This window comes from Dermacentor andersoni, chromosome 5, assembly GCF_023375885.2.
Source record: "Dermacentor andersoni chromosome 5, qqDerAnde1_hic_scaffold, whole genome shotgun sequence".
NCBI lineage: Eukaryota > Metazoa > Arthropoda > Arachnida > Ixodida > Ixodidae > Dermacentor > Dermacentor andersoni.
The window spans coordinates 141,976,403-142,048,491 of NC_092818.1; the positions used below are offsets into that span (position 1 = coordinate 141,976,403).

The 72,089-nt window shown below is 43.9% G+C and overlaps 1 protein-coding gene and 1 long non-coding RNA gene across 2 annotated transcripts; one reads left to right on the forward strand and one right to left on the reverse strand.

The window, feature by feature from the left end:
- Positions 1 to 592: 592 nt before the first annotated feature.
- Positions 593 to 10,859, reverse strand: LOC126531296 (interferon alpha-inducible protein 27-like protein 1). The gene is made up of 3 exons (XM_050178784.3): positions 10,591 to 10,859; positions 7,228 to 7,279; positions 593 to 906 (listed from the first exon to the last, which is right to left on the reverse strand). Exons 2-3 carry the CDS (start codon positions 7,268 to 7,270, stop codon positions 668 to 670), a joined length of 282 nt encoding a protein of 93 aa, XP_050034741.1. The 5' UTR covers positions 7,271 to 7,279; positions 10,591 to 10,859; the 3' UTR covers positions 593 to 667.
- A 1,189-nt stretch (positions 10,860 to 12,048) lies between these two features.
- LOC129385088 (uncharacterized) lies at positions 12,049 to 55,414 on the forward strand. The gene is made up of 3 exons (XR_008612646.1): positions 12,049 to 12,267; positions 48,484 to 48,558; positions 54,840 to 55,414. It is a non-coding gene; the product is annotated as an uncharacterized lncRNA (long non-coding RNA).
- The last annotated feature ends 16,675 nt before the right edge of the window (positions 55,415 to 72,089 follow it).

Below are 72,089 nucleotides of genomic sequence, written 5' to 3' on the forward strand. Positions count from 1 at the left end.
GCACGTTCGTTAGCACTGTCAGACTTCAGCTATATACTTTGTTGACGCTGAATGGCTGCAACTTATTGTTCACTAGGCATTTTTAGAGCCTGGGGCATCAAAATTGAGCCACGATGGCTGCGGCAGAAACCAAGTAGCAGAAAGAACAAAATGGTGGGATGACTTGGTCACTTGATCTGTGTTTACCCAGCTCCAAGATGCCAACAGTAATTTAACAAGCCCATTGGAACAGTCTTTAAAGAAAATAATCTGGATTGTTTCATATAAACAGTGTCCATGGCATAGCCTCTTTACTGAGTTTCTAGCTTTGAATGTTCGAAGCTGCCTTCAACCGCAGTCTTCAAGGAATTCAAGAAGCACATTTATTTTCAAGGCGTTTTAATGGCCCTTCAATCTTTTTTTTCTGAACTCCAAGGATTTTAAGGCAGGCATACAAACTTTGGTCGATTCAATGTACACAGATCAGTGTCAAGTGTCCAAGAGCCACCACTTGTAGAACTGGCGCAGTTTTACATAACAAATGTATTCAGTGCGACTGAAGATGCCATACAGGCAACATTACAAAAAAGAAAAAAAAACATGAAAGCAAGGGTTGAATTTTCTGGTTTTATTATTGCACCTTAGACAAACACTTGTGCATGTCATGGTGTCTGCTAGCAAAGGCAGTTCAGTCTCCAACGTTGTAGCCAAGAACTGCGCCAGCTGTGGCCAAGACTCCCTTTGCAACGATGGGAATGCCTGCAGCACCCCAGCTTTGGCAAAGAGCAAACAGGCTGCCCTTCGCAACGAAGCCACCCATGGTGGCCTGTGCTGCAGCAGCCAATGAGCCGGCAGTAACACCGGCGGCGCCAAAGCCCACAGCACCCAGTGCTACTGGCGCTGCAATGAGGGCACCCGCTGCTCCAACTGCACAGAAAAGTACAATGATGGAAAAGATGGCAGCACATTGGTGGTGCAATACCAGCAGTCCAGGAACATGTATCCTGACTTGCAGCACTATAGAGCAATGTTTCCTGTGCATGTAGCACTAAGCCTGCTGTGCTAAGTATGTCTTAAAGGGGCACTAAAAGAAAAATTAGTTGAGCTGTATTAATAAATTTCACGTCTCCAATGCCAGCAAAGCCACTGTTATTATGAGAGGAGGCTTGATAAGCAAGATGCAAAACGAAAGACTGGTGGCAACGTCGCCTTTGTACTAGCTCGTGCTCATCGTGACATCATGGGTTCCGATGTATTTGCTGCAGCCTGGTAAATTCTTTGTATTACAAGGTGGGACTAAACTGCACTGCAAAGGAGCCAAGGACTGAACGCGGCAAAAATCAAGAATGGATACCGTGCCACACAGACCTAAATATGAGAACATACTTTAAAATCTGCAAGACTGCACCGACACAATGGCACTGGGACTCTGCAATGAAATTTTTAAGAAAATTGAACTTTAGTAGCTTTCGTGGTCTCTTCTATTAATCAAACTCTTATGGCAATAATGAAATCAATATTTTGAAAGTGTACTTTCTTTTTATGCGCCGTAACTACAATTTCATTATGAGGCATGCTGTAGCGAGGAGCTCCAAATTAATTTTGTCCACATGGGGTTCTTTAACATGTACCCAATGCACAGTACACGAGCGTTTTTCAATTCTGTCCACATCGGAATATGGCCACAGTGCCTGGGATTGAAATTGTGATTTGAGTTCAGCAGTGCAATACCATGGCCGCTGGTCTACCACAGCATATTATAGATTACTTTATCAGTTTAAAAATGTTTGGTGCTTCTCTTTGATGTCCCTTTAAACAAAGCATTACTGCTTCAAGCATATTTAACTGCAACATACTGCACAGCATGCCCACAACGCTCTGCCTACTGAACATCACCGTGGTGTGCAGTTCAAATATGATTTTCGATGTTCACGTAGATGCCAGTACTTCCAATTTTGGCGACTAAGACGTGCAAAACGTCGTTGTCCTTGGCGAGCCACAGTGCGCTCAAGCCAGCGGACTCGTCGCGGCAACCCGCAGCGGCTACGGTATCTATGTTACGAAGCAGACCGCAGCTACAAGATACTGTAGTAACTGTAGTGCGTATGCACACTACAGTCGTGCACTACTTTCTGCATGACGAAGCTCGAGTGCGCGTTCGCACTCACATGCTCCAGTCTGATCGTGCTATGTGGTGCGGACCAGCTTTGTCCCGCACCAGCTTGGCCCGCCGGACAGTAGCCACATGCAACTTGCCATTTTGAAGTGCTATCGATAGCTCAATATGAAGTCAAGTCTGCCAAGGCGTCTCACCAGAAGCAGCCAGGAGTGAGTTCACGCTGGCAAACGTGCGTATGGTCTGACCTTAAGTTTTGCATGGTTTGAGGCTAGTCGAGTGTTCAAAGCTAGTTGAAATTGGCAGGACCCAAATGCTACGACACCGATAAACAGGGTGGCCAAAGTTTAGTTCCTCCGCGGGCGGCCGCGGTCGAGCCTGAGCAGACGATAGTCGGCTTCTTCTGGAAGTACAGAATTATTATCGAAATTCTAATGCAGATTTTTGCTTACTTCAGCCTGGTTATCAAACTGTATCAATAAATATACATAGTAACAGTAGGAAGAAGCGCACTGATGCAAATACCCCTGATTGGCCAATAGCAGCTGCTTATGAAAATCTGCTATATTGCTAAATAAAGCATCCAGAAAAAAGTGAGAAGCAGGCTTCTGTTGAAAAGAGAGCATTAGAGAAATAGGGACTTTGTGCTGCACTTGCGAGCTCCACGTACCACGCATGACTGCAAAATTTGGCTGAGATGTTCACAGCAGCCTGTGCTATCGCGGACTATGTTTTCTTTATCAAGCCCGCAGTGTGGTTCAGGACCCCTTTAACACAAGGGTGGAAGTTTAGGTACATAGGTGTTCCATAACAGTCACTAAAGGAGCAAGAACTGGACAGAACAAAGGTACGTATGCACAAAAGTACTGCTTCCAACAGTTTATTCTTCTGACCTTGTGACTACATTAAGTTTGATAGGTTGTCCCTTTTTCGATTTTCTTGTACTGCACATTGTATTGACATGTTTAGATTATGCTCGTGTCTGTGGGGTATAAAGTAAAAACAAGGTTGCAAGAATGACCTGTGCGAAGTGTTCTGGCTTTTTGTTTGTTTATGTGTGTGTGTGAGAGTGTATGTGTGTAGGCGTGCACTTTTCTTTTTTTCTGTCCAGTTCATGCATCTTTAGTTGTTTCTTTTAAAGTTCCTCTTGTAAGCTGTTTCTTTAAACTCCTGCTGTAAGCAAGGGTTCCAACTAATCAGTTAACGCTAGGGGTCCTTTTTGTGATAAAAGGTTAATTATTAGAAGAAATGACAGTCAAAGTTCCATTGAATTTCGTGCCCCCACCCCGAAACAGGTATTACAGTGATGTCACAAATTCCTAAGTAATTTTTCGTTTTTGGGCCATTGTGGCTCAGTAAACGTTCTTGGGACTTGCTAAGTTCTGTAATTGCTTTTTTTAAGAATACTATATAGACCAACTTTACCAATAGATAATTAACTAGGCCCAAGCAAACGCCATCAAAATCCGTGACCTCACAGATATCTGGTGCAAGAACTTCAATGTGATGTTGCCACTTGTATTGTTTTTGCATCTTTTCTGGATTACCAAGCCTCTTCTCAGTGTAACCATGGCTTTTTTTGTATTGTAGCAAGATAATTCACCAGCATAGATCATTATTTAATTCTTTAGTGTCCTTTTAAAAGCAGTGTGCAACTGATAGTGGAAGTTCAATACAGACTCGTAATTGCTCAGTGGTTATGACATTTTGCTGCCGAGCATGAGGCCGCAGTTTTTCTAGCTGTCGCAACGTCAACGAGGGTGAAATGCAAAAATCCTCCTGTGCGTCAACGTGGGTGTGCGTTTTATATATATATATATATATATAAGCACCTGAAATGTATTTTATTCTGCTTTTGCTTAATGAATGCTTCGGTTACCAGATTCAGAATTAGGCTCCTCGAAAAAACATCTTTTAAATATTTGTACTAGATATTTGAAAATCCACCCACTTATAGAACATTACTAGCAGATTTCAAATATGACATTAGTTTCTGTGTAACCGCTATAGTTATTGAGTTATGTCCGACACGATGGCAAAATAGAGCAATTTTGTGGGCGCTTTATTGTGTAATAAGTTTTCACGAAAAACTTTGTGCTGTAGCTTATTTAGCTCTTTGTAGACCGTTAAGTGCCGATATCTATTCACACAGCATCTACAATTACTGCAACTATGAAAAAAGATTAGGACACATCAGCAAATTTTTTTCCTAATCACATGAAAATAACTTTGTACATCTATCATTCTTATACTAACGAAATTTGGCATACTTAATCTTGAAGATATGTACAGTGCTGATAGCTACATAAACTTACAATGTCTCCTAGCATTAGTTGCAAAACTAAAGGGTTATATTTTAGGGAATCGAGAAAAAAAATTGGTCAAATGCTCTAATCTTCTTGCATAGTTCCAGTAATTGTACATGCTGTTTGGCTAGATATCGGCACTTTGTGATCTACAAAGAGCTAAACAAGCTACAGCACGATGTTTTTTGTGAAAATGTAGTACATAAATAAGTGCCCACAAAGAAAACTATATTTTCCCATTGTGCATCACATAACTTAAGAATTGCAACAGCAACACAAAATGTAATGGTATATTTGAAATCTGCATAGAAAACTGAGTAATTGTCTGAATTTTGAAACCTCTAGTACAAGTAATAAAGTTGTTTCGAGGAGTGTCTCCTCTTAACTGACTTGGCATACAGGAGGGCTTCCCTCCTCCTCCTAAGACCTTCAGAACGAAAATTTACGAAAGGCACTGCCCTTCACGAATTACAGAACACAAAATGCTTGAGAAAATGCAGCAGGCGGTGGAGTTCAGTGGCTGAATTATTGAAATGCAATGTGAATTTTCATATAGCCTCCTATATAGTCTGTGCCTGCCAGAGGATCAGAAGAACAATGGGAAGCCACCAACGCTGGAATTATGGTTGTGGTGCCACATGCATAGTGTCGTTGCTCAAGCAAGTAAGCCACGACTTTTACACATTCAACTAACAGTGCAGCGAAAGCTATGAGACATGCTAAAACACCAGCACATGCGCCATAGACACTGCAAAGTATGCAACTGAATGTAGTTTCGTAGCATGTGATGGAGGTGTACATGGGAAAGCAATGGGAGTCTGCTGTTGCCGCACAATGGTTGCGTCCTTCTCTGGATCAGTAAGCAGCATGGTGGGAGGCACCAAAGATGCCCCCCCCCCCCCTTCTTTTAATACATAAAAGAAAGTTAAATAAAAGCTCCCAACTCTGCATCATGCAAGAACCTTCGCATTTCGCAAAGGTTGCGGGATCTTTCCCCACCTGCGGCAAGTTGTTTTTTCATCCACTTTCATTTCCATTAACTTGTCGTTTATTTCATTTATTAAGCACAATTTCCCCTATGTTGTCCTTGGTGTCAGTGTTTGTTGGCTTCTTATGATATGACTAATAAAAATCAGGCCCCTCGGTTAACTCCCTTTCTTCTCTTTTATTACATAACGAGGGTCTCAAATCCGGCAATATTGATGCCTTCAGGTAGCATGTCTGGGGTTATTGACCTGTTGCCTTCACCCAAAAAAGATCACATTCTCGTGATGCCTGCGGCATGAAAGGATGTTCCACATCCGCCGCCAAGATCCGTGAATGGTGGCGCTGGTTAACACTCCCAGGTTTCTATTAGGAAGCATATATACCCAAGAAAGTGGATGGGGAAACGGTGCCGCAGCAGCTCAGCAGCGAAATGCAAAGGTTGTGGGATCATTCTCCCCAACTGCAGCAAGTTGTTTTTTCATCCACTTTCATTTCCATTAACTTGTCGTTTCTTTATTTCCCTTATTAAGCACAAGTAATTTTCCCTATGGTGTCCTTGGTGTCAGTGTTTGTTGGCTTCTTATGATATGACTAACAAAAATCGGGCCCCTCGGTTAACCCCATTTCTTCTCGTTTACGATGACATCAAGGTGCTCTTGTCTGTATCAGTCCCTTTCACAGCATGTGAGCTCCAATGGGGCATAAAAAACCAAAGCCCTAACGCTCTTCTCATTTAGATATAAGCCAATGGCAAGAATACATCCATCTATTTCACAAGTGCAGTGTGATTTCTGCCAACATGGTGTGGTAAGCATTCCCATTTTGTAAATAGTATACATGTACACTGCTTCTGATGTGGTTTCAACATTTTTGGTACTCGCTGCTAAAATAAAATAGAAAAGATGTGCGGTAGCAATGTGTGAAATATTACTGGTTTCCTTCTAGCTGCTTTTCAATATTGTTTACTGTTGCCTACAACAACCACCAACACAGAGCACAGATAACCTTTTTTCTTTACTGCTGCATTGCACCATTGGTGCATGACAATGTGCCGGCAAGAAGCGCAATTAACCTACCCAAATTATTATGACTCGTCCTGTAAAAGTGACTCTTCCACTGATGACAGCAGTTTTGTGGCGATTCAGCAGGCACAGAAGTGCGTATAGGAGACTATCCTCTTCGTCCCCACAGTACCTAATTGGGTGAATTGCTCTTACTGCTTTTCGGGATTAGATCAGCTGCAATTATGTAAAATATGCACCCCGCATTTAAAGTCTGAAGCATGCTGAACAGTTCGAAAGTGGTGTTTAGAAACATTTATGCAGTGAGTATTTGTGAAAATCGCCACCAATCAGTCTAGGCCATTGCGTCGTCACAAATGAGAAAAAGGCAAATGTCAAGTACCTCCCAATTACTGCGAGTTGACACAAAACTAAAGGACGCAGCATCAACAAGCCAACATACCAAGCTATGTTAGATCTTCATCTATTCTTTTTGCCAATAAAAATGGTTTTTATGACAAGAGTCATGAGGAGATGGTTACTTTCTCCATTTAAATGGAGGTGATTCCTCTATCATCTAACTGGAGTATTCAAACAAAAGAATGGTGTTTTCCTATTCATAACACCAATCGCTAATAAGAACTGGCTTTAAAAGTTATTATGCCCTTGAGCGGACTTCGGTTCTCGGGAGGCTATAGAACTTCACACTAACGATTCCTTCAGGAATCTGCAGCCCAGGATTTAGTTACTTGTCATACCAATTTGACCAGTAAAGCTGAAATAACGGTTTGTGAGGGGAAAAAAAAAAAAAGACAAGTGAAAGGGTGCTAGTACATACTGACGGCACCTCCTACAGCAAGAATGCTTCCAGGGTCAGCCATTTTTCACAGCTGCAAAAGAATGAGAAAGATATAAACTGATCAATAACCAGGTGAGGTTGAGCTACTAAGGTTTCAAGAAATTTGAAAAATTTTTAATGCAAACTGTGTGCCATGGTATAAATTTTACGAACAACTCTGACAATGGCTGTGAACTGATACAGTTGACTTCACAAGTTGTAAACAGGGTACAAAAGATGTGTTTATTACAATGCATGCAAACTTGCAAAGCAACAATATAGCCGAGCAAGTCCCATCTATAAACTGGTTCCATGTAAATTTTCAGCTACCATTTTTCTACACGTGGTATTTTGTGCCGACATGAAGACTATGTACAACGAGGACGAAAACGCCAATAACTGCTGCAGTGCCTTCGATACATCTACGTGGCATTAGAAATCAAGGTTTGCAAAAAAGGCGCCTGCGGATGTCAAAAATACGACAATGCGGGGAAAAAAAAAAAAAAGGAAAGTCGTGCAGGTTAAGTTCAAACACAAAAGGCTTGCTTCCATGTATGTAGACTGTAGAACTGTCTGCTTAGGATAGACTACACTAACTAAAGAGCTGTACACTCTCACAAGCCAAATTTCCGCCCCATGCTTACTTTTGCCTGCAAATACACTTGGCAACACAGACAATGAGCAGATATGAAAGGGCTATCGCACCAACATAAGCACAAGCACTTAGAAACACAGACAATGAGCAGGCATGAAAGAGGCTATCGCTCCAAGATAAGCCCAAGCACTGCGATAACATTCAAAGCTTTTTGCAAGCAGCTTTAATGGGAAGGTCTCAATACGCTTTTTTTGACACAACTTTCCTTTGACCAAAAAAATAAAAATAAAAGGACGTGCCAGCAAAAAGAGAGCCGAGATTGGCAAAGCTAGGAAAAAAACTGACAATTGTTCTTTAAAGAGGAGCAGGGGAGGGCCTAAAGGATTTTCTACCCTGGCGCATGACGATGATATTAATCTATTGCGATTTATGAATGTGGAAGGGTGAAATCAACAAATTGCTTGTATTTCACTGTAAAGAGGCCGGTCACAGTCATAACGAGTCATAAAAAAGTGGTGGTTATGGGCCTTCTCTCCATCTCCTCCACCTAGCAATGGTTCTTCGATCATGATCATATATTTGTGCATGAATCCTTCCCACGCAAAGCTAAGGGACCAGTTTTAATGTTCAAAAAAGTTCTAAGTTGAGTTTTTAGCCTCCTTTAGCCAGAATGTTTGTTGGCTTAAAAAATGCATTTGAGTTTCAAACATAGGTTACAACATACAAAATGAATTTCACACCATTTGCTACCTACCTCTTAGTGAAATTAGTGGGTTCGTTACAAAAAACAAATGCAGATCCAATACAATGTTGGAATCTAAATAAGCTTTTTTTGATTTAGAAATGTAATAGCCGTAGTGGATGACATGCACCAGGTCTCGACTGCATTTGTTAGCTCTTTCAAGACTGAACTGTGCATATAGCATGCAATAATGCCTTTCTATCAGCACATTTTCCCACTGTGCAACCTCTGAATAGGCAGTCTGACCGTATCGCATCCTATATGATAGCCAGAGATTACAGTAATTTTTGCACCTGAATACATGCACTATTGCGACTTCGGGATGGAGGACCAAAGACAAACTCTTGGAGCAGATGAAGAGAAAACGAAAAGCTTTATACATTACGCACAGATATAGCAGAACGTAGGGTACAAGTAGCGGCCTGAGCACACCAGACCAACGGGGCAGCTGGTAGTGACTCTCTCTCTCCTCACAATGGGCCAGACAATAAACACCTTTAGATAGAACGCTACCTATTATGCCTAAGGGCATGCTTTTGAATTAAAAAAAGAAGAATAGAACGCTATCAAAGTTATATATTGCTTTAAATTACATATGTAAAGTGATTTATTTTTCTTTCTTCAGAACCTTGAGGGCAAACGTTTATATGTGTTATTATCTATGGAGGAACGTATATTATACAGTACAGATAAAGTTAGTGACTTGATTGCACTATGTGGCCTCGGTATGAAACAATTAATTAAAGTGGAGAACTCAATATATCGGGTGTTTCACTTTTAGACTATACAAAACATTTAAAAATTGCCAGTGGCAAATAATCCTTAAACTGGATCGCTCAAAGAGGCAGATATTACTTGTACAATAAATCAAAATGCATAATTGACAAATTATCACAATTTCACTGATTGGTAACTGTTTGCTTTGGGGCACATATAGTAAAATTTCCTAATTGTAGCTGGTGGGTCAGCAAGGCATATCCACTACTCGGGTACAATGAGAGCTGCGCAGTGAAATTTGAGGTAAAAATGTGATGATGTTCCACTTACTTTATAACAAAACATTCTTTAATGAGTTGCCCAAAAATAAAGGGAACGCCAATCTATATCGCAGCACACTTTGGACATGGAGACTTTAGCAACTATTTCTTAGAATGCACTCCAATTGGATACGTCTTGCGAACTCGCCGTCTACAGTTCGTAAATTGCAATTTGTGCCGGCAATCGCGAATAAATTTATTGATATTCGTCGACAGTGTGTATAGACTTCACCGTTCAAGTCTGCCTGTTCAAATTATTCAGTTCAAGGAGTAAAGTTGTGCTGCAATGCAACAGGCAATTTTTAAAAACTCTATAGGCTAGAGGTGCCACGTACCCATAACAATGTTTTTATGCCTGTACGCAGAATTTTTCAACTGGTGGCCACTAAGCGTTTTTTTTTTTTTTTATTTGATGTGGCAAAGAAATTTACATAACACCTGATTACGTGTGCACAGCTCGGGTTACCCTGGGTGTTTTATACCAGTGGCACTTTCGATCGCGATTGAGCCCGATCCGGACCGAAATTCTCGGACTGCGATTCAGACTGAGCGAAGTCAATCTCGACTGATAAATTCGATCCCGATCAGGCTCGATTGCGATCAAACGAGCGCAGTGTGACACCTTTATTAGACCTGAGTATAACTACTACTTACTAGACATCCTGTCCATATGGCCATTCCTCTTTCAGGATTTTTTTTTTTTTTTTCTGCGTGTGGGCCGAGAAAAGCACCGTGCACCCTTAAAACTGAGCTGTAGCCATGCGGAAATGCATAACGCCGATTAATATAGATGCATGTAGAATGATCCAAGGGCCCTAATATGCGTTTTTTATCAAGCATGAAACCGATAAAAGCATAGTTTCGTCTATCGGGCCACTGTTCGTCTATAGTATCCAAGCGGGTGTTGCGTGTCGGCGCATCGCCTCAGAACGACCTAGAAAAAAGCGGGTTTAGAAGGGGGGAAGCTACAGAGACAGTACTAGTACTACCTTTTGTTCGTAGGTTGAGCTTGTCGGGCTGGGAGGGGGGGGGGGGGGGGGGGGAAGGCAGCGCAGACTTGCAGTTTCCACAAGAAAATTTTGGGCCCTCCGGCCTACCTTGCGGCAACCAACCAACTGTGGAATGCGTCACCGATGCCAACAGAGTCGAGTTGCCGAATCGACTGTAACGCACCAAGCGGTTGAACTGAACCACACTTTCGCTTTCGTTTTTGGACGCGCGCGGTTTGAACGGTGGCTAGTACGCGTTACGTCGGCTGCGTTGATCAGCGCGGAAATTCGTTTTGCTTCTCCTTCAGTACCGCGCGCTGTCTTGTTGCGCGCGGTGTTATATACTCTTTAGGTGAGGATACTCGCGAGAAATGATCGACCAGATAAGTTAGCAACGGCGCGCGCCCGTCGGTCCGGTGACCGCAGCGGATATCTATCGGCAGGGCGACGCAAGTTCAAGACAGAAAAGGTTTTATCTACCGTTGGTATAGCAACCGACGTTTTCCGGTAAATTCAGTGACACACGGGCGCTCTTTCTGTGGCGTCACCTCGATTACCTTGAGTGCGTGATAGCCGCCTTTCTTTCTCCGCCAGTGACCTACTTTCGCCGCACCACTCAATCCTTTCGGATTTCCCGCGAAGTGCCGGTTGCTATACCAATGGGAGGCGAAGCCTTTTCTGTCTTGAAGTTGCGTCTTATCGCCGATAGGTAGCCGCTGCTGTCAGTGGACCGGCGGCCGTGCGACGTTACTTTATCTGGTCGATCGCGCCTTGCAAGCAAGCCGAGAAGTGTCCCAACCTAAAGGAGCATATATAAGATGTTTCAGCGAACACTTTCAAAATATTTAAAGGTTGCCTGTGCTAGATAGCTCAGTTCTAGTTGATGAGCCGGTCTACTCGAAGCGGCGGACACTACTTGCACAAAAAATTGAAATGAGAAATCGAGTAAGTAACATGAATTCACTAATTAGTTTTTTAGTTAATTATCTTAGACCCCTATTGCAATTTACAAATTCTTGCTAAGATTTCTTTCTAGGACTTCGCAAGGCGGATCCCCTTTGAACTAATTCTCAGGACGACACCAGTTTCGAGATACAAATTCCCGAACTTTGCGGAGAAATACATTGGCGTCCCAGTTGTGTGCTTCAGTGCATGAAACGACGTTTTGTTAACAAATTAACTGTGACGCCAATGCATTTCGCTGCAAAGTTCGGAAATTTATATCTCAACACGTGTTATATTGAAAATTCGTTCCAAGTGGATCCGCCTTGCGAACTGCAAGGCTAGAATTTGTAAATTGCAATATGGGCCATAATGTAATTAGCTAAAAACTTAATTAGCAAATGCTTTATTAACTAGTGAATTTTGGATCTCAGTTTTTTGTGGAAGTATTGTCCGCTGCTTCGAGCAGACGAGCTCATGAACTAGAATTGTGATATCTACCACAGGCAACTTTTAAAGATTTTCGAAAGTGTTCCCTGAAATACCCTGTATCTTACACCATGCTTGGTGCTGAATCATGCTTTTATTGCGATAGCAAGTATATGGACACTCCAAGCGCATTTTCCCCGTCGGTGTCGTTTCGGGTTCTTTGTGGTTTCTTCCATTGCTGTGGCACCAGGTAAGCAGCTGCAGTTCCCGTACAAAGCTCCGCTGTACGTCATCAGCTGCAGAAAGGTAAGTTACCTGCGTCATTCTGGCATTTAAACATTATAGGAAAACTGAACGTAGAGGGGAAACGTGCGAATCGTAAATGTGCGACATTACTAACGATACCGTACATAAAATATGACAAAGACAGATGATTTTTAAGCATTCACCCATCCTGAGGCCTTATTTCCTGCGCTTTAATAAAAACTGGAGGACGCTTACGCTTCGCCTTTAAGAGTGGAACGCGACAGATTTCAAACATCTCTGATTGCTTGTGGGCAACGAACGCGCTACACCTCGGCTCCGCTAATGATAGTCTCTAATTGCATTCATTCAAGCCGGATCTCGTAAATTTTGGTATCATCATCGCAGTGAAGTTCAGCGGCACAAGTGGACACCACTTTCATCAAGGTGGGCCCATTTTTGACGAATTTCTGAGAGTCTGAAGCTTTCGCCGTCCGCCGCGCCGCTAGGCCTAATGGCGGTGACTTCCGCCAGCCCCGGCCATATATGGCGGCTCCGAAGACTGTGACTGGCTAGGATCCTGCTTCTATGTAAGTCGTACGCATGGATACTGCTCAACTCGATGACCTTCCACCATCCGCAGAATAACTTTCGGACGACATTGTCCGAACATGGCGACGCAAGCACAAGCCGCACGTTCCCAAGGTCACCGGCGCCGCCGATCCGCAACAGGCTGCGGCTCGTTTCGCGCATGCTCCACACGGGGGCACAGCTAGCGCGGTCTTGAAGGGCGGAACCCGCAAGCCCCAATGGCGGCCGCAGCACACGCCGCGCTTTGGGCGCGACGAACTTGTCGTGGTGCTCAAGCCACGCACAACACTGGATCTGAAGGCGACCTTCGTTCCAGCAGGCCAAGTCGGAGTTGCGGTGCGCAACCTCATACGTGACTGTGGACGGGTTTTCCTCTCTGTATGGCCCGTATGGGATCAAAATGCGTTAGTGTGTGGACTGAACTCAGTGCCCGCCGCTGAGAGGCTCCTCGGGGACGGCATGTTGGTGGTCGGGGACTGCCAGCTCTCATTCCGTGGACACGTCAAAGACTCGGGCGACGCTTGCAAGGGGGTCATCAACATTGACCCCAATGATACATTGGTCTCCTTCAAGCAAACGCTGAGGTGGAATCATGGCGAGATTCTTTCCGTGAGGAAACTGGTCGACACTGACGTTGCAGTGGTCACCTTCGAAGGGAAGACGGTGCCCCGTCAAATCTACTGCAGCTATCAGGGCATTCCTGTGAGTGTCTATAAGAAGACGATCACCGCATGTGACTGCTGTGGCTCGGTGGGCCACCGGGCTGACGTTTGCCCGAGGCCGCAGTCGGGACCCTGTGGCTGGCTCTCAAATGGCTACCACTTCCGGGGGCCCTGCTGAACATGAGTGCAACCATCGTTGCTGCATCTGCGGGGGCACCGGAAACACCAACTGAAGCCGCCCTACAGCGGAAAAATGCTGAACTCAAGTGCCACACCGAAATTCTGGCTAACAAAATTCAATCAGCAAGGCAAGCTGGGCGAGGTGGTGATTGAACATGTTCCTTGGGATGGGCAGCGCAACCCGGACGAAAGACAAAAGGGAATACACGATATGAGCGCAGACTAACAACTGGTTTATTTTTTCAAACAAGTGACTAAAATATACAGAAAATGTAAACACGTGTAATGTGACGCTTACAAGGGTGAAAGGGTGTTAGCCTATCTTGCCATTCAAAAACTCGGTTTCTCTATCCTGCAAAGCGATAGAAGTCTGGCTGACGCATGCGCCTGAGTTCACATGCATGAAGTAGGCTTCCACAATGTCGCGGTTGATTTGATTCATATTTTTATACAATATTTCGGTTTGTTCAAAGAAGGGTTTGCATAAGCAATTTCTACAATGCGCGGCCAGATTCCTGATCGCACATTGGTGCTCCCTAAGGCGGATGTTAAGGCAGCGTCCCGTCTGTCCAAAGTACTTTTTGCCGCGCGAAAGTGGAATGACGTAGACCACTCCCTCCGAGCATGCCACGAGCTGCCCCGAGTGTTTGACGCGGCACATAGCCTTAGATCCATGTTTAGGTCTATTGACAAGACTGCAAATCTTGTTTAACGGGTTTTTGCTGAAAAGACGACTTGAACACCATATTTCATGGCTGTCTTTTTTAACCCCTGCCTCATCTGATACACATAAGGGATGAGTGCAAACTTTTTTACCTTTTCGATCTGTGTTTGGGGTGCTTCCTTCTTTTTATTTTCTTCACTAGCTCTTCACATATTGACACAATAGATTTTGAAAAACCTGCCTTCTCGAGACGATTAAGTTGTTGCGAAAAGCTCAGATTGACGAGGTGGTGGCATGACTTTCTAAGGGCGGAACGTAAACACGTCATAGCAATACCTCTTTTCACTAGTTTTGAGTGTGCCGACGCGTAGTTTAGAATTGGTAACAAAATTCAAGAGCTAGAGGCAAAATTGGCCATGCTCACGGAGCCCCAGGCACAGGACGGGCCTTCGGAGCCCATGCAGCAAGCTGAGCTGGCGGAACAAGGTGACAGGGCTTCGGTCGCGACAGCACTATCTAGTGTCTCGCAGTGCTCGGGCAGCACAACAGTCGGGAGCATGCCCATTATGGAGCGCCGTTTGGAAAATTTAGAACGCACACTTGCGGACATGCCAGACAACATTTTGGCAGGTGTCAGTGCTTCCTTCAGGGAACTTTGGGAACAGGAGCTCCCATAACTCCAGAGCATAACTACCGCCGTGACTGACTCTGCCCTGTCCACAGTACAGGGACGGGCCAGCGTCCAATTTAGGAACAGCCACTCCCGCTCGCGTTCCCCGCGACCGAATTCGCGTAGCGAAAGGGGGTCCCTCGTCAGGCCATAGGCTTCCAGGAACACAGCCCGGCTGCCATCTCCCCGGAGATGATGGTGCCTCTGCCTGAGGCGCCATCGCCTTCTGGGAGTGGCCGTGCCCTCCGCAATTAAAAACAACCTTCACTATGGCTAGCCGACACTAGCGGAAAGTCTGTAACAGAGCCATAGAAGATCATATCATGAGAAGCCAACAAAGACGCCAAGGACAACATAGAGGAAATTACTTGTACTTACTAATTGAATTAAAGAAGTGATAAGGTAATGACAATGAAGCTAATTTAAAAAAAAAACTTGCCGCGGGTGGGGAACGATCCTACGTCATCGCATTACGCGTGCGATGCTCTAACCAATTGAGCTGTCGCGGCGCCGTTTCCCCATCTACTTTCTTGGGTATTTATGTTTTACTACAACTAACCTTGAGAGTCTTAGCCAGTGCCACCCCTCACAAACATTGGCGGCGGATATGGAACATCCTTTCTGCCGCAGGCGTCAGGAGTACGTGATCTTTTTGGTGAAAGGCAACTGGCCAATAAACGTACGCATGCTATACCTGAATGCATCAATGTTGCCGGATTCGAGACTCTCGTTCAATAATGAACGAGAAGAAAGGGAGTTAACCGAGGGGGCCGATTTGTTATTAATCATATCACGAGAAGCCAACAAACAAAGACGTCGAGCACAACATAGGGGAAACTACTTGTACTTAGTAATCGAATTAAAGAAATTATAAATTAATGGCAATGAAAGTGGGTGAAAAAACAACTTGCCGCAGGTGGCGAACGATCCCACGTCTTCGCAGTACGCGTGCGGTGCCCTAACCAATTGAGCTACCGCGGCGCCATTTCCCCATCCACTTGCTTGGGTATTTATGTTTTACTACTACAACTAACCTTGGGAGTGTTAGCCAGCGTCACCACCCACAAACCTTGGCGGCGGATGTGGGCGGCTTTAGCTGATATGCGCAAAGGTATGGCTCTGGGCCAATTCGACGCTAACATTACGCTGAGTTTCATACATTTTTCTTAATTATGTAGTTCACAGTGAAGTTGTAAATATTGTGGAATTCCCGTCTGCCATGCGGTGGTAGTTGCACACGTCACTAGTTCATAAAAGAATAAGAATAAATCGCTCCACAGTCAAAACATGTATTCGTTGTCTGTGCCCTTTAATAATAATAATAATAATAATAATAATAATAATAATAATAATATAGATGTGTCAATTGAGGTAAAACACATCTGCTCGTCCTTCGCAGAGTGGAAGGGTTCATTAATTTTTTTTTCTTATTTGGAACATACATATATTTTTAATATATCAACTACATGTGCCGTGATTGGGCGTGTTCATGTGGGTTACCTGAAGAGGCGGACGTTACTTGCGCTACAAATCTCAATGCTCAGGCAGCTAGTTCAAAATATTCCCTAATTAACTTTTTCATTGTTGACTTTTGAGATGCACGTTTAAATAGAGAAATTGAAGCTGAGTGGTTGCCAAATCATGCCTGCTTAGCAGAAGTTGTGAGACAGGTGCCATTATCGAAATATACACCCTTAAAATGCGCTACGAAATATATTGGTGATCAACTTAACAGTTTTTTTAAAGCTTATGGACCGCCAATTGATTTTATTAGGCAAACTTTGGGGAGGAATATATATCTCGAAAATGACGTGGGGCATTTTTGATCGTCATCAAATCCGATCGGGATCGAATTTGACTGTCGCGATTGGCTCCCTTAGGATTTCTGTTAAGTAGACATGACTTTACTGCTAGACTTCACTGTCGCGATTGCAGCATGTGCCCTAAAGTGAATAATTCGAAAAAAAGGTATTTAGTTAATCTCTTTGATTACCTTGTGAGAATTGCAATTTCTCGTGAAGGTAATTTCTGCTTCTCTCATAAATCGAACTGAAGATGCAGAAAAGCGCTATCTGGCCAAGGCGGTTGTTCTAACAAAAAAGAAAGAAAAAAAACAAAACAATTAGATAGCGAGAGAGAAATAAATAAACAGATGGTGCACTAAAAAGGGTGGGTGGGGGTGGGGCGAGGTTAGGGGTAACAGGGCCCGTATTCACAAAACACCCTTACGCTATAACTGTTCGTGAGATAACATTCCAGCCAATCATGATGCTGGACGTATTATGACCGAAGGCTACCGGCCGTGGCAAGGAAGTCTTACGAAGAAGCCTTGTGGAATTCTGCTCCAGATTTACATTAAAAAAAATCTATTCAACCACTGCGCGGATTCGTTCTTCACTGCTCGTCCCCTCAGGGCGGCGGACACTGCAGCTGAACAGTAGTCGCAGTCACTTCATCATTAAACTAAAACCGGTTAATTTAATTTTAACTATAATGGTGCTAAGACGAATGCGGCACTATTTCAGGAGGGGCACGCGGGAAGCGAGCGCAATTTACGTGATTTTAAAGGCGCCATTTCCCGCCGAGGCATTTCTCTACAAATGTTCACTTTTCTCCGCTTTCAATTAGAAATTAAGCTTGCGGAGACAACGCTTTGACATTAATCTCGCATTATGAACGGCCGCGAAACCGCCTCAACTTTGCTCGCCACTGGAGCTGACGTTGCGAGCCGTGATGGCTGGGGAAAGGAGGCGCTACAGGCAGCTTGGAAATAGCGTCCTCCCAGTTTCGGGGCTTAGAACGACAGCGTGCTTATTATCCCTCGGCGTGCTTCAACCGACTTGTCCAACTCTTTCCTCCTCTTTCACTTTCGCGAGAGATCGGTTTAGGCGGCTGGCGTCGCGTTGTCAAACATCCGAGTGCTCTTCATCAGATATGTTACGCTCCGCAGCAGAAGCTACATAGGCGTTGCCTTAAAACCGTGCAGTGTGTAAAAGACTGAGCTATAGAGCGAGCAGCCAACCAGAGGTCCAGTCCACAACACCTTTTGCCCAAGACAATGGCTGCGAACAACTGACTGAGATGCTTTTAGCCAAACAGGGCGGCTCGGTTTTTTTTATATGACGCAATGGGTTAAAAAGCGTTGGAGAAAGGAGTGCGACAACCAAGAAGACGGAATACAGATTGTTATCGCTGAAATATTTGGGAACCACAGAATTGTACACTATATTTTAAGACAATGTAGTTTACTCGGTTTCAAAGAAATGCTGTAATGGAGTGCACGATAATGTATGTGTATACGCCTCCTCGCAGGTCGTCGATCCAGTCTCGACGACAGTGAGGAAAACCAATGCGTGCGGAGTAGCATCTGTAGAGGTGTTTCGATATGTTGAGTAAAAGTGCATTGACGAAATTTTAATAGTAGAAACAAGATGCTGTCATGTTAGTCTTTAAACGGGTGTGCCAACCTCGTTAAGATGATTATATAACGAGTCCTGTCTTTCTTGCTTTTGAGCGGTTGGATATATCTGCTCTAGTTCACCTTATGTGATAACCCTGCTATACGGTATCTTTACGGGAATGAAATAAAATGAAATGAAATAATGCACACCTCTGTGTACGGCGTACTGATCTGTGACGCATGGGAAGCCTGGCAGATTGGAATGCATTCATATTTAGGAATAGCACAGTAACGGCTGTACATGTCGAACTCGGTGCATGGGCGGCTACCAGTAATTAACAGTCCTTTCGTGCTCACCGCCTCATGCTCTCGGTATTTTGTTGGCCGAAGTTGTAGTTCCGCACTAACGGAAGTACGGCACAGTTTTAAAGAGTGGTGAGACCCTGCACAGCGGGCCGTTCGATGCAGCGCGGTCGGTGGGTGGAACGGCGGAACTAGGTCAGCATTTTAATTGCATCTCGGGCTTGCTTGCGCTAGCTTCGGTTCATTAAAAAAGAAATGGCGTCCCGGAGTTGCTAGAAGTAAGCTCACAGGACGTGTCTCTGTCTTCGCGCTGTTTGTACCTTGTGTGTTTGCGAGCGTACGCGCGAGTTTACAACTGTGGAAAATTGGGCGAAATCAGAGACAGAATGCACAAAGCCTTGCGTTCTGTAAGAGCTGTTTGCCATCGGTAGGCCGCCCCCGCCAATGTCCAGTAACAGGATTGGCTGACACATGCTCTTACGAACACTTCTAGAGTAATGCTTTTCTCGTGTCATTACGCGCCTTGTTTCTATTAACTAAACTATATGTTTTATATACTTCTCACAATATAGGGCAACTATGTCGAATTTTTTTTTTTAATTCGACGCATCTTAACGTTTCTGATATGTGTTCTTTTCGACACTCTGATCATTTGTGCCCAAACGGTACGACCGAAAGTAATTTAGTTTAAAATAAGTTAGTCTTAAGGATTTTCGTAAATGCTTTGGCTGATGCACGCGAATATATGATTTCCTTCTGACAATCCTGTACTTGCTGACGTCAGCTTCTGCTAGCAGACGACAGTGTCCAAGGAGCGGGTGCTTGTCAAGCATAGTAGCCCTGCGCAAACGTTCCCCTTTGCAAAAACTACCTTTAGGCCTGTAGGTCTGCAGTATTTTAGAAAAGGATTCAATGCGCAATATACAATATAATGTACAAGGGGCCCCAGGAGGGTTCCCTTGCACATGATATTGTACATGGTTTTCAATCCTTTTTAATATTACTTCGAAATGATTGCGTAAATTATGTTCATCCTGAATATGAAGTCAGATGCACGTGTAACTAAATGAAAGTGGCTTAATCACGTACTTCCCATTAGCTTTCGATAAAGGTGGCACGAATTCGATCTAACCCTTTGTGTCATCACAGGCGACGAAAAGAATCCCTTCGAATACTGCGAGATGACAAAAAATTCAGGAGGCAGCGTTGGTCCACCAACACGATGTTATATCTCGATGCGTATGTTTAGGCAAAGTAAAATGGTTTGTACTACAACAAACATGAGGAGGTAGTTACCTTGTTCTCCAAAATAAAGATGTTGCTTTTGGCAACCAACCCTCATACTTACAAAACCTTGTTACTTTTTTTTGCGATTGTTAGATCCCGCATTTTATAACTTATTAGGTTACTGAGTTGCCTTTGGGTCTCAGGAGGTTGACGCACACAGACCTTTCGATGGGATGGCGCATGATGTTGGATTGTGGGATTTTATGTGCCCAAACCCCGATTTGATTATGAGGCACTCAGTAGTGAAGGACGCCAGATTAATTTTGACCGCCAGGGGATGTTTAACGCATCCAAAATGCACGGGGCACGGGCGTTTTTGCATTTTGCCCCCAGTGAAATGCGGCCGTAGTCGTCGGGATTTTATCCCGCAACCTCGTGCTTAGCAATGCAACACCATAACCGCTAAGCCATGATGGCACACGATGTTCAACGATTTCTTTTACTTGTATTTCCTATATTTGCGGCTTTCTGGCTTGTAAAACCAAACTACAGTAGTCAATTCAAATGGGATGCTGTGTCGGTGCTGTGCGCCTTCACTATGGTCAGTGCCAACGTCCATCACGCAAAGCGGCTCTCCTATATAGCTACTAGTGAAGCAACATCGAACCGGGTTTGAGGAAGAACCGATTCAGTTATTCAATTCACTGGCTATTCTAATTTGAAAACCGGATAGCCGGAGTGATCGGTTATCCAGTTGCTTTTTCGGTTAATAGTTTCCGGATATTCGGATAGCCGGATATTTGTTCTTCTGTACTTGTGCCGAAATCACCTCTGTTTTTCTCTTGTGTACTTGTATGTATGTATGTATGTATGTATGTATGTGTATATATATATATATATAGTTAATTTGTCAAACTCGATATCTGCTCTGGTTAACCTCCTTACCTTTCCTTTATTAGACACCAAATATTCGTGTTCGAATATTCAAATACCCAGCTAACCGGTTACTTCAAGCGGATATACTGAATATCCGTTTCTTGAAATTAGGATAGCCGGTTTTCGAGGCCGGATTCACTTCCCATCCGGTTAAACCGGATAGCCGGTTTGATAGATATTTGCAAGCACTAATCGCTACCCACATCAATTTCGATATTTAATTTCTAATTATTTAATGTTATTACCAAATTTCGGTGCAAACTGATCCACCGTGCAGCTAGAATCACACGGATGACCGAATCGCTCATTGTGTGTGCGAGGGAACGGGACGTGCCTCGGTGGCAGCGGGTCATGCCGCACAACACAGCGGCGCAGACAAGCTGCTTGCGGTGCGATTCGGTATATATCGCAGACGTCACGCGCCTCCGCGGAATTAAACAGCGGTATTACACGCTGCGTGAACACAGCTTACGCGTCACTGAAGGACGTCCGTAATTTAAAGAACCATTTATTCTAACGTAGTTAAGATTCAGAACATAGTAAAAATTATTGTGCAGAAACCATCGACGATGGTAGCCAACTTGAGCGAATGGCCGAATGTTTCTGAAGTCGCTGGCAATCTGATACCAGTGTCGGACGGCGCACTTTCGAGAGAGATCAAACCCGATCGGGATCGAATTTCTCGATCGCTATTGGCTCCCTTGCGCAAGCTGTGGGAGCAAGTCAATCGCGGTCGAGAATTTCGATCCGGATCGGGCTCGATCGCGAACCAAAGTGGACGTGTGACTGCTGTATAGGGATACACTACAAGCTCCAACTACAAAAATGCAGTGTATGTGCCTTTCACCTCTCAAAGGGAGCCTAGGCAGCTGGAGACCGCTCACAGCTTAATGACATTATTTTACTACTTTAAATGCTAGGCTAATTGGGGGAACTGAAACCTCGTTGTTTTAAGCTAAAATATTGCCTTTGTCTGAGTACGACCTTCGGCTGAGTACGACCTTTGGCTGATCAGAATCAGCCATGAAATTTGCCCAGACGTTCAGAATTCATCCAAAATACAGGGACACAAAGAAAGATCTGCACTAAGAAAACAGCCGTTTGGAACACGCAAAACCTCTTGACGTCTCGGAAGTAAGCAAACAAAATTGACTGGCGCATCTATGCAACTCGTGTTTGAGTCGAACAGCGTACATGTCGCCTTTTATTCTTAGGTTTTCACCGATTGGACAAATCTATTCATTCTATTAAAGGAATGACGCGCTTAATAAAGCTGTACATTTGTCGCAGTGAAGGTACTTAGGTAGCGCTTGCTGTTTCAGAAACAGGGCGAACTGAACGAGTTGATAGGCGTTAATCATCAACAAGTAAATCACAAAGAGGAACCAACCAGTCCACATCGCAAACTTGGTAGTTTCACACGAAAGCGAAGCATTGAAAGCGATAGCAAGATTTAGTGTTGCTGGAGCTTCTGGCCGGGTGTTCTTAACTATACGCCGAGGCGACATGGCGTATAAAAACAAGATGACTCGCTCAGTTCACCAAGGACACCGTGAGCACCTCAAGTAACGCATAAAAACGCGGAGAGAGTTAGGGCTCAGAAATTATTTTCAAAGGTCATAATTAAATCGGAAACGTTTCTTCAGTTTCTCCACTGTTTACAGTTGACATGTGCAACATTTCCTCAAAAGTAAACTTGGTGTGACGCAGAGTTCTCTCGGACCATTGGAAACATATATCCTAAAACAGCCGGGCACTGATTTAAACAGCCTTTCTTAAATAGCAATAGCTCTAAAAACTGACCCTCTTGAAACAATTCTCGTGCGTGACGCATCAAATGCCCCTATTACCTCAAAATTTCTTCGAGGACATTTGGCAAACTTTACGCGTGATTCATGAAATACATTTGTAAATTTCTCGAACACTTGATAAGTAACGTTATATAAAGCCTGTCATTAACCTACAGACTTCACATTTTCGGCACACCTCACCCATTACATCGCCCAGTTCTCTCCAAATACAGACTTGCCACCATCTTTGGTTACTGCCGGGCAGCGGAAACATTTTATAAGCGCTTCATATAACACCTCTAAACAGGCAAGAAGAAGATGGTTTAGCAAACTTTATTTAGCCCCTAATTAGTGCACAGTCTTCGAAATGCTTCTGCCGTATCACCCCTAACATTCCCCCTGTTCCCTCCAAATATGAACTCGATGAACTATTTCGCTCACCCACACAGCTTGAAAACACGCACGTAACGTTTTCATGCTTCATTAGGCGCACATACAGCTTCGCTGTAACAGAAACGCCCGAGTTGCCTTTTAAGGCCGAATTTGCATTATAATCGCTCGCCACTTACTCCGCAAGTGATGCGTCTTTGGAGAAAACTCTGGTTACAGAGAATGCCTGTAACGGTGTTACTCAACATGCTTTTCCCATCAGGCTATGTATACGCTTAATATCAACAGCGCTTATTTAAGTTATTTAATAAGCCTATTATAATAACTGCAACGCTAAAGCATGACATTAGGAGTTTATAACTTCTTTGCTAATATGCTTATTGCTTGAGAAAAAAAAGAAAAAAGAACACAGAACAAAGTATGCTGGTTCCACTCGAAATCGGTGCACGCGAAGCTTCTCAACGGTTTCAATCACGCACTCAATACGCTCTCCCGAATTTCCTTCCCCACGCAGAGTAACATGTCAGCGATGTTTACACGCCGGCTAAAATCTCTGCCTTTCATTAGAGGGTTCTCTCGCCCTCTCTCAATATGCTGTTGTTGAAGCGCTGCATATGGAATTGCAAGTACGGGAGTGTGTGCTGAGTAAGGAAAGTAACGCTGTCAAGCAACTCAATATAAAACCATACGATGACCCAAGCTCCGAGAAGAAAATTTATGGATTCCTTGGGCCCGAGGGCAATAGCCTGGGGGCTTCTGCCCTCGGGCCCAAGTTTCTCTGGACAAAAATAAAGTTCTTGCCATGTCATGCCTCACAGAGTGAACTCGAAAGAAGGTGTTGAAAATAAGAAGCCTGGAAAAAGAGAAGTTCATTGCTCAAGCATCACAATTACGTGACTGGCTATGATACCAAAAGCAGCCGGTATGCCGCTTGATTTATACAACAGTTCGGTGCTCAGCTAAGCGCTCACTATAGATACGGGAACACATTTAGATAATTCCGGCTCTTAGTATGAACAAAGTCGACGGATGCAATGAACCTGCGGAATAGCTTAAATAATTACAATGATGTTACTGGAAGAGAAATGTAACTAGCTGTTTCTATGGTAAGATCAGAAGTCAATACCTAGCAATACTGCGTCAACCAGATAAGTCTCTTTTATGGCGTTATGCGCGTGTGGAAAAATCGATTGGATAGTTATGCCTGATAGTTTACGCAGTTGCGCGCATTTGAGCAAGTAATAGTAGTAGGAAACATTCATTGTACAAAATATGCCCACCGGTCAATAAAATAAACAATACGCTTAAAATGAAAAGTAGAGTTTTGGTATATAATGCACGGCTCTACGTTGTGTTAAAACACGTTGGCGGGCTAGTTGGTTAGAATCCATGGCAGTGTGTCTACGTTGTGCCCGTAAATTATCGGTTAGGCATCCGCAATACTCTTGTACACAATGTAACGACATCACATAAAGTGCGAACTACAGCATCAAGTGCTCCCGCTTCAGACGCCTTAGCAGATGCAGGTTACGTAACCACGTAATCTCTTTTTCTCGTTGCCCGGCTGCCAAGATTTAAACTACAATCTTAGACTTCTACATCTAGACTTCCAATTTCCGGCAACTTTTAATCGCAGAACGCTCCAGAACCTAATCAAATACTTGCTCCAAAACATTCACTAGCATACAACATTTGAACACTAGCATACAACATTTGAATTCACTAGCATATACATTTGAATCGTGGAGGTAAGAGCTAAATCTCCTTCCGTACTTGAATTCTGTGCTGACGCGCGCGTCGCGTGGAGGGCAATCGTCGTGAGCGTAATTAGTTAATCCCACGTGCTTCTAAGCCTCGAAATTTCTCGGAAACTTGTCGGTGCCTACTTTTCTCGTCCCGGAAGCGGCTCGAAGCGCTGTTTCGGCTTTGACCAAGCTGCGTGCAAGAAACGGGCTTTGGACGTGGGGATCATGTGCTCATCACCGAACGAAGGACGTTTTCGGGAACGGCGGTGATCTTGGCGAAGTTTGCTTGCATCTGGACCGGTTCTGAGGAGAGGCTTGCTTCGGGGCACGTACTTGAGATGAACGCGTGCATATTCGTTGAGCAGGTGCAAGTAGAGCTGCAGCTGCATAAATTAATTTTGATCACGCAGGAGTCTCTAACTACTGTAGGCACCCGCTGTGGTGGCGTGGCGGCTTTGGCGTCGCACTGCTTAAGCTCGAAAGCGCGGGATCAAATCCCGGCCGCGGCGGCCGGATTTCAGTGGGGTATAAATTCAAAAGAAAAAAAAAAAGCGCCCGTGTACCGTGCATTAGGTGCACGTTAAAGAATTCCAGGTGCTAAAAATTAATCCGAAGTCCCCCCACCACACACACGCACACACTACGGCGTGCCTCATAATCAAGGTTCTGGCATGTAAAACTCGAGAATTTAATAATTTAATTAACTATTGTAGGCAGCGAGAGTGAGGAAGACTATATTTAATGAGGTTACACACAAACACAGATTTTTTTTTCACTGGAATGATTTTGTTCTTCAAGTTATTGTATAACGCAGTTTTTTATGTTTCGTTCATGAATACCTCACCTATAGTTTCGCTTCAGTTAGTTTGACTTCCCAGTTACGTACAACTCTGTTTTTCTTTGTGTCATATTTCCTTTTTTATGTTTGTGTCTCCCCGTCGCCCGATTAATGTCCCCATTTGTGGGCACGTGCCACAGCTGAGCATCATAATTATTATCATCATCAACACTGAGCAATTTCATGGCCAAGTTGCGCCTTTTCACTAGGGAACAAGTCATATGCACTGTCGCACGTTCTCACAATAAACGGTTACAAGTAATTTGTTTTCGAATTTTCCCCTCTTCGCCCGATGACCTAAACCCTGAGGAATGCTTACGTCGTCGATTTACAGAGGCGCCTTGCAAAGTCGTAAGTAAGAATTTGCATCACTTATCGGCTTTCCAATATTGGCATCGACACGAGAAATCTCGGCTTGTCAACTCGTCCCATTTTCCTTGGGGCAACTCCCAAACTCTCCGAAAGGAAGCTGTCAATATTACTTCGCTGAAATCGCGTAGCGCGTGGTATTACCTTGCCTGCACCCTTTGCCAGCCAGTGGTAAACTTCAACGAGAAAATAAAAAGAACGTCGAGATGGCGTGCCTTGGTACAACTTTATTAAAAGAGGGATGGCTCATCGGCATATCAAGGGTAATGGAACGTCAAGATAAAGCGAAGTGATATAAACTTGAATGTCTCTCTGTCCATTCATTAAAGAGCGTTGAGGCCCGCCTTAACGTCGAGATGAAGCGAACTTAACACTCTTTAATGAAAAGACAAAGCAACAATCAAGCTTATTACTTCAGTGCGATCTCATTCATCTCAAATTTTATCCTCACTTTCTCTCTAGATGGAGTTTGCACTGCGTGTAAGTACGTTCACATTTCCTTTGTGTCTTACATTTTATTGCGATAGCAATTACATGGACACTCTAGGCGCATTATTGTCGTCGGCGTCGCCGTGATGTTCCATATAAAGTTCAAGGGCGACGCCGCGGGTCGTATGCTGTACGTGCGAGTGAAAGCACGCGAGGGAAGTTGACGATCGCGGCTCAGTCTCGAGTGCGCGAAGAAGGAAAGCGGAGATCAAACGCGCCGTCTTCCGTCACGCGAAAGGCCGTAGGAGGATGGGTGGGAGGGGGGGTAAAGCGGGGTGGCGTTGCGCTCCGGAACTAACTGCGTATTTCGGGACGGGGCGCAAGGAGAGCTGACGAGTGCGGCTCAATATCGCGCGCGAAAAGGAGGAAAGTGGGGAGGCAGCGTGGCAGGAAGGGGCTTCGACTCCGCGAACAAGTGCGTCATTTGCACGGCCGCATGCGCTAACGCGTGCAATAACGCGCACCCTATCTTTAAAAAGGATCTGCAGACGGCTCACACCTTCGTGCGCTCGGTGTTCTCGCCGCTCTTGCGTTGAAACGATACACAGCATGAAGGTCACTTCCCTCACTGCTGCCGCGCTTGCTCACACTAGCGTTTTGACAGCCAGTGCCCGCAATCATCGAGTGTGATGGGTTCATCTTTGCGTGCGCATGCTGACACCATGCTTGTTAATTCGGTTAGTAAGGGAATTTTTCCAAGTTTATACGGCCGATAAAACTACCATCCTTAATTCGTGTAGCTGTCTACTAATTTGCTATCGGAATCGATGCTTCGCCTTTCGGGTGAAACTGCGACTCTTTTTAAACGCACCGAGATCATGGCGTTTAGATTTGTCCCGAGACCGGCTCGACGCATCACTTCTAATCAAAGGGAGTAGCACAAAGAGTCTTTCGAGCCGATAAATCACGACAGATACAGTCGCAATGGCAGTTAATTACGCAAATGCGCCGCTTCCCACTCAGCGCACATGAATGTCTTTGCAGCAGCCTCTCGATGAATTGAGGGCAAAGAAATAAGATACCAGGGACCCTACAGCGTAAAACTATTCCAATCTGTTTTTATTCTAATTTCGCTACGTCAAATTTACGTAACCGCCGACGCAAGCATCGGGCGGTGACCCGCAGCAGCGTTACTTGAACCGCCCAATTAATCGCCTTCCTCGTTAATAAGAGGTCACTTTCGTTTGCTTTCAAAGTGAATAGCCTTGCCTACCTTGACAGATTTTTCTTATCTAATTGGCTGGCAGTAGGCGAGGAGTAAGCAGAAGATAAGTTTCTTATGGTGGGGTCGAGCTAGCACAGTGAAAGTAGACAACCGGTCGAGGAGAGTGGTTGCCGGCGTCTGCGATGGCCCGCTTCCTCTAACTCAGCTTGCGGTGGCTGGCCGAAAATCGCGGTGGCGTGCAACGGAAGGTTAAGAATGCCACTAAAACGTATCCTGAGTGAAGAAGAATTGGCAGAGCGATGTCGTATACATGCCGAAACGGTTCGACAATGCTATATTTCCACATAAAAAGTTTTATTATATGAAAATAAACCCGTTCTCCCCTGCACCTTGAGGTAGCCAGTGCCAGAGCAATCGGTGGGCAGACACCTTGACCCCTTGTGTTCCCTTCGGAACGGGGCAATCAATGGCTATTTCTAAAATAATTCATTTTAGAGCGCAACTTTTAGGCGCCCGTTCCTGCAGCGAGCGTCCGTGGCGGTGGCGGTATAACCGAGCGAACGAGCACAGCGAAATGCGAAAGCGAACGCGGAGCGCAGCGAGGGATGAAGGACGCGAGGAGGAGAGTAGAGAGGAGAGTGCGGTGGTACCATGGGGCGGAAAGCGGAGGAGGGCTTGGCGAAAGCGTGAGAAGAAAAGCGTAGTGCGGCGACGATGGCTACAAGATGGCGCCAGAGTAGCGCGCGTCGTCTGTATGGAAATAAAGCGCTGCATGAGCAGAAGTCTGTCGGCGGCGGCTGCTGTGAATCGCGCCCACGCGTCACCAACGCGCTGGCTCTCGTGATCGCCAGTTTAGCGAGGCAGTCGCGCCATACTTCGCTCCGTTTGGAAAGTGCTGCACGAGACAGATTGTCCGCGCCAGCCAATATCGCGCAATGAAAACACATCCTGCGCTCAAATTTTGCATTATGGAGTATCGTAATCGTCGGTGAATATTTTTTGTTCGGCATATTAATGCATCTTTCAAGTGTACACGACAATTTGACGTGATTAGTTTTCGCGGTTTTGTGACGTCGCGTGACAGAGACGTGAAGTGGGCGCAGTCCGAAAGCTTTAGAACAATAGCGGAGGGCTAATGGCGAAGGAAGTCTGGAATCGTCAATAACATTTTTTTTCTTTTCAGTTTACTCGAGCAGAATCAGTGTGTACACGTCATATCAAAATGGGAGCTCAAACAATTTCGTAACGTCGCGTGACAGACAAGCGAAGCTAGAGCAACCTGCAAATTTTTTTTGAACAATTGTGGAAGGCTGATTGCAGAAATAGAATAAAAACAGTTCTAAATAGCTATAACGAATAGCACCGCAGATCACGCCTTCTGCTCGCGTTTGAGCAATATGTATGATGTCCCCTTCTGTGCACCACGTTCACAAAAATTTCTTACTCTATATAATTTTTCGTAAGAGCAAATTCTAGCCAATCCTTATGCGGGACCTAACATGAGCGAAGGCGGTCGGCCAATGACAAAGAGCACTTACACACGCCATGGTAGCTTAGTCGCTATGTAGTTGCGCTGCTGAGCTCGAGGTCGCAGGCTCAATCCCGGCCGCAGCGGTCGCATTTTGATGAGGCCGATGTGGGAAAACCTTCGTGCGCTTAGATTTAGATGCATGTTAAATCTAAAGACCCCCCCCCCCCTCCCCCAAGCGGCGCCTCATAATGGGATCCTGGTTTTGGTACGCAAAACCACAGAATCTTAGATGCATCTCTAGACCACACCGAACTCTTAATGGCATAGGGCATTATATTAAACGGGTTCTTCAGTTTACGTTATTTTTTTATTTAGCCATTTTGTATTTGCCACTGCGTGTGTGCCAATTCTTGGCCAATTCTACAGAATGGGTGTAAGTGTTATTGTGACATGAGATCTACATGATCCTTAAATGTAGCTACACAGATGTGTCGCACTTCTCTGCGCGTACACCTGTCATCGCTATTCTTCCGTCGACAGGCTCTCGTCCTCATGACGTCGCTGCGTAGACATCTCGCACTCTGCACGAGATTGCGTGGGAGCAAAGTTGTGACTCATGTGGTGGATAAACATAAACATTGCACGAGGTCGCACGCTGCATATGACGAAAGTAAAGACAAGTACGCGTATTATTACCTTAGTCGTATCTGATTTAATACACACTTCTTGAATAAAGCGTCGCGTCGCATGTATTCTAACGCACGCATTGTATTCTCCGTAACATTTCTTTTTATTGTATATGCGATGTTTTAGACATCAAAGCCTCGCCTTCAAAGGCGCCTGGCAGAAATACCACACAGGATGCTGAGCAACAAGTTCTCGTAGCAAGTTCTTGTATGCGAGCATTTCTTTATGACACTTGTCACCTGCTGGTTAAACACGGGAGAGGTGACAGCCGTGACTTGTCATTATGCTGCACATTTCGTAACGGACGCCACATCTTCCGTTATTTATTAAATAATAATAGCTTCTTTCAGAGGGTCTTTCTCGCCATTTATAACGGTATGCCTTACCGTACGCGTTACGGTGATCTGGAGACAATAATTAAAAAAATAAGAGCGAGTATTTTCCGAGGGACTTGCTCTCTCGAATCATGTAAACGCGTGAAGAGGGAAAAGAAGAAACAGTGAGCTTATTTTCATTGCACTAAGTAAGCTGGAAGGTAACTTTTCAGGTAAAAAAAGCAAATGGTGTTGAATGGGTAAATCCGAAAAAAGAATGCGACGAGCAACACGGAAACAAAATGTAAAACGAGTGAAGTCAAATTTAAGGGAAACCATACAACGCTGCAGCTTTCCGCGACCGTTTCAGGAATCCATCCATTTGATACTTCGTGACAAGTGCTCGCGTCCTCTCAAGACCAGAAGGCGTCTGAAAAAGCCGATACGAAAGTAAACGACGCTGGGCATTTCTTTCACTTAAGCAACTTCGTTCCTATACAAGTCAGAAAAGCAAGTGAAGACGAACGGCGACGCCTGTGACACTTTGAAAGCGTGATGTTTCCAAGAAGTTGATTGGCGTTGGTTGTTGCGACCTTGGAACACGTACAAAACAATCGTAAACTCTCGTTTAGCGAGCGCGCTATAAGTCACGCGTAAACTTTAACAAATCGGTGTCTTGAAAACAAACACTAAAGAACACGCTGTTTTTACGCCGGCCATTCTGAACATTAAGACGAGAAAAGAGCACGAGCGATGGATAGGAGCTAAAAGTTCATCGTTTACTGCGATTCAAAGCGTGGAAATCTTATCCAAGTACTGCCAGCGCAGCGGTTCTTTTGCTGTAACTTAAAGAAAGAGTATTAGTATTAGTATTAGTATTAGGGTTAAAATTATATTCGAGTGCTGATTGCCGTGCTATCGTTTGCTAACGAAGCTTTCCCTCAAGTCTAAATATTTTAAGGCAGTTTGTCGTGTGCGTATCGTGGCTACGCACGCTTATATCGCATTCCGTTTCTCTACCACGGCTGCGCTTTAAAACCACGGCGCTGCAGTTTTTGCTTTTCTTTTCTTTCTTCTTCTCCGCCCTTAAACTGGCTCTCTCAACTACTACACGCAGAGACAAAGAAACAGCGCGCGCATTAGATCCCATAGATGAGATGAATATTTACAATTAGTATTAGGGTTATAATTATATTCGAGTGCTGATTGCCGTGCTATCGTTTGCTAACGAAGCTTTCCCTCAAGTCTAAATATTTTAAGGCAGTTTGTCGTGTGCGTATCATGGCTACGCACGCTTATATCGCATTCCGTTTCTCTACCACGGGTGCGCTTTAAAACCACGGCGCTGCAGTTTTTGCTTTTCTCTTCTTTCTTCTTCTCCGCCCTTAAACTGGCTCTCTTAACTGTACTACACGCAGAGACAAAGAAACAGCGCGCGAATGCGATCCCATAGATGAGATGAATATATATATATATATATATATATAGAAAACTATCAGTCATAGCTCTCGTAGTATAGCCCTCTGGGCCGTTTCCTTTTTTTTTTTCCGAAAGTAGTCCTATTAGGGTTATTATAATTACACGAAGGTACTTCGCCCTCATCAGCAGCAGCCCTTGGTATAGTTATTCTGGCGGCTAGCTTCCCACGCTATGCGTGCCGCCATCGCACCTGGTTAAGCTTTTCCTAGACGCGTTGTCCGCGCAACCTTGAGCGATCGGAAAGCACGTTTCCCCCTCTTGGCCGGCGGAGAAGGGATGCTTCGTTCCGGCCGCGAAGCTCTCCACATCTCTGTAAGGTGCCTTGTGGATGTCTCGCGCTGAAGATGCCCTCTCGGTGAGCGCATATTTCACCCCTCATCTTTTAAGAGGTTCAATACATACGAGCATTTGTCTAGCAAACCAGATTTTTTTCAAGGGAATTTTCCACGTCTCAGTAATTTCTCTCGTCGTATTCGAGTGCTGATTGCCGTGTTATAGTTTGTTAACGAAGCTTTCCCTCAAGACTAAATATTTTAAGGCAGTTTTCCTAGCCTCTAAAGCCGCTCGAGTTCGCTCTTCTCCTTGAGCGGCCATTTTTCCTAGAAAGTATGCCTTCCAACTACTCTGCCCTTAAACTGGCTCTCTCAACTACTACACGCAGAGACAAAGCAACAGCGCGCGCATTAGATCCCATAGATGAGATGAATATTTACAATTAGTATTAGGGTTAAAATTATATTCGAGTGCTGATTGCCGTGCTATCGTTTGCTAACGAAGCTTTCCCTCAAGTCTAAATATTTTAAGGCAGTTTGTCGTGTGCGTATCGTGGCTACGCACGCTTATATCGCATTCCGTTTCTCTACCACGGCTGCGCTTTAAAACCACGGCGCTGCAGTTTTTGCTTTTCTTTTCTTTCTTCTTCTCCGCCCTTAAACTGGCTCTCTCAACTACTACACGCAGAGACAAAGAAACAGCGCGCGCATTAGATCCCATAGATGAGATGAATATTTACAATTAGTATTAGGGTTATAATTATATTCGAGTGCTGATTGCCGTGCTATCGTTTGCTAACGAAGCTTTCCCTCAAGTCTAAATATTTTAAGGCAGTTTGTCGTGTGCGTATCATGGCTACGCACGCTTATATCGCATTCCGTTTCTCTACCACGGGTGCGCTTTAAAACCACGGCGCTGCAGTTTTTGCTTTTCTCTTCTTTCTTCTTCTCCGCCCTTAAACTGGCTCTCTTAACTGTACTACACGCAGAGACAAAGAAACAGCGCGCGAATGCGATCCCATAGATGAGATGAATATATATATATATATATATATATATATATATATATATATATATATATAGAAAACTATCAGTCATAGCTCTCGTAGTATAGCCCTCTGGGCCGTTTCCTTTTTTTTTTTCCGAAAGTAGTCCTATTAGGGTTATTATAATTACACGAAGGTACTTCGCCCTCATCAGCAGCAGCCCTTGGTATAGTTATTCTGGCGGCTAGCTTCCCACGCTATGCGTGCCGCCATCGCACCTGGTTAAGCTTTTCCTAGACGCGTTGTCCGCGCAACCTTGAGCGATCGGAAAGCACGTTTCCCCCTCTTGGCCGGCGGAGAAGGGATGCTTCGTTCCGGCCGCGAAGCTCTCCACATCTCTGTAAGGTGCCTTGTGGATGTCTCGCGCTGAAGATGCCCTCTCGGTGAGCGCATATTTCACCCCTCATCTTTTAAGAGGTTCAATACATACGAGCATTTGTCTAGCAAACCAGATTTTTTTCAAGGGAATTTTCCACGTCTCAGTAATTTCTCTCGTCGTATTCGAGTGCTGATTGCCGTGTTATAGTTTGTTAACGAAGCTTTCCCTCAAGTCTAAATATTTTAAGGCAGTTTTCCTAGCCTCTAAAGCCGCTCGAGTTCGCTCTTCTCCTTGAGCGGCCATTTTTCCTAGAAAGTATGCCTTCCAACTACTCTGCCCTTAAACTGGCTCTCTCAACTACTACACGCAGAGACAAAGCAACAGCGCGCGCATTAGATCCCATAGATGAGATGAATATTTACAATTAGTATTAGGGTTAAAATTATATTCGAGTGCTGATTGCCGTGCTATCGTTTGCTAACGAAGCTTTCCCTCAAGTCTAAATATTTTAAGGCAGTTTGTCGTGTGCGTATCGTGGCTACGCACGCTTATATCGCATTCCGTTTCTCTACCACGGCTGCGCTTTAAAACCACGGCGCTGCAGTTTTTGCTTTTCTTTTCTTTCTTCTTCTCCGCCCTTAAACTGGCTCTCTCAACTACTACACGCAGAGACAAAGAAACAGCGCGCGCATTAGATCCCATAGATGAGATGAATATTTACAATTAGTATTAGGGTTATAATTATATTCGAGTGCTGATTGCCGTGCTATCGTTTGCTAACGAAGCTTTCCCTCAAGTCTAAATATTTTAAGGCAGTTTGTCGTGTGCGTATCAAAAACCGACTATCGCGGACAACATGAGTCTCTTTCCACGTAAGTGTGAGGCTCGGAGGAGGAGCTGTGGCGCTTGAAAGTAGCCTGGGGCCTGACGAACCAACCGACTGAGCTATCTTTCCGGGCAACATCGAAGGGTCACGAGTTCAAATCACCTGTTATGTTCCGTTTTTTTTTTTTTTTTTTTTTTTTTTTTCCCGCCCCTTTTTCTTTCTTTTTTTTTTTCTTTCTTTTAATGTCTTTTCCTTTATTTTATCACTGTACGGGAACCCTCCTAAAAAAAAAAATAGATATATATCTTCAAATATGTAAGGCCTCACATGTGCAGGTCATAAATACGAGGTTCTCTAGCCGAGTGCCATCCATGCGGTATAACCGAGCTCAGATTGGTCCACCTTGACTGACCAAGTAGGGCACCACTGTAGGTTAAATGAGGCGTACAACTCCTGCGGGACCCGCCGTGGTTGCTCAGTGGTTATGGTGTTAGACTGCTGAGCACGAGGTCGCGGGATCGGACCCCGACCACGGCGGCCGCATTTCGATGGGGGCGAAATGCGAAAACACCCGTGTACTTAGAATTAAGTGCACGTTAAAGAACCCCAGGTGGTCGAAATTTTCGGAGTCCTCCACTACGGCGTGCATAATCAGAAAGTGGTTTTGTCACGTAAAACCCCATAAATTAATTTTTAATTTAACTCCTACGGGGACGGTAGAGTATCCGTCTCCAGTGCAAGAGGACCGTGATTCAAATCCCGGTGCCGCGCTATTCTCCACCGGAAAATACAAAAAAAAAAAACCGTGTGTTGAGAAAATTGCACAAACAGGCCTGGAGTGCGGCCTGATCCCGGTGACCAGAACCGGTAACGCACTCTCTCACCAGAGCAGGATTGGCCACCCTGGTGCAGTACTTGGCCACAACCTCCTATATGAATACAACAATCGAACCCCGGCCCTCAGTCCCCAGCAGCCGCGAAGCAACTGACCACGGCGGCGGTCAGATCTGTGACGCTGCAGAGGGTGCTAAGAATACCTGGCTCCGGACAGGCCGCCATTGGAATCGGAACCTGGCAACGTTTAACGTTAGAACGCTATCTAGTGAGGCGAGTCTAGCAGTGTTATTGGAGGAATTAGAGGGTAGTAAATGGGATATAATAGGACTCAGTGAGGTTAGGAGGACAAAAGAAGCATATACAGTGCTAAAAAGCGGGCATGTACTGTGTTACCGGGGCTTAGCGGAGAGACGAGAACTAGGAGTCGGATTCCTGATTAATAAGGAAATCGCTCTTAACATACAGGAATTCTATACCATTAACGAGAGGGTGGCATGTCTTGTTGTGAAACTTAATAAGAGGTGCAAAATGAAGGTTGTACAGGTCTACGCTCCTACATCTAGTCATGATGACCAGGAAGTCGAAAGCTTTTATGAAGACGTAGAATCGGCGATGGGTAAAGTCAAAACAAAATACACTATACTGATGGGCGACTTCAATGCCAGGGTAGGCAAGAAGCAGGCTGGAGACAAGTCAGTGGGGGAATATGGCATAGGCTCTAGGAATAGCAGAGGAGAATTATTAGTAGAGTTTGCAGAACAGAATAATATGCGTATAATGAATACCTTTTTCCGCAAGCGGGTTAGCCGAAAGTGGACGTGGAGGAGCCCGAATGGTGAGACTAGAAACGAAATCGACTTCATACTCTGCGCGAACCCTGGCATCATTCAAGATGTAGACGTGCTCGGCAAGGTACGCTGCAGTGACCACAGGATGGTAAGAACTCGAATTAGCCTAGACTTGAGGAGGGAACGAAAGAAACTGGTACACAAGAAGCCAATCAATGAGTTAGCGGTAAGAGGGAAACTAGAGGAATTCCGGATCAAACTACAGAACAGGTATTCGGCTTTAACTCAGGAAGAGGACCTTAGTGTTGAAGCAATGAACGACAATCTCATGGGCATCATCAAGGAGTGCGCAATAGAAGTCGGTGGTAACGCCGTTAGACAGGAAACCAGTAAGCTATCGCAGGAGACGAAAGATCTGATCAAGAAACGCCAATGTATGAAAGCCTCTAATCCTACAGCTAGAATAGAACTGGCAGAACTTTCTAAGTTAATCAACAAGCGTAAGACAGCGGACATCAGGAACTATAATATGGATAGAATTGAACAGGCTCTCAGGAAAGGAGGAAGCCTAAAAACAGTGAAGAAGAAACTAGGAATAGGCAAGAATCAGATGTGTGCGTTAAGAGACAAAGCCGGCAATATCGTTACTAATATGGACGAGATAGTTCAAGTGGCTGAGGAGTTCTATAGAGATTTATACAGTACCAGTGGCACCCACGACGATAGTGGAAGAGAGAATAGCCTAGAGGAATTCGAAATCCCACAGGTAACGCCAGAAGAAGTGAAGAAAGCCTTAGGAGCTATGCAAAGGGGGAAGGCAGCTGGGGAGGATCAGGTAACAGCAGATTTGTTGAAGGATGGTGGTCAGATTGTTCTAGAGAAACTGGCCACCCTGTATACGCAATGCCTCATAACCTCGAGCGTACCGGAATCTTGGAAGAACGCTAACATAATCCTAATCCATAAGAAAGGGGACGCCAAAGACTTGAAAAATTATAGACCGATCAGCTTACTGTCCGTTGCCTACAAAGTATTTACTAAGGTAATCGCAAATAGAATCAGGAACACCTTAGACTTCTGTCAACCAAAGGACCAGGCAGGATTCCGTAAAGGCTACTCAACAATAGACCATATTCACACTATCAATCAAGTGATAGAGAAATGTGCAGAATATAACCAACCCTTATATATAGCTTTCATTGATTACGAGAAAGCGTTTGATTCAGTCGAAACCTCAGCAGTCATGGAGGCATTACGGAATCAGGGTGTAGATGAGCCATATGTAAAAATACTGGAAGATATCTATAGCGGCTCTACAGCCACCGTAGTCCTCCACAAAGAAAGCAACAAAATCCCTATAAAGAAAGGCGTCAGACAGGGAGATACGATATCTCCAATGCTATTCACAGCATGTTTACAAGAGGTATTCAGAGGCCTGGAGTGGGAAGAATTGGGGATAAAAGTTGATGGAGAATACCTTAGCAACTTGCGATTCGCTGATGATATTGCCTTGCTTAGTAACTCAGGAGACCAATTGCAATGCATGCTCACTGACCTAGAGAGACAAAGCAGAAGGGTGGGTCTGAAAATTAATCTGCAGAAAACTAAAGTACTGTTTAACAGTCTCGGAAGAGAACAGCAGTTTACGATAGGTAGCGAAACACTGGAAGTGGTAAGGGAATACATCTACTTAGGGCAGGTAGTGACCACGGATCCGGATCATGAGACTGAAATAACCAGAAGAATAAGAATGGGTTGGGGTGCGTTTGGCAGGCATTCTCAAATCATGAACAGTAGGTTGCCACTATCCCTCAAAAGGAAAGTGTACAACAGCTGTGTGTTACCAGTACTCACATATGGGGCAGAAACCTGGAGGCTTACGAAAAGGGTTCTGCTGAAATTGAGAACGATGCAACGAGCTATGGAAAGAAGAATGATGGGTGTAACCTTAAGGGATAAGAGCAGATTGGGTGAGGCAACAAACGCGGGTAAACGACATCCTAGTTGAAATCAAGAAAAAGAAATGGGCATGGGCCGGACATGTAATGAGGAGGGAAGATAACCGATGGTCACTAAGAGCTACGGACTGGATTCCAAGAGAAGGGAAGCGTAGCAGGGGGCGGCAGAAAGTTAGGTGGGCAGATGACATTAAGACGTTTGCAGGGACAACATGGCCACAATTAGTACATGACCGGGGCAGTTGGAGAAGTATGGGAGAGGCCTTTGCCCTGCAGTGGGCGTAACTAGGCTGATGATGAAAGAAAGAGGAAGTGAAATTTCGAGAACCGATCTGACAACTCTTAGTATGTTGAAAAAAATAGAACCACTGCACAATTGTTTCGGTTCACGGTTTTCTGGTACGTCACGTAAGCTTTTCTCCTGCTCAAGTCTATAATCATAGAGAGCACAACTCTACGAGGACATCCGCAATTTCTGCAGGTGTGGCGCGGGTTGTATGAAATTGTGGCTCAGGACACCACTGGCTTCCGATCGCTTGGCTGCAAGAGGTCTTGGATTAGAGCAGCTGCTGGCATGCGCTAAGGCCCTGAAAAGTATAAGGGCACCTTGAACGATGAAATCAATGTATACGAAAATGCGCAAACTAAACAGTCAGGAAGGTTGTGTAAGACACACAAAAACATTTTCTCTGGTGTATCCGCGATATAACATGGCTCCCCTCACCATTTATTTCTTTATTTTTTTATCATTTTTTTTTAGTTACCGAGATGTGTCATCAGTATGCGCTCTAATGCGATGTTCAAAACTTTGCGGGGCCTACATTATCCTGTTCCTTGGTCCGTGAAAATGACCCGGCCACAACGGCGCATGTCCGATATATATAGGCCTGAAACTAAAAACCAATAATCTTTTTTTTTTTTCTATTTTCGCCGTGGACTGGCGGCGGTTCCGACGTTCACTTAAGTCGTCAGCCGTCTCTCAGAACGCCATCTATTCGTCTTTCCGAGCACAAATTGCCTTGCTTGAAACTTTACGCTTTATTTCTCAACTTCTTTATTTTATATTTTTTTCAGTCATCCTGACTCGACTAATACCACGTTCCTCTTTTTTGTTTATATGTGTATTTATTCGAACTTCAATCGTCGAGAAACCTCGTCTCGACGCGAAAGGGAATGCAAAGCGAAGGCCGCTCTACAGGCAGATTATGTCATTTCTTTCTTCGAGAGATGTGCGACGGAATCATTACGAAAACGAGAATGGTGGAGAACGGTGAAATACTGGTGTGCTCGCTGAACTGAAAGAGAAATGTTGCATCAGAAAGTGCGTTTTTTTAGGAAGCAGTTATCGGAGGACGTCTTCTGTTATTGATTTCCGATGACGGTCCCGCACGATATTTGCGCACATTTACCAACGCCTACACTCGAGCGAGACTAAGCGCTGCATACCCGGTGGGACAACTTCGCTTGCGATGCTATTTCATCCCGAAACGATAGAGGTCTTTTTTATATAGTGTTAGCCATTTAATAGCATACCAGTTATTGTACTAAGTGAAGTTCTAGCTAGTTAATGTTAGCCAGTTAATGGCCTTATCGGCCTTAATTGTTGGCTTGGTTCTATGTAAGAAAAAAAGAAAAAGTACCGTGTTGCGCAACCTTTCTGTGGTCGTTCTCGCGCAGCTCTGTGCTTTAGCGACGAAAAGGACAGGAATAAAAAAAAATTGGGAGTTTCGCCCAAAAGGCGAAGCATCGATTGCGATAGGAAAGTAATGGACAGCTAGATATACCAAGTAAGGGTGGTAGTTATATTGGCCGTATAAACACGTAAACACAGGCACACTAACTCAATTAACAAGCGTGGTATCACGCGCGCGCAAGCAAACATGAACACATCTCACTCGATGACCGCGGAAACTCGCTGTCAAAACGCTGGAGCGAGGAAATGCGGCAGCAGCAGCGAGCGAATTGATCTTCGTGCCGCGTGTCGCATCAACGCGAACTAAGCCGCGAAAATACAGCGCGCGGCCGGACACTCTTCACGTCGCAGATAGCTTTCAGGATACAGCGAGCGGCCCGGTAGGGCGCGCGCGGCCGCCCGTAGTATAACGCGCCCCCTCATCTCCATCCCCTCACCCCGGATCCTTGCGCGCGACAGAAAACGGCGCGCTTCCGACCCGCTTCCCTTGCTTGCGTGCGCGAGATTGAGCCGCGATCACCGGCTCGCCTTCGTACGCTTTCACTCGCACATAAAGCACACGGCACGCGGCAACGATTTTATCGACCTTCGACTTTTGTATGGAACATCACGGCGACGGCAGAAATTCGCCTGAAGTGTCCATAAATAGCTATCGCAATAAAGAAAAGACGACATAGAAAAGGGCAGCTGATACAACGAGTCATGAGAGAATAGAATCAGTACGAAATGCGAGAACGAGAAACAGGATCCGTGCATTCACAAAAAAGCTCTTACGATAGAACTGTTTTATTTAAGTGACAATTCAAGCCAATCATGGTGCTGGACATATCGTTAGCGAAGGAAGCCGGCCAGTGACAAATAACAAAGAACACTTATACGAAAAGTTTGCTGAATTCGATCCCGGGTGCGGAGAGCATCAAGCTAGCTCCTGTCGCAAACGTACAGAAACGTTTGTGGCAGGAAGTGCGGAACGTGCGCGTTGTTCTGCGTATGACGACTATGTTGGCGCGGTAGAAATGAGCCAAAATGCTTGGCAAGCGCTGTCCCGTTATCGTCACATCTCGGCTTAGGCTCGTTTTCTTCATTCGCGGCAAGAGTGCGATGAACGACGCGCTTTTGTTCGATGAAAAATCTTTGAGGAAGGTGCACGCGCTTGTTGATATGCTTTCTCTATTTCAATCAGAAAAGCTGAATAACATGGTAGAGCCTTCGGGCCGTGCTATATCGCAAAATTATCAAGAAATTATTTACACTTCTCGGATAAGAAGTCTTTTTTTTCGCAAACGTCTTTTTCCCAGCTGGGAGAAGCCATTAGTCACTTGGCGTTCTGTTTTCGAGCAGAAAGTGCAGCGTGATCTTCCCAGGTGCGGCTAGGGCACTTCGATAGAAGCGAACTGCCCCTTGCGTGCTGAAGGACTTCTTTGCAAGAACCCGATGGCGGTTAGTTGAGAATTCCCGCCTCTGTCGTACCAAACGCAGCATTAGGGATTTTGTTTTTTAGAATAGGGACCTCGGAGAAATCTGTCGCCACCGCGCATGCATCAGACGCGGAAGGCGTTCGCAGTTTGCGTCGAGCACGCTATTTCTCACGCATATATAGCGCGCCTCCTCAAACTTGTCCCAAAAACTTTGGGGCTGCGTTCACAAAGATGAGACAGCAACGTAGCCGGCGTGGGAGTTCCGAAATGGCCGTATGACCGGGACGTCGGCGATGAGAGAGAGAGAATAAACATTTTTATTGGGTGAATGAAGCTTTGGAGAGGCGTCCTCATTCCAGAATGCCTTGAGCTCGGGCCGCGTCCTGGGCCCTCGCAATCAGCCGTTGCTGATCCTCGAGGTCGGAGCTGGCCAAGGCTCTCTCCCAAAGCTCGTTAGTGGGGTAAGGGTTCGGAGGATTTAATGAATCATCCCCGAGAACAGCCAGAAAATGCGCCGAGTATTTCCAATGATAGGTTTGAGAACTCGCTCACACAGCTTCGTTGTCTTTGATGTAGCATTTGCTCAGATTGGCGTACGTCTGCGAAGTTTTTAATGCGATAGCATTTCAGGTGAACTTTATATCCACTTTGGAAGATATCAAGTTCCCCTGACGAAAGATATGGGCCGATCCTGGAGGCAGCGCAGTCTTATACAGTGTCTCAAAGCGCTTGCTGCCACAAGAGAAGAATGCGAGAAACTTGCGCGTAACGCACGTGGCAGACGTTTCAATCAGCGAATTTGGCGCGAAAGAAGCATGCGTGCGATCGTGGCCTATATAGTGATTTCAACGTTTGGCAGCTGTGCTAGAAGACACAAGGTTCGATCTTACCATCGGTCACGTATTTCTTTGCAGAATATAGGCGGACGTACTTCACCAATTTTGGAGGCATCTAACAGAAAACTCGACCTGTGGCGGGGCGTATGCGAGCGTGCCGCTGTGTGCACGAAATCGCAAATTTGTAAGGAGATACGAGGTTACAGAAACGTCGCTCTGATACATTATAACGGGCAAGGTCGACCGTGACGCACGCACGGGTTGCTGTCGTGACGTCACAATAACCCCATTCTCTAAATAGGCTATCATATTCTTAGAGAGTTGACGGTTTTTTACTTTAACGAAGACGTCGTTGCCGTCACTTTGGATATTGCATTACTGTGCTATATGTTTAGTTAACTTGCCTAGTTATTTGCAGAATTTGTGCTTTAAAGAGATGCTTCTTTAGTTAATGATGACGTACCGCTTTCTTTATAATCGGCTTTCTGAAGACTAGCACTGCGAAGTTTAAAGCGAAAAAAAAAAGTAAGGAACGACAAATCTGTCGAATGGTCATACGCTTAATTTTCATTGCATATTTGTATCTTGTACCATATCTTGTTTGTCTTTCCGTCCCTTACCAAAAAATGCTGGACTATACGCATGCGAGTAGTACAACCACGCTTAGCTGGGATGAGATAGTCCAGCCTGGGGACGGGTTATGTGAGGACTATTTTCGTGCGATTCTATTCTTTTCGTATTAGCCGTCCCGCTCAGTGGCCAATCTCGGTGGTAGCCGGGACGCGGCTTCGTTCTAACGAATGACAAAGGCAAAACATATATATATATATATATATATATATATATATATATATATATATATATATATATATATATATATATATAGAGAGAGAGAGAGAGAGGTAAGAATCGTTATCTAATCTGCCGAACTCAAATTCACTGAAAAAGGAACTCGCTTAGTATTCTGCATATACTACTGTAATCTCAAGTCTATAAGCCATGAACGTAGACCGCTGTTCGCAGAAAAATTCAAGGAACCGTATTATTCCAGATCTAACAAATCCAAGCTACACTAGAAGATCCCTCTTGGAACTATTTCAAGTGCAATATTCACTGCAGCCAGCCTGCGCTTACTGTGTATACCACATACCACATACCTCGCGTATGTGAAGAATTTAGCACGGGCCGTGTTGGAGTTGCAAGTATTCAACAGCTGATTTAGAACATCAAAATTTTCCGTTCAAATGAAAAGCACTGATCTAGAAACGAGCAGAGTGATCCTTCAGCTGTAGCAGTTTCTTTACATTTTATTTCTTTGTTCATTAGATCTGTTTACATATGCCACCCAAGAAAGGCGCTGGTCTGCTACAAAGAAAACATTCGTCTTCGTTGGCTATCTGCATATTTATAATATACTTTAACGCACTTAGTTGGGGGTTTTATAGATGCACGCAGGTTAGGAAGAAAGAAATCGACGTTTGGGCGGTTTTCTTACTCAAGCTGATGGCAACTGCCTGCAATTTTGGCCGTGAAGAATAGCTATAGGCCACCCGCATTAGACGTGGGCCGTGGCTCCGAGTGCAATTATAGATGCCGAAAGAGATCCTCCTCTTCCGTGTCATCTCCGTTACGCGACTTCCTTCTAGCACATTTCGCAGCTATTTCATTCGATCTCCCCCGCTCTGGTCTCGGTGCTCCGTTCGTGCCGTTCACAACTGAATTTGACTCCGCGACTCGCGCGTCACCGCGGCGGACAGAACCGTCACAGTCAACAGTGAAAAGAAAGTCACGCGAAATTTTCATCTCTACTCCCGCGTCCAGAAATGCCGGATCCAGTGAACCACACTATTTAGAAGGGTTCTCATTCGGAAACCGTTGCTTCGGGATAGAAGAGTCTTCTTTTAGAAAAAATTAAGTTCAGCGAGTAATTCGCGGTATTTACTCACGCTTCCTTTCAGAACCCTTCCGCTGCGCGATCTTTGGTTCCTGAAAAAAAAAATTATAATGCGTAAGTTTCAGAGTTGTTCATGTCATCTGAGGCCGAGACTAAGAGAAACGGTCCTCTTAGTCTGTCCAGGTTTTGAATGGGTTTGCCCCGCAGCTGCGTCACGAGGAATGGCAACTGTCAATAACAAAACGACAAAAAGGGGTGATGAGCGCGAGTTTGTGAAGCCAAGTGAAGCGTTGACGCCGCGGCGTTTAGGGAAACACGGGCCCACGCTTTTTGAGAAGACAGTCAGCCAAACGAATCAACAAACAAGAAATACGCGGGTCTCGAAACTTCAAAGAACCCACTCACGTTTCTCTTATCCGCATAGCTGAAACGGGGTACCCGGAAGTACGCTTTGTCTAAACTTCCCACTTACCAAAATATATAATTGTGAGAATTTATATTATCGACGTCATCTTCCTCATCTGTACATAACCATCACCATCACTTCGCAACTTCATCTTCGGCGCGCTAGCTCGTGCTTTGGGAATAAAAGCGTCGAGTAAAATCGTTGCTTCTTAAGTGGTGGAAGCGCTTTAAGGTCGCTTTGACCTCTCTACCTTCCTCTCCTGGAGTGGCGTTCGGGTCGTCGCTTACGCCAAGTACCCACCGACATGTCACAAGACGAACAAGCAGCGTCCACCGGACCCGTTCAAGTGCCGGCCACCCCACCCTCCTGGACTATAATCAGCCGCCAGCGCAATCCTGAGGTATTCGCTGGCCTACCATGGGGGCAATTAGTGTGTGCATTTATATCATGGACGTCATCTTCCTAATATCTACTTAACCAACACCATCGCTTCGCAACTTCATCTTCGGGGCGCTAGCTCGTGTTTTGGGAATAAAAGCGTCGAGTAAAACTGTTGCTCCTCTATATGGTTATGCTTTTGCTACATTAATCTTTCGTTTTTTAAACTATCGATCTGGACCTCGGTACCTCCTATCCTGATCACACGTGTCAGTCCCCTCTACCCCTTCCCCAGTTCAGGGTATATACTACCGGTTTCAGCCTGGTTAACCTCCCTGTCTTTCCCTTATGACTTCTCTCTCTTGTATCAAAACTTTAAAGGAAAGGTGAGTTTGGGAAGTGAGCGAATATATTTGATTTGTGTCAGTGTGCACTGGAATTCACACAGTTAGGCGAGTTGTCACGGCGAGTGAACTTATCACTTTGTGTCATCCACTCAAACAAAAGAATGACCACGAGGCAAAGAATACCAAATCATACATTGATAAATATGCTGTCTGCGTTGTTACTTTGTGTTGGCCCTCATGTGGTTGGGCATTCCTTTTAGCTGTGGGGCGAAGGGGCTGTGTGCGGGTAAACAGTACTTGGTACACGTGCCCATGCCATGCCCGAAAAATGATATGGAGCATGCATTCTTCGCTTCAAAAGTGATTAATCTGAAACTGAATGTAGCCGTGAACGTAGCTAAGGGGAAGTAATAGCGCTACGTTATGAAGGTGTTATAAGCAGAAAACGTTAATTTCTCTGAAGTTTAGCCTCTACCCCTTACAAGAACTTGCGTTTAACGAGGTAAAGAATGTGCGCGAAAAAGAATTGGTTCACTTCGTTGTGAAGCATATTTGAACTTCGTAAACGTTAGAGAGAGAGAGAGAACGGTTTAAATGATGGCTCTAGGCCTATTTGGAGAAGTGATTAAGGGGAAGAGGGCTGAACTCAGCTCATTAAGGAAGCTTCGCACACGAAGCTCCGCAGCGAAAAGTGTCTCTTTGACGTTAGCGCATGGTTTGGGATAGTGCTCGAACTATGTCACCTCATTTAGCCGGCACACATCTTGGAATGTCTCGAGTCCTTCGCATTCCCACACGAGGTGATGAGCATAACATTTTACTTACGGAGAGGGTTGCGGCTAGTCGGGGTCATTGCGTCGCCATCGCCACTGCCATAAGGCAATGTTAAACTGCCCAGCGCAATCATTAAAGAAGGATCTCTAACACTGCATTGTAACTTTCTAGACGAAACAATTTGCACCGAGACAGTGCAGAAAAGAAACAGCCATGAAATATCTTACCTTGCATAACTTGCATACCTTGCATTTTCCCTTCCATTCTTTTTCTTTTTCGTACTTTAACTTCGCTACGCTTGCTGCGGATATTGCGCTTCTTCGCTCGAGACGGAGAAAGCGCTCCAATTTTATAACAGACTGTAAGCGAATGCGTTCTCACTCTGCGGTGTGAATTGTGCACGTTTCGTGCTATGGAAGTTTGCTTCTTCATACTTTCTGTTGGCTGTGCACAAACGCGTTCGTACTGGCATTCACCTTTTAGAAATTTTTCTTGCTACCTCTTACACGACTAAAGAATCAGCAGCTGACATCACCCGTGATGCCGAAGTGTACTACACACACATCTAATATTAGAAGGGGCATGGCCGCGGCGCCTTCTACAGAAGCCGATTACGCCTTAAGCAAAGATAATAATTAAAAGAAAGCGTGCGGCAGTAGCGCATACTTAAGCAGTATGCCAAGTTTCGGTCGACGTCCTTGCGAAGGCGTAGTACGGCGTAAACAGATCTAAACAATGTGGCGTGATATAAATTTCACAACTGGCACGTGGCAGCAGCGGTTGAATGCGAGACTATGTACCGCGTGCCCGAAGCCAAGATGCGTAGAGTTTCTTTGGCGGCGACGAATGGCGCCCTTCTCGTGAACTGTCGAGTGCTCCAAGAGAAACAGACCACTGCCGGGTTCACGGCTCGATCGGGGTGATCTACGCGAGCCCCGGGGGGCCAAGTCGCATACGCATCCTGCGCGGACGATGACACGCTGCATAGCAACCGTCACGCATGGGTGCGAGAACGGGGCCGACGGCTGGGCTCGCTTGAATATTTGCATTCCCCCTTCCGCCGCCCCCCTCCTATATTTTTTTTTTTCGTAATGTCGCGCTTCGATCCTCCATCGCGGCAGCTGTACTATAGCGGATGGGTGGAATGCGAAAACACCTTTCAAGGGGCTTGAGAAGTGACGACGAAGGCCCTCTAAACTATATACATACGAAAAAAAAAAAAAGAAATAGCTAAGCACACTTTACTAATCCAACAATGACAAAACAACTTAGGAAAACTTTATGTCTAGGTACATGTGTTGAGGAGGAAAATATTTCAAGAAAGTATGACATGTACTATTTTGTAATTCACGACTACATAAAACTGCGTGCTCAGAAAAAAGAAATAAGTGTACTAGTTACACGAATCGCATCACTAAGTGCACGAAGCAGCGCCCTAACAGCAATGCGTTGGACACTTGCAGTGCGCTGTAGCTTCACAAAATACCAAAATATCAATACACAAGCCTCGCATACCCAGCGACAATGAAATGAACAGAAGTGATAACTTAAAGGGGGAGCGGGGATACTTAAGTACACAAAGCACGCATCAAAAAGCTGCACACATGCACATTATGTAAGTGATAAACAGGTAAATATATCTATCTACGTACAGGACATACAACAGAAGTAAACACTGGAATCAGTTCACATAATAGATGTCCATTCTACGAGTAAGACGTGGCATTGCTTCCGATAGAGACCTCAGTATACGGCTACCAGTACCAGACGGGCCGAAAAAAAAGAAGCTTGACCACCTGTCAGAGATCCACACGAAGGGAAAGGACCATTGCCGAAGGAGTTTGTCTTCGTCTAGAAAGAAGGGCATCTTGAACAAGACGTTCGTAGTTGTGCGGCGACTGAAATAAAAAATAATAAAAGAATCACCCTGCAAGAGGTAAAAGCTCACCCCAGCTTCACGCCAACTTGGGACACAGGCTAGACCGTGGTTAATGGGTGGGAAATTTTTCAGGGGAACAGGTTTCGAAACGAACCTTCGGACCAATTTGGGTCACTGGTTATGTGTCGGTATGCGCTGGTCCTCAATCAACTTATTTCACGTCGTTCTGGGTGGCATAATGGCTTTTGTCGTTGAGCTGCTAAGTCCGAAACCTTTGGATTAAATCCCGGCTGCGCCGGCCGCAGCTCGATGGGGCGAAATGTAAAAACGCCTGCGTACCGTGCATTGGGTGCACGTTAAACTCCAGGTAGTAAAAATTAATCCGGAGTTCTACACTATGGCGTGCCACATAATCATATCGTAGTCTTGACACGTCCATCCATTGCGTAGGTACTGCGCTCCAGTCAATATTCTTCATGTCCAGTTGGGCAACTGCAGGGGTATGTGCCAGTGGGTATGCGCTGCATGTCAAGGAGCCTCTTTGACGCCGACTTGGGTCACTGCGATGTTTTAGCTGCCTGGTATCATCTTGCTGCTTGTCCTGTGGACCTAGTGGTCAGGCCTTCTAGCACGATATTGTCTGGTAGCCCGCCCTATGCACCTGGTGGTCAGCTATTCTAGGAGCGTGGTGTCTTGCTGCCCACCCTGTGGATCTCGTGGCCAGCTAATCTAGCCACCTGGTATCTCGATGCCCGCCCTGTTGAGCTGGTGTCCAGCTGTTCTAGCGGCATGGTGTCTTGCTTTGTGCCATTTAAACCTGGTGGACAGCTATTCTTCAGAGCTGGGTTCAGAGGATCGCGCGTGCGTTAAAAAAAATCACAGTTGCCAAAAGCTTTTTCTATCACACTTCTTTATCAAATAGGCGATTTGAGAAAGCTGGTTAACATACGCAACATCAGCGTCTGTGTTAACTTCATCCCTTTTGCGCTCTTTGATTCTTGCCATTTCTTTGTACTTAAAGATTGCATTCGTTGAGATTACGGAAGAAGTAGAACGAATCGACGTCGGCGGTTGCTTTCACGTTGGCTGTCACATTGACATTAGCGGTGCATGTGATTGCGTGAGCGTTCAACGGTTTTCGTGAAAGCTTTCACCTATAAAGTCCGAAAGCAACTTCCGCATCTTTTCTGAAGATACCTCGAAATATCTCGATCAATGATGGTTGCTCGTTTATGCAGGATGACCCCGTAGCTTTCGGTTCAAACATCGCGGTGACGGACAGCAGGGCCAAGTTCCGCTTCCTAGCAGATGAGGTCAGCCCAAGCCTTTAGACTATTTTGAAGTATTTGCGCTCAATCAACTTTCGTGTAGCAGTCGCGCGAAGTGCCTTCCTACTTTTTGCTGCAGCCACTTTCTCTTTTGTGCTCGTGAAGTTGGCGTATCTGTGGACAAATGTACTATAGATGCCTGTTCAGTGCAGCACGTACCTGAATTCTATGTCGTGTAGTTGAAAGAATAGCCTGCTCGTTCCTTATTCCGATGCGCAATTCTAATCTTGCTGATAAAATATTCAAGGATACTGCAGGCAGGTTTACATTTGCTGACGTGTCACCCTTTTGATAGCTTCTGCGGAGAATACTTTTGATACAACAGACATTTTTTTATACAGTTGAGGCGAAGCTTCCTAATTAAATGCTATACAGCTAACGTCGGTGAGCCGTCAGCTTATTTTTAGATTTCGTGATATTAAACGACCTAACTCATGCAATGTTTATGCAAGGCCTTCACCTCGTATTTTAATATTTGTGCATTACACCGTTCAGAAGCTATCCTGAAATTCAAACCAAATCAGACAGGTGCACAGTAAGACGTCTTCGCAGCGATGTCACGAGTATGTAGGCGATATGTGATGCTTGTCGAGGGAACAATACTGACGACAGTTGTATTCACAGAGAAGTAGGATACATTCGTAATCCCACGTATTCAGGACATATTCAGGGAAATTACGCTTAATGAACTTTACGTGGAGCAGCTACACTATATGTGCCTTCTGCCGCTTTTAGCCGTAAAAGGCTTTTTCCTGCTCACGAGGCAGGTGTATCAGTGCTTAGATAAATGCACTAGAGCTACTTTTTTGGTTCAGCTCGTCGACAAATTTGATGTTGACACATTCAAAAATAACCCGTTCGTTTCTTATTCCGAAATAAAATTCACAACTCCTGAAAGTGCACTCGAGGACCATTGTAGGTAGCTTTGCGTTTGCCGACGTTTAGCCAAGCTTTTGCTGGTTTCTACCATAGAACCATCGGCGGAAAACATGCCAAATCAGGGGCATGCCAAGAACGATCAAATTATGCAGAAAGTGTGCTGAAAATTCATTACACGTGTTGGCACCTATTCGAAGCGAATTATCTTTATATTTAAGCGCAATAGAACTAACGGCGGTGCGTACAATTGTTTAATTGGATCCAATGCAGCGAGTAAGCTTATGAAATATTTATTCACAACCTTCACGACGTACAATTTTTAGACTTGTGCATCACACCGTTCGTAGGCCGTCCTGAAATGCAAACACCAAATCAGGCAGACGCACAGCGCGAGATGTCTGCATAGCGATGTCACGAGGACGAAGACGATGCGCGATGCTTGTGTATGGAAGAATGTTGATGGCAGGTGTATGCACAGAGAAGTAGGACACATTTGCAATGACATGTATTCAGGACATGTTCAGGGAACTTGTAATCTTGATAAAGCGTGGTTCGGCAGCTTTGCCTCGACGATCATTGAGGGCCATGTACTCTCAGTAGTGACGGATGCGTGCTGATCTCAAAAGTAATCGTATTATATACGAAATAATTATTTATTTGGCGTTGGTCAATGCACCTGGGTCAATGCACCCATGTTCATGCTGCATTATTAGTAGAACCAATGTATTTTATAACGTTCTCTTTCTACCCGTGGCTGTTTTCTGTTTTCTTTTTCTGATGATCACTGAATGTTTTCTTGGTGGGCAACATGAACTTTCTGTTTTTGTTCACTTATGTTTGTAGCTTTCAGGAACTCCGTTTTCACTTGTACTGTCCAGTCAAGCATTAAAATTTAATCTTGGACCCGAGTCACAGACTGTTAACGACCTATTATAATAATAATAAACGACAGCGACATTCAAAGGAACACAATACTACGAGACAAGGATGTCTACATGACATGATGATGACTGTATCATCGGTAGCGTGACTACTTACCTGCTTTGGCAGCAAGAACAGCGTGCGTCGTTATTGACGATGATGCTTAAGCATCAGCGACGGCACAAGCAGCGGAACACCCTGTAGAATATGCATGGTTGCAAACTTTTAAGTGAATAGCTTCTTTTGCATTTTTCGCCTTTTGTGGTAGGTGGTCGGAGTCAGAAAGCACACCGTTTGCTCGTTCGTTATTTCGTTATTTTGTTCCTTCGTTAGTTCGTTCCTTCACTCGTTCTTGGCTCTTTCAATCATTCCTTCAGTCAGATGTTGGTGCATTCCGTCATCGCTGTTTACCTTGACCACTCAATCGTGGGCTTATTTGGCAATCGCCGTCGATGGTTTCTGCTCATTTTTTTCCCCTTCGACAGCACTTACGTAGTGTTGTGACTTCGGGGTAGAGAAAGAAAGACGGACTCTTTCCGCAGACGAAGAACAAACGAAAAACTTTATACAATATTTACAGATAGTGAATGATAGCGTACATGTAGCTGTAAGAGCTCAACAGACCGACTGGGCGGCTGGAAGCGACTCTCTCATTCACAATGGGCCAGTTCTCCCTTTAAGGCCCTTTGGCGACTCCTCGTCGGCAGGAACCAGACGGGGTGGGTGATGACGTCACCCGCATCGAATTCTTGATTCGTCGCGGAGACGGCTGGGTGCTTCTTGAAGTCCTCTGCCGTGTCCAATTCTCGATTGGATGCGGAGAAATGGGAGCTATCTTCGCCTCGATGATAGGCACGTAGCATGGCAGCTCCTGTGGCCTCGATGGCACGTGGTATGGCACTACAGTAGTCAGACCACCGACGTCATAGTCATTATCACATAATCGTCATATCGCTGTCATTTCGTACTCTTGTGGTTGTCATGCTCAGCATGTCGGTGTCATCATCTACGTGTCACTGTCACCAAGCCGTCGTCGTTATCGTTTTTGTGTCTCACCGTCGTCGTTGTTGTACTGTCGTCGTCACACCCGCGTAGTGGCTGTCATCGCCGTCATCTTGGCGTCAGAGTCAAGCTACGTCGCAGTCATCACGGTCGTCGGGTTGCCGCGGTCGTCTTCGTGGCATCACCATAGTGTTCGTGTTATCGCTGGCAGCTTAACGTCCGCGCCATTTTTTGTCGCCCTTAAACGTTGTGCAGTTGTCGTAGAACCATTGTCTTATTCTCTCTTTCACACGCACGCACGCGCTGATTCGCGTGATTTAGTGTTTGAATTTCGGCACCAGATTGAGAACAGTTTTGCTTACAAACATAAAAAAAATTCAATGAAAATAAGGTTATGGCCTTCGTGGTGCATGAATATAAACATTGTATGGGATCACACACTCCACAGGATGAAAGTAAACACTACTATACGCATCGCCGTTAGTTGTATAGCATTTGATTACACGCTTCACTTAGGCATCGCTCCACATAAATTCTAACGCAGTCTTAGCATCTGCATAATTCTGTTCTCATGGGGCATGCATCAACCATTTCGAAGTGCTAATTTGGACCAACTGAGACATTGCACGTTGTATAACAGCCTGAGAATACGCGGAACGAAATTCTACTCCGCACCATCCATTGACATATTGAACTTCATTACATTTCATGTGCCCTGTTGGTTCTTTATAGTCTATTATACACCGGGTGTTTCCGATATCTTTTCACCCGATATACACCAGGTGTTTCCGAATCTTTCCGAAATTTTTTTAAGGATCATCTGTGGCAGATACGGCAATTCAAATCTTTGAGCTGGATTGCCTAAACAGGCGGACATTATCTGGGCGAGAAATCAAAATGCCTAATTGAATAAATAAAGAAATCAATAACTACGCTTTCACTAATCACTTTACAGCACATACTGTACTTTATAAATTGTAGCCTAGGAGTTCGCAAGGTAAATGCAACAAATTCTCAGGATGGCACAAGTTTTGATATAATCATTCCTGAACTTTGCGAAAAAATACATTGGCGGTCCAGTTACCTATGTGCCTCAAGGCATACAACGGCGTATTAAAAACAAGTGGAACGGCAGCGCATTTTTACAGCAAGCTTGATGGTGCATATCTCTAAAATGATGCCATCCACAGAATTCCCTTCAAGTGGATATGCCTTGCAGCCTCACGAGATAAAGTTTGTAAATTGCAATATGTGACGTAAGGCAATTAGTTAGAGATTAATTCATGAATTGTTGTTAATTATTACATCAATCGCTTCGATTTGTTTTGCAAGTAATGTCCGCCTCTTTGAGTAGGCCAGCTCGAGTACTAGAATTGCGTTATCTGCCACACATTATTTCTAAAGATTACTGAAAGTCTTCGCAGAAACACCCGGTATGTGCTGCAGCATTTTGAACAAAACCATCAGATGTTATTGGCTGCACGAGCTTTTTTTTTTCTTTCAGCTCTTTGCCTCGCTACTCCAGAAACCAGGTTATCTTACCCAATTCTTGACTCATTGTACTTACATTGTAGTCGTACTTAATTTCTCACGAATATAAAACTGCTGACGAAAAAATTTACACCAGCTCGTTGGTAATATAGCAAAGACACACTGACAGTGCATAAATGAACTAATAGAAGCGAAGCACGCAAGCATGGCGCGATCTTCAAAAAAAGAAGATACTAAAACATGGCAGGAATTGAATGTTATATGTCATTCATTTTGGTATACCATAACTCTTTATATAATAGCGCAACTAATGCCACGCTCACGGACGACCAAAACCAAACGACATATCTGTAATGTCATGCTCCAATACTGTATTTGAGGGAAAATAAAGATCTTCCTTCTGCTCGAGCATTTGTCGGTTAAGTTTATTGGTTATTGCGTTGGTGCATGTTGTTACCCGTTGAACCTCATTGCGTCTATCAGCGAAGGTGACTGTAAAAAAGTTAAGCAATGAAGAAGGAAGCTAACGCTAAGGGGAAAAATAAAGCAGTCATTATTATTAGCACTAGCCCATTCATGTCCTCTCTCAGAAATTTCTAATAAGCCATGTCTTGCGACAGCCTATTCCATCTTATGCCTGCATACTTCCTATACATATCACGCTACCTAACTCCCTGCCATCCATGACTGCACTTCATTTCCATTGGCACCCATTGTGTAACTCCCATAAACCACCAGTTATCTGCCCTAAGCATTACATGGCCCGTCCTCTTCCATCTTTTTCTCTTAATGTGAACTAAAATATCGGCTATTCCTGTTTGCTATCTGATTCACTTGACTGTCTTCTTGACTCTGAATGTTATGTCTAACATTTCCGCGAGATTTCTTTTTAATCTCGAAGTCTCTGCTCCTTATATTATAGTACCCGTAGAATGCAATTACTGTACCAATTTCAAGGATAGCTGTAAGCTGCCGATCATGATTTCGTAACGGGTGCCCTAAGCTATCCAACCGATTTTATTTTCCGATAAATTTCCTTCCCTTGAGCAGGATCACCTTTGACTAATTTGCCTTGATACTGTGGCCATATCACGCTGTCATTCTGATAGCACCCAGACTGTTAACACGTGACGTCTACGTCACCCATTTCCAAGTGTACTTATATCGCTCCCTCCCATGAATAAAGGCTTTCGTTACCGGATCGCCGGCTTGCCTACAGATACATGTTATCCTAGAGGCTGACTACTACTCGCGAATTCCGATCTTTTTCTAGACAATTCAGCGTTACCTTAGTCTTCTATATGTTAATCTTCAATCTTAATATTTCTTTCCGTTGGCTTAGTCATACCTTACCTTTAACACCAATTCCTATATTAGACAAAAAGAAAAGATCATAAGCACGAAAAACTCTGTGCCCTTCCACTCTGTGAAGCGTTACCAGCGAAGCTGTGTATGTGGGCCGCTGAATGGCGAACTGCACCTCGGCCGCGGGTCTGCCCGGCAATGCACTATCTTTGGGATCGGCTCACGTATGGGGAGTGTTTAACGCCTGCTTCACTTCCGCCGCGGGTCGGCCCAATATTGTACTATCTTCGCGATTTTTTTCTACGCGCGGACACAAAGGTGTGGAAAGTAGCCCTTAACAACATTGCTGCAAAAGGTTGAACGTCATAATTAAGAATTGATACTTTTTGCTTTTAGCAAAACTCATCAAGTGCACCGCCGGTCCTTAGGTTGCATGGGTGGCAGGGGAAACATATGTCGCTCGACGATTAGTCTGCTCACATTACGTAAGAAAAACTGCACGCTGTGTTAAGGAAAGGTGGAATCCGCGTAACCCAAATGTCATGATCGAGAATAGGCTTCTATTATACCACTGCACTCCACTGCACTCCACTTACCCACCTAGCACTTGTATGTTACTGTCTATTAGTGGACGGTAAAGACTGTTTGTCGATTATACATTCGCGCAGGGTCCTCCGAGCCGAGCCGACTCCCACTTGGCGAGAGACCGTCGCAGCGTGGCCGTCTCGCACGTTTCGATGGGCTCCCGGGCGTCCTCGCAGAAGCAGGGACTCATCCGGTCCTCGCTCTTTCCTTGCCACTCACTCTATTCCAGACTGCCTGGTGGGGAGATGGACGTGTCTCTCGTTTAGCACCCACACTTTCAGGACTACGGCAACTACGACTGGGTCATGCGTACGTTTCGTGGCCAGAATTTCGAGACACGGGGCGTCCCGGATGAATTGGACATGTTTACTAACGGTAACGCGGGGTGGTACCTACTTGGACATTATTTTAAAATCTATTACTGATTACGTACACGCGTAGTTCCAGATGACGTTACAAATAAAGTCGCCTTATATTTGTGTTACAGAAAATTTGTGGGTTCTTACGTGCCAAAACTTTCATTTCACCTGTTCAATAAATCTTGCGTGCTTTGGCTGTATAGATCTTGTAGGAGTGTATGGCATGTACGAGGGCGAATGAAGTACCTGTTATTGTTTTACGATGTTTATTTTGAATAAAGACAAGTTCTGTGTTATTAGGGTTGTAAAATGTGTGATATTCCCATCTTTTTCCTGTTGTAAAAGGTGAGTCCCACGTCAAGCATTTCTCACTCTTCAGTATTACGTTTTACATGAAGCACACGCAATGCCTCACAAATTCAAGCGTACCAGAGAGCTGGAAGAATGTCAACACTGTACTAACCCCTAAGAAGGGAGACGTTAAATAATTGAATAACTATAGGTCCATTAGCTTTTTTTTAGCATGGTATAAAATATTCAATATAATTTCCTATAAAATCAGGGCAGCACTTCAATCAACCAAGGAAACAGGCTGACATCATTATTCAGGTAATTGAGAAATCTGCAGAGTCCAATCATCCTATATATATATATATATATATATATATATATATAGCTTTCATAGATTATGTAACGACATTTGAATCACTAGAGATACAAGCAGTCATGGAGGCGCCCGTAATCAAGGAGTACAGGAGGCATGCGGGAAGTACCTACAACCTACAACGATTCCACAGTTATCTCAGTTCTCCGCAGCAAAAGCAGAAAGTTACCTGTCTAGAAAGGGATCAGGCGAGGAAACATGTTCTCTACAATGCTATTCACTACCTGCCTAGAAGTATTCAAGCTGTTAGACTTTGAAGCCTTAGGAGTGAGGACCAACGGTGAATATCTCACCAACTTTCGATTTTGCAGATGACACGGTGCAATTGATCTCCGGTGTTGCCGAACAGGACAAATGATTGAGAATCTTACCCAGCAAGTACACTTGTGAAGTTGACGATTAATATGCAGAAGACAAAGGTAATGTTCAATAGCCTCACAAGGAAACAAACTCTAGAGGCTGATTGGCGATCATTAATTCCTGAGTAATTCACCTAGATAAACGTACTCTTGCACTGATCATGGGAAGGAAATTTACAGAATAAAAATGTTTGGAGCACACACGGCAGGCACTATAAAATCCTGACAGGGAGCGTGCCACTGTCATTGAAAAGTGTGCAATCATAGCATTATACCCGTGCTATCTAAGGACCGTGCAAGGAGGCGGAACGAAAAACGTTAGGCTTAACATCGAGAGACAGGAGGAGCGTGGTGTCGAATAAAAAGCGAACGGCGATCGCCGATATTCCCAGCTGACATTAAAAGAAAAAAAAATTCAGCTACGCAGGCCATGTAATACGAAGTGCAGACAACTGATAGACCGTGGGAGTTACAAAATGGGTGCCAAAGGAACGAAGTCCAGGATGACAGAAAATTAGGTGGGATGATGAAATCAGCGCAAGACAGGGGTAACTGGGGATCGCTAAGAGATGATGTCGTTCTGCAATTGGCACAAAAATAGACTGATGATGATGGACCTGTTTTGATGGGAAATAAGTCTTATTATCATTGTTATTATTACTAATTATTTAAAACTACGACCTGATTATTAGGCGCGCTCTTGTGGTGAATAATCTTGACCACTTCAGGTTCTGTAACGCGCCCTCTCCATTTCCGCACAGCCATATCACCACGTGACGTGTCACGGATGCGTAGGTTAATATGTATTTCAAGCGTGTATTACGATTCGGTGACACTAAGCAACGTCATGCCGATCGGCAGATTGCACTGTGGTCAGCTGGCTGCGATAATGGCCTAGCTGGCCAAGCTACAGGTCAACAAATAGGTTTGCAGTTCTTGTGCCGTTCCGGTAGCAAAGGGGATAGAACGTTCAGCTCATACTCATAAGGACGGTGGCTCGAATCCCGGCACGTGCGGGGGTAGGGATGTGGGCGACGAGCAAGCGCTTTAGAGGGACTTTATTTTACCTAGCTGAAGCAATAATTCCCTGAGCTATAGGCTTGATGTTTTTTCCATTTTTTCGAGAAAATTATTCTGAGCTTATTTGTATATCTATAGCGTAAATCGGAGTCAGAACGTGCGTGGGAAGTGATGTGGGTGACGAGCAAGCGCTTTAGACGGACTTTATTTTACCTAGCTGAAGCAATAATTCCCTGGGCTATAGGCTTGATGTTTTTTCCATTTTTTCGAGAAAATTATTCTGAGCTTATTTGTATATTTATAGCGTAAATCGGAGTCAGAACGTGCGTGGGAAGTGATGTGGGTGACGAGCAAGCGCTTTAGAGGGACTTTATTTTACCTAGCTGAAGCAATAATTCCCTGGGCTATAGGCTTGATGTTTTTTCCATTTTTTCGAGAAAATTATTCTGAGCTTATTTGTATATTTATAGCGTAAATCGGAGTCAGAACGTGCGTGGGAAGTGATGTGGGTGACGAGCAAGCGCTTTAGAGGGACTTTATTTTACCTAGCTGAAGCAATAATTCCCTGGGCTATAGGCTTGATGTTTTTTCCATTTTTTCGAGAAAATTATTCTGAGCTTATTTGTATATTTATAGCGTAAATCGGAGTCAGAACGTGCGTGGGAAGTGATGTGGGTGACGAGCAAGCGCTTTAGAGGGACTTTATTTTACCTAGCTGAAGCAATAATTCCCTGGGCTATAGGCTTGATGTTTTTTCCATTTTTTCGAGAAAATTATTCTGAGCTTATTTGTATATTTATAGCGTAAATCGGAGTCAGAACGTGCGTGGGAAGTGATGTGGGCGACGAGCAAGCGCTTTAGAGGGACTTTATTTTACCTAGCTGAAGCAATAATTCCCTGGGCTATAGGCTTGATGTTTTTTCCATTTTTTCGAGAAAATTATTCTGAGCTTATTTGTATATTTATAGCGTAAATCGGAGTCAGAACGTGCGTGGGAAGTGATGTGGGCGACGAGCAAGCGCTTTAGAGGGACTTTATTTTACCTAGCTGAAGCAATAATTGCCTGGGCTATAGGCTTGATGTTTTTTCCATTTTTTCGAGAAAATTATTCTGAGCTTATTTGTATATTTATAGCGTAAATCGGAGTCAGAACGTGCGTGGGAAGTGATGTGGGTGACGAGCAAGCGCTTTAGAGGGACTTTATTTTACCTAGCTGAAGCAATAATTCCCTGGGCTATAGGCTTGATGTTTTTTCCATTTTTTCGAGAAAATTATTCTGAGCTTATTTGTATATTTATAGCGTAAATCGGAGTCAGAACGTGCGTGGGAAGTGATGTGGGTGACGAGCAAGCGCTTTAGAGGGACTTTATTTTACCTAGCTGAAGCAATAATTCCCTGGGCTATAGGCTTGATGTTTTTTCCATTTTTTCGAGAAAATTATTCTGAGCTTATTTGTATATTTATAGCGTAAATCGGAGTCAGAACGTGCGTGGGAAGTGATGTGGGTGACGAGCAAGCGCTTTAGAGGGACTTTATTTTACCTAGCTGAAGCAATAATTCCCTGGGCTATAGGCTTGATGTTTTTTCCATTTTTTCGAGAAAATTATTCTGAGCTTATTTGTATATTTATAGCGTAAATCGGAGTCAGAACGTGCGTGGGAAGTGATGTGGGCGACGAGCAACCGCTTTAGACGGACTTTATTTTACCTCGCTGAAGCAGTAATTCCCTGGGCTATAGGCTTGATGTTTTTTCCATTTTTTCGAGAAAATTATTCTGAGCTTATTTGTATATTTATAGCGTAAATCGGAGTCAGAACGTGCGTGGGAAGTGATGTGGGTGACGAGCAAGCGCTTTAGAGGGACTTTATTTTACCTAGCTGAAGCAATAATTCCCTGGGCTATAGGCTTGATGTTTTTTCCATTTTTTCGAGAAAATTATTCTGAGCTTATTTGTATATTTATAGCGTAAATCGGAGTCAGAACGTGCGTGGGAAGTGATGTGGGCGACGAGCAAGCGCTTTAGAGGGACTTTATTTTACCTAGCTGAAGCAATAATTCCCTGGGCAATAGGCTTGATGTTTTTTCCATTTTTTCGAGAAAATTATTCTGAGCTTATTTGTATATTTATAGCGTAAATCGGAGTCAGAACGTGCGTGGGAAGTGATGTGGGTGACGAGCAAGCGCTTTAGAGGGACTTTATTTTACCTAGCTGAAGCAATAATTCCCTGGGCAATAGGCTTGATGTTTTTTCCATTTTTTCGAGAAAATTATTCTGAGCTTATTTGTATATTTATAGCGTAAATCGGAGTCAGAACGTGCGTGGGAAGTGATGTGGGCGACGAGCAACCGCTTTAGACGGACTTTATTTTACCTCGCTGAAGCAGTAATTCCCTGGGCTATAGGCTTGATGTTTTTTCCATTTTTTCGAGAAAATTATTCTGAGCTTATTTGTATATTTATAGCGTAAATCGGAGTCAGAACGTGCGTGGGAAGTGATGTGGGTGACGAGCAAGCGCTTTAGAGGGACTTTATTTTACCTAGCTGAAGCAATAATTCCCTGGGCTATAGGCTTGATGTTTTTTCCATTTTTTCGAGAAAATTATTCTGAGCTTATTTGTATATTTATAGCGTAAATCGGAGTCAGAACGTGCGTGGGAAGTGATGTGGGCGACGAGCAAGCGCTTTAGAGGGACTTTATTTTACCTAGCTGAAGCAATAATTCCCTGGGCTATAGGCTTGATGTTTTTTCCATTTTTTCGAGAAAATTATTCTGAGCTTATTTGTATATTTATAGCGTAAATCGGAGTCAGAACGTGCGTGGGAAGTGATGTGGGCGACGAGCAACCGCTTTAGACGGACTTTATTTTACCTCGCTGAAGCAGTAATTCCCTGGGCTATAGGCTTGATGTTTTTTCCATTTTTTCGAGAAAATTATTCTGAGCTTATTTGTATATTTATAGCGTAAATCGGAGTCAGAACGTGCGTGGGAAGTGATGTGGGCGACGAGCAAGCGCTTTAGAGGGACTTTATTTTACCTAGCTGAAGCAATAATTCCCTGAGCTATAGGCTTGATGTTTTTTCCATTTTTTCGAGAAAATTATTCTGAGCTTATTTGTATATCTATAGCGTAAATCGGAGTCAGAACGTGCGTGGGAAGTGATTTGGGCGACGAGCAGGCGCTATAGAGGGACTTTATTTTACCTCGCTGAAGCAGTAATTCCCTGGGCTATAGGCTTGATGTTTTTTCCATTTTTTCGAGAAAATTATTCTGAGCTTATTTGTATATTTATAGCGTAAATCGGAGTCAGAACGTGCGTGGGAAGTGATGTGGGCGACGAGCAAGCGCTTTAGAGGGACTTTATTTTACCTAGCTGAAGCAATAATTCCCTGAGCTATAGGCTTGATGTTTTTTCCATTTTTTCGAGAAAATTATTCTGAGCTTATTTGTATATCTATAGCGTAAATCGGAGTCAGAACGTGCGTGGGAAGTGATGTGGGTGACGAGCAAGCGCTTTAGACGGACTTTATTTTACCTAGCTGAAGCAATAATTCCCTGGGCTATAGGCTTGATGTTTTTTCCATTTTTTCGAGAAAATTATTCTGAGCTTATTTGTATATTTATAGCGTAAATCGGAGTCAGAACGTGCGTGGGAAGTGATGTGGGCGACGAGCAAGCGCTTTAGAGGGACTTTATTTTACCTAGCTGAAGCAATAATTCCCTGAGCTATAGGCTTGATGTTTTTTCCATTTTTTCGAGAAAATTATTCTGAGCTTATTTGTATATCTATAGCGTAAATCGGAGTCAGAACGTGCGTGGGAAGTGATGTGGGCGACGAGCAACCGCTTTAGACGGACTTTATTTTACCTAGCTGAAGCAATAATTCCCTGGGCTATAGGCTTGATGTTTTTTCCATTTTTTCGAGAAAATTATTCTGAGCTTATTTGTATATTTATAGCGTAAATCGGAGTCAGAACGTGCGTGGGAAGTGATGTGGGCGACGAGCAGGCGCTATAGAGGGACTTTATTTTACCTAGCTGAAGCAATAATTGCCTGGGCTATAGGCTTGATGTTTTTTCCATTTTTTCGAGAAAATTATTCTGAGCTTATTTGTATATTTATAGCGTAAATCGGAGTCAGAACGTGCGTGGGAAGTGATGTGGGCGACGAGCAACCGCTTTAGACGGACTTTATTTTACCTCGCTGAAGCAGTAATTCCCTGGGCTATAGGCTTGATGTTTTTTCCATTTTTTCGAGAAAATTATTCTGAGCTTATTTGTATATTTATAGCGTAAATCGGAGTCAGAACGTGCGTGGGAAGTGATGTGGGCGACGAGCAACCGCTTTAGACGGACTTTATTTTACCTCGCTGAAGCAATAATTCCCTGGGCTATAGGCTTAATGTTTTTTCCATTTTTTCGAGAAAATTATTCTGAGCTTATTTGTATATCTATAGCGTAAATCGGAGTCAGAACGTGCGTGGGAAGTGATGTGGGTGACGAGCAAGCGCTTTAGAGGGACTTTATTTTACCTAGCTGAAGCAACAATTCCCTGGGCTATAGGCTTGATGTTTTTTCCATTTTTTCGAGAAAATTATTCTGAGCTTATTTGTATATCTATAGCGTAAATCGGAGTCAGAACGTGCGTGGGAAGTGATTTGGGCGACGAGCAGGCGCTATAGAGGGACTTTATTTTACCTAGCTGAAGCAAAAATTGCCTGGGCTATAGGCTTGATGTTTTTTCCATTTTTTCGAGAAAATTATTCTGAGCTTATTTGTATATTTATAGCGTAAATCGGAGTCAGAACGTGCGTGGGAAGTGATGTGGGCGACGAGCAACCGCTTTAGACGGACTTTATTTTACCTCGCTGAAGCAATAATTCCCTGGGCTATAGGCTTGATGTTTTTTCCATTTTTTCGAGAAAATTATTCTGAGCTTATTTGTATATTTATAGCGTAAATCGGAGTCAGAACGTGCGTGGGAAGTGATGTGGGCGACGAGCAACCACTTTAGACGGACTTTATTTTACCTCGCTGAAGCAATAATTCCCTGGGCTATAGGCTTGATGTTTTTTCCATTTTTTCGAGAAAATTATTCTGAGCTTATTTGTATATTTATAGCGTAAATCGGAGTCAGAACGTGCGTGGGAAGTGATGTGGGTGACGAGCAAGCGCTTTAGAGGGACTTTATTTTACCTAGCTGAAGCAATAATTCCCTGGGCTATAGGCTTGATGTTTTTTCCATTTTTTCGAGAAAATTATTCTGAGCTTATTTGTATATTTATAGCGTAAATCGGAGTCAGAACGTGCGTGGGAAGTGATGTGGGTGACGAGCAAGCGCTTTAGAGGGACTTTATTTTACCTAGCTGAAGCAATAATTCCCTGGGCTATAGGCTTGATGTTTTTTCCATTTTTTCGAGAAAATTATTCTGAGCTTATTTGTATATTTATAGCGTAAATCGGAGTCAGAACGTGCGTGGGAAGTGATGTGGGTGACGAGCAAGCGCTTTAGAGGGACTTTATTTTACCTAGCTGAAGCAATAATTCCCTGGGCTATAGGCTTGATGTTTTTTCCATTTTTTCCAGAAAATTATTCTGAGCTTATTTGTATATTTATAGCGTAAATCGGAGTCAGAACGTGCGTGGGAAGTGATGTGGGCGACGAGCAAGCGCTTTAGAGGGACTTTATTTTACCTAGCTGAAGCAATAATTCCCTGGGCTATAGGCTTGATGTTTTTTCCATTTTTTCGAGAAAATTATTCTGAGCTTAATTGTATATTTATAGCGTAAATCGGAGTCAGAACGTGCGTGGGAAGTGATGTGGGCGACGAGCAAGCGCTTTAGACGGACTTTATTTTACCTAGCTGAAGCAATAATTGCCTGGGCTATAGGCTTGATGTTTTTTCCATTTTTTCGAGAAAATTATTCTGAGCTTATTTGTATATTTATAGCGTAAATCGGAGTCAGAACGTGCGTGGGAAGTGATGTGGGCGACGAGCAACCGCTTTAGACGGACTTTATTTTACCTCGCTGAAGCAGTAATTCCCTGGGCTATAGGCTTGATGTTTTTTCCATTTTTTCGAGAAAATTATTCTGAGCTTATTTGTATATTTATAGCGTAAATCGGAGTCAGAACGTGCGTGGGAAGTGATGTGGGCGACGAGCAAGCGCTTTAGAGGGACTTTATTTTACCTAGCTGAAGCAATAATTCCCTGAGCTATAGGCTTGATGTTTTTTCCATTTTTTCGAGAAAATTATTCTGAGCTTATTTGTATATCTATAGCGTAAATCGGAGTCAGAACGTGCGTGGGAAGTGATGTGGGTGACGAGCAAGCGCTTTAGACGGACTTTATTTTACCTAGCTGAAGCAATAATTCCCTGGGCTATAGGCTTGATGTTTTTTCCATTTTTTCGAGAAAATTATTCTGAGCTTATTTGTATATTTATAGCGTAAATCGGAGTCAGAACGTGCGTGGGAAGTGATGTGGGCGACGAGCAGGCGCTATAGAGGGACTTTATTTTACCTAGCTGAAGCAATAATTGCCTGGGCTATAGGCTTGATGTTTTTTCCATTTTTTCGAGAAAATTATTCTGAGCTTATTTGTATATTTATAGCGTAAATCGGAGTCAGAACGTGCGTGGGAAGTGATGTGGGCGACGAGCAACCGCTTTAGACGGACTTTATTTTACCTCGCTGAAGCAATAATTCCCTGGGCTATAAGGCTTGATGTTTTTTCCATTTTTTCGAGAAAATTATTCTGAGCTTATTTGTATATTTATAGCGTAAATCGGAGTCAGAACGTGCGTGGGAAGTGATGTGGGCGACGAGCAACCGCTTTAGACGGACTTTATTTTACCTCGCTGAAGCAATAATTCCCTGAGCTATAGGCTTGATGTTTTTTCCATTTTTTCGAGAAAATTATTCTGAGCTTATTTGTATATCTATAGCGTAAATCGGAGTCAGAACGTGCGTGGGAAGTGATGTGGGTGACGAGCAAGCGCTTTAGACGGACTTTATTTTACCTAGCTGAAGCAATAATTCCCTGGGCTATAGGCTTGATGTTTTTTCCATTTTTTCGAGAAAATTATTCTGAGCTTATTTGTATATTTATAGCGTAAATCGGAGTCAGAACGTGCGTAGGAAGTGATGTGGGCGACGAGCAACCGCTTTAGACGGACTTTATTTTACCTCGCTGAAGCAATAATTCCCTGGGCTATAGGCTTAATGTTTTTTCCATTTTTTCGAGAAAATTATTCTGAGCTTATTTGTATATTTATAGCGTAAATCGGAGTCAGAACGTGCGTGGGAAGTGATGTGGGCGACGAGCAGGCGCTATAGAGGGACTTTATTTTACCTAGCTGAAGCAATAATTCCCTGGGCTATAGGCTTGATGTTTTTTCCATTTTTTCGAGAAAATTATTCTGAGCTTATTTGTATATTTATAGCGTAAATCGGAGTCAGAACGTGCGTAGGAAGTGATGTGGGCGACGAGCAACCGCTTTAGACGGACTTTATTTTACCTCGCTGAAGCAATAATTCCCTGGGCTATAGGCTTAATGTTTTTTCCATTTTTTCGAGAAAATTATTCTGAGCTTATTTGTATATTTATAGCGTAAATCGGAGTCAGAACGTGCGTGGGAAGTGATGTGGGCGACGAGCAACCGCTTTAGACGGACTTTATTTTACCTAGCTGAAGCAATAATTCCCTGGGCTATAGGCTTGATGTTTTTTCCATTTTTTCGAGAAAATTATTCTGAGCTTATTTGTATATTTATAGCGTAAATCGGAGTCAGAACGTGCGTAGGAAGTGATGTGGGCGACGAGCAACCGCTTTAGACGGACTTTATTTTACCTCGCTGAAGCAATAATTCCCTGGGCTATAGGCTTGATGTTTTTTCCATTTTTTCGAGAAAATTATTCTGAGCTTATTTGTATATTTATAGCGTAAATCGGAGTCAGAACGTGCGTAGGAAGTGATGTGGGCGACGAGCAACCGCTTTAGACGGACTTTATTTTACCTCGCTGAAGCAATAATTCCCTGAGCTATAGGCTTGATGTTTTTTCCATTTTTTCGAGAAAATTATTCTGAGCTTATTTGTATATCTATAGCGTAAATCGGAGTCAGAACGTGCGTGGGAAGTGATGTGGGTGACGAGCAAGCGCTTTAGACGGACTTTATTTTACCTAGCTGAAGCAATAATTCCCTGGGCTATAGGCTTGATGTTTTTTCCATTTTTTCGAGAAAATTATTCTGAGCTTATTTGTATATTTATAGCGTAAATCGGAGTCAGAACGTGCGTAGGAAGTGATGTGGGCGACGAGCAACCGCTTTAGACGGACTTTATTTTACCTCGCTGAAGCAATAATTCCCTGGGCTATAGGCTTAATGTTTTTTCCATTTTTTCGAGAAAATTATTCTGAGCTTATTTGTATATTTATAGCGTAAATCGGAGTCAGAACGTGCGTGGGAAGTGATGTGGGCGACGAGCAGGCGCTATAGAGGGACTTTATTTTACCTAGCTGAAGCAATAATTCCCTGGGCTATAGGCTTGATGTTTTTTCCATTTTTTCGAGAAAATTATTCTGAGCTTATTTGTATATTTATAGCGTAAATCGGAGTCAGAACGTGCGTAGGAAGTGATGTGGGCGACGAGCAACCGCTTTAGACGGACTTTATTTTACCTCGCTGAAGCAATAATTCCCTGGGCTATAGGCTTGATGTTTTTTCCATTTTTTCGAGAAAATTATTCTGAGCTTATTTGTATATTTATAGCGTAAATCGGAGTCAGAACGTGCGTGGGAAGTGATGTGGGCGACGAGCAACCGCTTTAGACGGACTTTATTTTACCTCGCTGAAGCAATAATTCCCTGGGCTATAGGCTTAATGTTTTTTCCATTTTTTCGAGAAAATTATTCTGAGCTTATTTGTATATCTATAGCGTAAATCGGAGTCAGAACGTGCGTGGGAAGTGATGTGGGCGACGAGCAGGCGCTATAGAGGGACTTTATTTTACCTAGCTGAAGCAATAATTCCCTGGGCTATAGGCTTGATGTTTTTTCCATTTTTTCGAGAAAATTATTCTGAGCTTATTTGTATATTTATAGCGTAAATCGGAGTCAGAACGTGCGTAGGAAGTGATGTGGGCGACGAGCAACCGCTTTAGACGGACTTTATTTTACCTCGCTGAAGCAATAATTCCCTGGGCTATAGGCTTAATGTTTTTTCCATTTTTTCGAGAAAATTATTCTGAGCTTATTTGTATATTTATAGCGTAAATCGGAGTCAGAACGTGCGTGGGAAGTGATGTGGGTGACGAGCAAGCGCTTTAGAGGGACTTTATTTTACCTAGCTGAAGCAATAATTCCCTGGGCTATAGGCTTGATGTTTTTTCCATTTTTTCGAGAAAATTATTCTGAGCTTATTTGTATATCTATAGCGTAAATCGGAGTCAGAACGTGCGTGGGAAGTGATTTGGGCGACGAGCAGGCGCTATAGAGGGACTTTATTTTACCTAGCTGAAGCAAAAATTGCCTGGGCTATAGGCTTGATGTTTTTTCCATTTTTTCGAGAAAATTATTCTGAGCTTATTTGTATATTTATAGCGTAAATCGGAGTCAGAACGTGCGTGGGAAGTGATGTGGGCGACGAGCAACCGCTTTAGACGGACTTTATTTTACCTCGCTGAAGCAATAATTCCCTGGGCTATAGGCTTGATGTTTTTTCCATTTTTTCGAGAAAATTATTCTGAGCTTATTTGTATATTTATAGCGTAAATCGGAGTCAGAACGTGCGTGGGAAGTGATGTGGGCGACGAGCAACCACTTTAGACGGACTTTATTTTACCTCGCTGAAGCAATAATTCCCTGGGCTATAGGCTTGATGTTTTTTCCATTTTTTCGAGAAAATTATTCTGAGCTTATTTGTATATTTATAGCGTAAATCGGAGTCAGAACGTGCGTGGGAAGTGATGTGGGCGACGAGCAACCGCTTTAGACGGACTTTATTTTACCTCGCTGAAGCAATAATTCCCTGGGCTATAGGCTTGATGTTTTTTCCATATTTTCGAGAAAATTATTCTGAGCTTATTTGTATATTTATAGCGTAAATCGGAGTCAGAACGTGCGTGGGAAGTGATGTGGGCGACGAGCAACCACTTTAGACGGACTTTATTTTACCTCGCTGAAGCAATAATTCCCTGGGCTATAGGCTTGATGTTTTTTCCATTTTTTCGAGAAAATTATTCTGAGCTTATTTGTATATTTATAGCGTAAATCGGAGTCAGAACGTGCGTGGGAAGTGATGTGGGTGACGAGCAAGCGCTTTAGAGGGACTTTATTTTACCTAGCTGAAGCAATAATTCCCTGGGCTATAGGCTTGATGTTTTTTCCATTTTTTCGAGAAAATTATTCTGAGCTTATTTGTATATTTATAGCGTAAATCGGAGTCAGAACGTGCGTGGGAAGTGATGTGGGCGACGAGCAAGCGCTTTAGAGGGACTTTATTTTACCTAGCTGAAGCAATAATTCCCTGGGCTATAGGCTTGATGTTTTTTCCATTTTTTCGAGAAAATTATTCTGAGCTTATTTGTATATTTATAGCGTAAATCGGAGTCAGAACGTGCGTGGGAAGTGATGTGGGCGACGAGCAAGCGCTTTAGACGGACTTTATTTTACCTCGCTGAAGCAATAATTCCCTGGGCTATAGGCTTGATGTTTTTTCCATTTTTTCGAGAAAATTATTCTGAGCTTATTTGTATATTTATAGCGTAAATCGGAGTCAGAACGTGCGTGGGAAGTGATGTGGGCGACGAGCAAGCGCTTTAGAGGGACTTTATTTTACCTCGCTGAAGCAATAATTCCCTGGGCTATAGGCTTGATGTTTTTTCCATTTTTTCGAGAAAATTATTCTGAGCTTATTTGTATATTTATAGCGTAAATCGGAGTCAGAACGTGCGTGGGAAGTGATGTGGGCGACGAGCAAGCGCTTTAGACGGACTTTATTTTACCTCGCTGAAGCAATAATTCCCTGGGCTATAGGCTTGATGTTTTTTCCATTTTTTCGAGAAAATTATTCTGAGCTTATTTGTATATTTATAGCGTAAATCGGAGTCAGAACGTGCGTGGGAAGTGATGTGGGCGACGAGCAAGCGCTTTAGAGGGACTTTATTTTACCTAGCTGAAGCAATAATTCCCTGGGCTATAGGCTTGATGTTTTTTCCATTTTTTCGAGAAAATTATTCTGAGCTTATTTGTATATTTATAGCGTAAATCGGAGTCAGAACGTGCGTGGGAAGTGATGTGGGCGACGAGCAAGCGCTTTAGACGGACTTTATTTTACCTCGCTGAAGCAATAATTCCCTGGGCTATAGGCTTGATGTTTTTTCCATTTTTTCGAGAAAATTATTCTGAGCTTATTTGTATATTTATAGCGTAAATCGGAGTCAGAACGTGCGTGGGAAGTGATGTGGGCGACGAGCAACCACTTTAGACGGACTTTATTTTACCTCGCTGAAGCAATAATTCCCTGGGCTATAGGCTTGATGTTTTTTCCATTTTTTCGAGAAAATTATTCTGAGCTTATTTGTATATTTATAGCGTAAATCGGAGTCAGAACGTGCGTGGGAAGTGATGTGGGTGACGAGCAAGCGCTTTAGAGGGACTTTATTTTACCTAGCTGAAGCAATAATTCCCTGGGCTATAGGCTTGATGTTTTTTCCATTTTTTCGAGAAAATTATTCTGAGCTTATTTGTATATTTATAGCGTAAATCGGAGTCAGAACGTGCGTGGGAAGTGATGTGGGCGACGAGCAAGCGCTTTAGAGGGACTTTATTTTACCTAGCTGAAGCAATAATTCCCTGGGCTATAGGCTTGATGTTTTTTCCATTTTTTCGAGAAAATTATTCTGAGCTTATTTGTATATCTATAGCGTAAATCGGAGTCAGAACGTGCGTGGGAAGTGATGTGGGTGACGAGCAAGCGCTTTAGACGGACTTTATTTTACCTAGCTGAAGCAATAATTCCCTGAGCTATAGGCTTGATGTTTTTTCCATTTTTTCGAGAAAATTATTCTGAGCTTATTTGTATATTTATAGCGTAAATCGGAGTCAGAACGTGCGTGGGAAGTGATGTGGGTGACGAGCAAGCGCTTTAGAGGGACTTTATTTTACCTAGCTGAAGCAATAATTCCCTGGGCTATAGGCTTGATGTTTTTTCCATTTTTTCGAGAAAATTATTCTGAGCTTATTTGTATATTTATAGCGTAAATCGGAGTCAGAACGTGCGTGGGAAGTGATGTGGGTGACGAGCAAGCGCTTTAGAGGGACTTTATTTTACCTAGCTGAAGCAATAATTCCCTGAGCTATAGGCTTGACGTTTTTTCCATTTTTTCGAGAAAATTATTCTGAGCTTATTTGTATATTTATAGCGTAAATCGGAGTCAGAACGTGCGTGGGAAGTGATGTGGGCGACGAGCAAGCGCTTTAGAGGGACTTTATTTTACCTCGCTGAAGCAATAATTCCCTGAGCTATAGGCTTGATGTTTTTTCCATTTTTTCGAGAAAATTATTCTGAGCTTATTTGTATATTTATAGCGTAAATCGGAGTCAGAACGTGCGTGGGAAGTGATGTGGGCGACGAGCAAGCGCTTTAGAGGGACTTTATTTTACCTAGCTGAAGCAATAATTCCCTGGGCTATAGGCTTGATGTTTTTTCCATTTTTTCGAGAAAATTATTCTGAGCTTATTTGTATATCTATAGCGTAAATCGGAGTCAGAACGTGCGTGGGAAGTGATGTGGGCGACGAGCAAGCGCTTTAGAGGGACTTTATTTTACCTCGCTGAAGCAATAATTCCCTGGGTAATAGGCTTGATGTTTTTTCCATTTTTTCGAGAAAATTATTCTGAGCTTATTTGTATATCTATAGCGTAAATCGGAGTCAGAACGTGCGTGGGAAGTGATGTGGGCGACGAGCAAGCGCTTTAGAGGGACTTTATTTTACCTCGCTGAAGCAATAATTCCCTGGGTAATAGGCTTGATGTTTTTTCCATTTTTTCGAGAAAATTATTCTGAGCTTATTTGTATATTTATAGCGTAAATCGGAGTCAGAACGTGCGTGGGAAGTGATGTGGGCGACGAGCAACCGCTTTAGACGGACTTTATTTTACCTCGCTGAAGCAATAATTCCCTGGGCTATAGGCTTGATGTTTTTTCCATTTTTTCGAGAAAATTATTCTGAGCTTATTTGTATATTTATAGCGTAAATCGGAGTCAGAACGTGCGTGGGAAGTGATGTGGGTGACGAGCAAGCGCTTTAGAGGGACTTTATTTTACCTAGCTGAAGCAATAATTCCCTGGGCTATAGGCTTGATGTTTTTTCCATTTTTTCGAGAAAATTATTCTGAGCTTATTTGTATATTTATAGCGTAAATCGGAGTCAGAACGTGCGTGGGAAGTGATGTGGGCGACGAGCAAGCGCTTTAGAGGGACTTTATTTTACCTAGCTGAAGCAATAATTCCCTGGGCTATAGGCTTGATGTTTTTTCCATTTTTTCGAGAAAATTATTCTGAGCTTATTTGTATATCTATAGCGTAAATCGGAGTCAGAACGTGCGTGGGAAGTGATGTGGGTGACGAGCAAGCGCTTTAGACGGACTTTATTTTACCTAGCTGAAGCAATAATTCCCTGAGCTATAGGCTTGATGTTTTTTCCATTTTTTCGAGAAAATTATTCTGAGCTTATTTGTATATTTATAGCGTAAATCGGAGTCAGAACGTGCGTGGGAAGTGATGTGGGTGACGAGCAAGCGCTTTAGAGGGACTTTATTTTACCTAGCTGAAGCAATAATTCCCTGGGCTATAGGCTTGATGTTTTTTCCATTTTTTCGAGAAAATTATTCTGAGCTTATTTGTATATTTATAGCGTAAATCGGAGTCAGAACGTGCGTGGGAAGTGATGTGGGTGACGAGCAAGCGCTTTAGAGGGACTTTATTTTACCTAGCTGAAGCAATAATTCCCTGAGCTATAGGCTTGACGTTTTTTCCATTTTTTCGAGAAAATTATTCTGAGCTTATTTGTATATTTATAGCGTAAATCGGAGTCAGAACGTGCGTGGGAAGTGATGTGGGCGACGAGCAAGCGCTTTAGAGGGACTTTATTTTACCTCGCTGAAGCAATAATTCCCTGGGCTATAGGCTTGATGTTTTTTCCATTTTTTCGAGAAAATTATTCTGAGCTTATTTGTATATTTATAGCGTAAATCGGAGTCAGAACGTGCGTGGGAAGTGATGTGGGCGACGAGCAAGCGCTTTAGAGGGACTTTATTTTACCTAGCTGAAGCAATAATTCCCTGGGCTATATAGGCTTGATGTTTTTTCCATTTTTTCGAGAAAATTATTCTGAGCTTATTTGTATATCTATAGCGTAAATCGGAGTCAGAACGTGCGTGGGAAGTGATGTGGGCGACGAGCAAGCGCTTTAGAGGGACTTTATTTTACCTCGCTGAAGCAATAATTCCCTGGGTAATAGGCTTGATGTTTTTTCCATTTTTTCGAGAAAATTATTCTGAGCTTATTTGTATATCTATAGCGTAAATCGGAGTCAGAACGTGCGTGGGAAGTGATGTGGGCGACGAGCAAGCGCTTTAGAGGGACTTTATTTTACCTCGCTGAAGCAATAATTCCCTGGGTAATAGGCTTGATGTTTTTTCCATTTTTTCGAGAAAATTATTCTGAGCTTATTTGTATATTTATAGCGTAAATCGGAGTCAGAACGTGCGTGGGAAGTGATGTGGGCGACGAGCAAGCGCTTTAGAGGGACTTTATTTTACCTCGCTGAAGCAATAATTCCCTGGGTAATAGGCTTGATGTTTTTTCCATTTTTTCGAGAAAATTATTCTGAGCTTATTTGTATATCTATAGCGTAAATCGGAGTCAG

Bases quoted from the DNA above. Each gene is read 5' to 3' on its own strand.
- LOC126531296 (XM_050178784.3), bottom strand. From the start codon at position 7,270: ATGGCTGACCCTGGAAGCATTCTTGCTGTAGGAGGTGCCGTCA. The intron at 907-7,227 runs GTATGTACTAGC...TTTTCTGTGCAG, and splicing joins TGCTGTAGGAGGTGCCGTCA to TTGGAGCAGCGGGTGCCCTC.